The 72,089-nt window shown below is 36.4% G+C and overlaps 2 protein-coding genes across 2 annotated transcripts; both read left to right on the forward strand.

Annotated features, from left to right (window-relative positions):
* Positions 1-12,974: 12,974 nt before the first annotated feature.
* LOC124931635 (endoplasmic reticulum-Golgi intermediate compartment protein 3-like) lies at positions 12,975-25,818 on the forward strand. The gene is made up of 13 exons (XM_047472149.1): positions 12,975-13,388; positions 14,582-14,655; positions 15,006-15,089; positions 15,758-15,838; positions 16,125-16,205; positions 16,581-16,673; positions 18,545-18,724; positions 19,161-19,228; positions 19,333-19,384; positions 19,977-20,030; positions 20,122-20,214; positions 20,361-20,427; positions 25,416-25,818. Exons 1-13 carry the CDS (start codon positions 13,247-13,249, stop codon positions 25,505-25,507), a joined length of 1,161 nt encoding a protein of 386 aa, XP_047328105.1. The 5' UTR covers positions 12,975-13,246; the 3' UTR covers positions 25,508-25,818.
* A 24,605-nt stretch (positions 25,819-50,423) lies between these two features.
* Positions 50,424-50,888, forward strand: LOC124930269 (protein nemuri-like). The gene has a single exon (XM_047470621.1). It carries the CDS (start codon positions 50,424-50,426, stop codon positions 50,886-50,888), a length of 465 nt encoding a protein of 154 aa, XP_047326577.1.
* The last annotated feature ends 21,201 nt before the right edge of the window (positions 50,889-72,089 follow it).

The raw sequence follows: 72,089 nt of genomic DNA on the forward strand, positions 1-72,089 counted from the left end.
AATCTAAATGAACAACAGTATTGTACTTCATATCTCAACCAACACAGTCTTTGTTTAATTGATTTTATTTTTCTTGAGGTCTTAGATCTTTGGCACTTGACCTCCAACTGAGATGAGACATTGCCTTTGTTGATGACATGGTTCCGAGTTTAGGCATTCATCTTTTATGAGCTCCCTCTTAAACATCAGTAGTTTAAGCTTTTGTCTAAGCTCGAGAAAGATCCATTTGCGAAGCGCTTTACTCGGATTCCACTAGTTACATTAGTTCGTCAAGAGACATCCATTGGGGAGAAACGTATTTTCCCGCATCCCTACTTATTTCTTGCACTCGCTCATCAGTTCGCTTGGCACTAGAAAAATTTAGGGGTCTATCTTGTTTTTATCTTCCACAAATGCCCCTAGTTTCGATAAAGGGGTTTGATTGTTTTGGATAGATTTGTAACCCCAATTTCTCGTTGGCTTGAACTCATTGGGGATGTATTTTGTCCTAGCTTAAGATTTGGCTTGCTGGGGATTTGGGACCATACTTATGAAAAGTTGCCTATGTATTCTCATAAAACGAGAAATCAAGTTCGAATGTAGTTCCGAAATTGTATCACGGATAGATCGTGATTCCGCATTTCATTGAGGAATTTTCTTATGTTTCTGCTGGAGCTGCAATTGACTTAAGCTGAGGAAATTTTCTTAAGTATCTAATGGAGTGGCAATTGACTTAAGTTGAAAATCTTTTGAGATCATAAGTCGAAGAGAAGAAATACTTTAGCTTTGGGCGTTATATTTTCTCAAGTTGGACTCTGTGAGGATCTTGTGGTCATTTTTATTTTAATAAAAATGCCCTAGTATTGACTAGGAGTTTGGTTTTTGAAAATGTTTAGGACTGGGCTCATACAAGCTGCCTACGTATCCCATAGCTAGGGGAATTCAGGTCCAACGTAGTTCCATGCACATACTTGTGAAAATGTTTGTTTGAATTCTTGTGAAAACGTTGAAATCCTAAGTCGAAGAGAAAAATACTTTAGCTTTGGGCGTTATATTTTCTCAAGTGGGACTCTGTGAGGATCTTATAGTCATTTTTATTTTAATAAAAATGCCCCTAGTATTGACTAAGAGTTTTTGGTTTAGGAGTCAACTTAGAGTGTGATTAACTCCCTTTTTAATGTATATGCAATGAATGTATGCGATGTGATGTGAAATGAAATGTCTATCAACTTCTTTCGATAATTGATAGTGGTGACCGCACCTTGGAAGGGTTGCCTACGTACTCTCGAGAGAGATCAGGTCTCACGTAGTTCACAACTTGTGAAGTTATGAACTTTGATGTATGTAATGAGAAATGAATGCATGTTATGTGAAATGAAATGTCTATCAACTTCTTTCGATAATTGATAGTGGTGACTGCACCCTGGAAGGGTTGCCTACGTACTCTCGAGAGAGATCAGGTCTCACGTAGTTCACAACTTGTGAAGTTATGAACTTTGATGTATGTAATGAGAAATGAATGCATGTTATGTGAAATGAAATGTCTATCAACTTCTTTCGATAATTGATAGTGGTGACCGCACCCTGGATGGGTTGCCTACGTACTCTCGAGAGAGATCAGGTTTGACGTAGTTCACAACTTGTGAAGCTATGAACTTTGATGTATGCGTATGAGCAATGAATGCATGTTATGTGAAATGAAATGTCTATCAACTTCTTTCGATAATTGATAGTGGTGACCGCACCCTAGATGGGTTGCCTACGTACTCTCGAGAGAGATCAGGTCTGACGTAGTTCACAACTTGTGAAGTTATAAACTTTGATGTATGTGTAATGAATGCACATGGTATGAAATGTCTATCAATTTCTGTCGATAATTGATAGTGGTGACCGCACCCTGGATGGGTTGCCTACGTACTCTCGAGAGAGATCAAGTCTGACGTAGTTCACAACTTGTGAAGTTATGAACTTTAATGTATGTGTAATGAATGCATGTAATGTGAAATGTCTATCAATTTCTGTCGATAATTGATAGTGGTGACCGCACCCTGGATGGGCTGCCTACGTACTCTCGAGAGAGATCAGGTCTGACGTAGTTCACAACTTGTGAAGTTATGAACTTTGGTTGTATGTGTAATGAATGCATGTGGTGTGAAATGAAATGTCTATCAACTTCTTTCGATAATTGATAGTGGTGACTGCACCCTGGATGGGTTGCCTACGTACTCTCGAGAGAGATCAGGTCTGACGTAGTTCACAACTTGTGAAGTTATGAACTTTGATGTATGTAATGAATGAATGTAATGTGAAATGAAATGTCTATCAACTTCTTTCGATAATTGATAGTGGTGACCGCACCCTGGATAGGTTGCCTACGTACTCTTGAGAGAGATCAGGTCTCACATAGTTCACAACTTGTGAGTTTATGAACTTTGATTGTATGGGATTCGACACGCGTGCTTTAGACGAAGTATCTTTTGAGCATGTCGAAATTGAAGGGTGCTGAGAGTTCTTCTCCGTCCAAGGTGGTCAATCTCGTGGCGCCGCCTGAAAAGACCTTCTTGACGAGCTAGGGTCCTTCCCACGGTGTTTGGAATTTCCCTCTAGGGTCTAGTATCCGTAAGTTCTTCTTTAGAACTAAATCGCCTTCTTGAATGTTCCTAGGTTTCACCTTCTTGTTGAAAGCTCTGGTCATTCTTCTTTGGTATGCTTGCGTGTGACATAATGCGTCTAACCTCTTGTCTTCCATAAGGGCTAGTTGATTGTACCGTGACTTACACCAATCTTCCTCCACTACTTGTGTCTCGAGTAAAACTCTTAAAGTAGGAACTTCGATTTCGATAGGTTGCACTGCATCCATTCCGTAGACCAATGCAAATGGTGTTTCTCCCATTGACGTTCGAATGGTTGTTCTATATCCCCATAAGGCGTATGGAAGCTTCTCGTGCCAATCCTTGTATGTCTGAATCATCTTCTTGATGATAATGATGATGTTCTTGTTCGCTGTCTCTACTGCGTCGTTCGTTTGTGGACGATAAGGTGAGGATTTGTGGTTTTCAATCATGTATTCATCTAGTACTTTTAATACTTCTCCCCGGAAGTGTCCACCATTGTCTGAGATCAAAGCATGAGGAACTCCATAACGTGCAATGATGTTGTTTCGTATGAACTTGGCAACATGTGATGACTTGAGAACCTTGTATGATTGAGCTTCGATCCATTTTGTGAAATAATCGATAGCTACCAGGATGAATTCGTGTCCGTTTGAAGCATGAGGATAAATTTTCCCGATGATATCTATTCCCCATGTCAAAAATGGCCATGGTGAAGTCATGTTGTAAAGTAGAGATGCTGGGGTGTGCTTCAAGTTCGCGTAAACTTGACATTGATGACACTTCTTAACATATTCTACACATTCTTGTTCCATGTTCTGCCAGTAATAGCCAAAGCGAATGATCTTCTTAGCGAGTGCTGATCCGTTCATGTGTGGGCCACATGTTCCTGCATGTACTTCCTCCATGATCTGTGATTCTTGAGGTTGGTCGATGCATAACATGTTCTGACCGTCAAAGGAGCGTTGATATAGCTTTCCTGCGAGTAGCACATAGTTGGTTGCGTATTCGCGTAGAGCTCTCCTCTCTTTCTTTTGTAAGTGTGAAGGATACTCTCCATGCTCAACGTACTTCTGTAGAGGTTCGAACCAAGGTTTGGGCGCCACTTCGGTGTTGGCAATCGTCCTCTTCTCGAAGTCTCGTTTCTGTTTCTGACGAATCTTCAAAGGCTTGATTTTGATTCCTTCCGGGATTTACGTCATGGCTGCTAACGTGGCCAAAGCGTCTGCGAATCGATTTTGACTTCTCGGAGTATGTGTGAATGTTACATGTTCAAACTTTTCTATTAGAGTCGATAAGTGTTGATGGTAGGGTTTGAGGTTGTCTCCTTTGACTTGTCATTCACCATTAGCTTGTGAAATGACTAAGTTTGAGTCTCCTACTACTTCTAGATGTCTCACACCTTTTTCATGAGCAATCTTCAAGCCAGAGATGCACGCTTCATACTCTGCCTCATTGTTCGTCACTTGATATTCGAGTTTGACTGAGATTGGGTTGTATGTTCCCATAGGATCGATGAGTAGTATTCTGATGCCATAACCTTTTTTTCCTGAAGCTCCATCGAATAATAGCTTCCAGGTTGTAGGGTTAATAGTCATCACTTCGTCGTCTGGGAATGCTAACTCCTCTTCGTCTTCAACTTCGATTGGTTGGTCTGCGAGAAAATCTGCTACAACGCTCCCCTTGATAGATTTCTGAATTGTGTACACGATGTCGTACTCTGATATCATCATCATCCACTTAGCTAACCACGGAGGCAAAAGCGTTTTCTGGAATAAATGACGAATTGGATCAAGTCTTGATACTAACTTGACTGTGTGGGCTTGAATGTAATGCCTTAGCCTCTTAGTGACCCAAACTAGGGCCCAACACACCTTTTCTACTGGTGAGTAATTAAGTTCGTAGCCTGCATGCGCTTGTTTATGTAGTAGACTGTGACTTCCATCTTTTCCTTGTTTTCTTGGGCTAGTAGACTACCCATTGTGTTTTCTGTGACTGTTAATTATAGGATTAGCGGTACGCCTGGTTTTGGTGGCATTAGAATGGGAGGATTCTTGAGGTATCCCTTTATCTTCTCGAATGCGTTCTGACAAGCGTTATCCCAAACGAATCTTTCATTTTTCCTTAAAAGTTTAAACAAAGGATCACATGTCATAGTCAACTTGTTTATGAATCGACTTATTTACTGGATCTTTCCTAGAAAGCCTCGCACTTCTTTCTCGCTTCGTGGAGGTGGCATTGCCGTGATCGCTTCTATCTTGCTCGGATCAACCTCAATTCCTCTTTGTGTGATTAAGAAGTCTAACATCTTTCTTGCTGTCACTCCAAATGTGCACTTCTTTGGGTTGAGCCTAAGTTGGAACTTCCTGATGCGTTGTAAGAATTTGTCAAGATTTTGGATGTGCCATTCTCAATCTTTTGATTTGACAATCATATCGTCGACATAGACTTATACCTCCTTGTGGATCATATCGTGAAGAATCATCGTGGCAGCTCGTTGATACGCTGTTCCTGAGTTCTTCAGCCCGAAAGGCATGACTCGATAACAAAATGTTCCAACTTCTGTGATGAACGTTGTCTTCTCCTTGTCTTCAGGAGCCATTAGTACTTGGTTGTAACCTGAGAATCCGTCCATGAATGATAGGAGTTGATGGCTTGCTGCATGATCCACTAGCACGTCGATGTATGGTAGTGGAAAGCTGTCTTTAGGGCTTTCTTTGTTGAGATCCCGATAGTCTACACACACTCGGATCTTTCCATCTTTCTTTGTGACTGGGACTACATTGGCGTTCCATTCTGGGTAATCTACCACTTCGAGGAATCCTGTGTCGAGCTGTTTCTGAACTTCCTCTTTGATCTTGTCCACGATGTCTACTTTCATTCTTCGGAGCTTCTGATTCACCGGTTTTGCGTCTTCATAAAGTGGTATGCGGTGTTGAATTATTTCTGGATCAATGCCTGACATATCTTTATAGGACCATGCAAAAACATCTTTGTTTGCTTTTAAAATTTTAGTTAGATTTTCTCTTTCTAAATCATTTAAACTTTTACCGATTAAAACAATCTAAGGATCTTCTTCCGTGTTAAGATTCATTTTAATTGTTTCTTAAGTCCTTAAACAATGACATCCTTAAGTCGTCAAATTTCTACGAGGTGGAGCAGTGGTAGCACTCCTTGCTTGTGATGATTGTTGACTCTGTTTAGGCGAAATGAGTTCTTTTGATGAGTATTTTGTCTTTGAGTTTGACGTGCTTGCATGGCTCTTGTTTTGAATAGACTTTTCTACAACTTTCCAACCGTCCATGAATGCCCTTTTTACCCTTTCTCTTTCTTCTCGCAAGCTTTTCGAATTAAGGGGTTCGATTGTCGCATAAGTTTCGACTACTGCTGTGAGGTCTTCAAGTTGTTTCCCTAATTGTATTAGCGTATCACGAAGATCGTCTAACTTTAGATGAAATGACTCATTGAACCTTCTTGGTGGGTTAGTTATTGTAAATTATAATGAATGTGAGTATGTTGTGTTCAAGAGAACAAAGTCATTTCGAACCCCTTTATCAAGTAAAACAAGCAATGCGTTGCTCGTATGCACATAATCCCTAACATGCAATAGACGCTCAATTTACCCATTCACAATGTATAACATGTAGAAAAGGATGAGTAAAATAAGAATGAGTTATTTTATTAAAATCCTAAGTGTCATGGATAAAATCACAAACTCAAGTCATAAAATAAAATAAGAAAAGAAAGCAAACACCCCTCATCCTTTCGTTACAATGTCGCTCATGTATCTTCATAAAGAGATTTACATTTCAAGCATAAAGAAATCTAGTCTAAGTCTTCGAATCTTCAAGTCTTTCCATCTTTCTTGATCGTCTTTGTGTCTCATGCGTCTTTCTTGATTGTCTTTGCGTTTCACGCGTCTTTCTTTATTATATCTTATGCTTAGAATCTGAGTAATAAAGACACAAAGAAAGAAAACTAGTTACATTAGATTCTTCTTTTAGCTTCTCTAAGTTTCCTCGATTTTACTCCTTTAAAATTATTAGGCTTAGCTTCAAAATTTCGAAATTGTTCACATGTTTCATGGAATTTTAAAACTTTGAACAGGTAAACTGAGCGCCTAGAAATATCTATATGCATACATGTATTTATCATATATAGTAGTCAAGTAAAGGGCTTCATGACGTGGTTTTGTTGCTCGACAGGACGAGACGAGGCAACGACTTGGCAGAATTGGCTTTTTGGATTTTTGTTCTAAAGTTGGAAATGGCTTAAGAGAGAGTTGTTCCACCGACAAGGATACTATCCCAAAAGGGATCTCTCGATGCAAGAGGAGCTCTTAATTGGACATCCCCTCACCTCTATTTCAAAATCCATCATTTTCAATAGTAGGGGATATTTGAAAAGAAGAGAGGGTTAATCCGGGTTTTTTCCTATTGTTTTTCTCGACTCTCAAATCACACAAAAGTCTTAAGGCATAGGGATGAGGGTGTCATTCACATTGACTACCCTTAGCACATAAAATATAGATGTGTGAGCTTCATTCAATGATGTATACCCACACACCTCCACGTTGGAGCTCCAAGTATCATTAAATAATCAATTAATGTGAACATGGAGTATGAATTAAAGCGTAAGAAAGTTTAAATACTTGGCCAAAATTACTTTCAAGTCAAACGTCGAATGTCCCCAACAGAGTCGTCAGAAAACTGTGATCGATTTTTAAAAAAAATATTTTGATCAACTAGTTTGAAAATTCTGGGACACTCTTTAAAATTTTATTTTTTGAAAACGTGAGGGGAATTAATTTTAATGTTGAAAAAAATTTAAGTTTTAAAAACGAGGCTTTATAGACAACTCCATATCTTACCTTTCCGTCGAATTTGTGAGAGATTGGGAGTTTTTTAATGGTAAGTGTGTCATAGGCCTTTTTTAACTTTTTTTTTCAATATTAATTAACCTCACGACTAGAGAGTCGCCACCTAATTTTAAAAATTAGGAATTTAAGAGATGTGAGTTCGGCGTTTGGTTACGTGTGGGAAATGGTTTTTTAGACACTATGTCCCACAACGCCCCTAAGGTTTCTACAAATTAATTTTGGTCTTTCTTTAAAACATTTTTAAGCTTTACATTTTAGAACTTTTCCATTTTAAGCATTTAATGGGTTTGAATGAGATAAACAAATAAGCAAAGATAAAAGAAAACGAGAGAAAATAATTCACACATAAAGTTATCCTAAAAATCAAAACTAGGCAAGTTATTAATCAAAAATTAATTGGCCTAAGTCTAGATTAATTTTTAAGAAACTTTAGTGAATTATTTAAAGGTCTAAAATTTTACTATTTTGGGGTTTTTTATTTAAATAAAAAAATAAAATAATAATAAAAATAAAAATAATAAAAAATAAAAAAATAAAAAAAGTCCTGTAAAGAAAATCCTAAGTCTAAGCTTGGATTAGGTTCAATTTTAATTAGGATTTAATTTTAAATTTTGTCTCTAACCTATGATCGATCAAGCAAGCCGCAAACTATAACTAATAAAAAAAATGTCAACAAAAAAATAAACCTAAATCTAAAATGCAGAAAAAAAATAATTAAAAAAAATAATAAAAAAATAAAAAAAAAAAAAGCTGAAGACTGCAGCAAGCGTCGCCTAGGAAGCGTCAGAAGTCTGATTCAGCAGCAGCTGGAGCAGAGAAAGCGTCGTCTGGAAAGCGCCGAGACCCTGGGAGAAGTGTTGGAAACGTCGGGAAAGCATCAGATCTTTTCATGTGAAGGGGCTCCTTGGTCGGATGACACATAAATATGGTTCATTGTGCCGTTTTGACTTAATCCTACTAACTAACACTTGGTGATCCAAATGGATCCCAAATTGCAAAAAAAAAAAAAAATCCAGCAAGGTTTTAAAATATATAAACACCTATATACATACAAAAACATAATCCTAACAATTATAAAATAAAATAAAAAATAAAATAAAATAAAATAAAATAAAAGCAGATTGCTTCTTTGTTTTGACTTTAAGTTTTATATTTTTATTTTTGAAATGACCAATTTAATGGCGGATTTTGGTTTTAAAGAAATTTTAGGTCAATGACCTTTATATACATTAAGTTTTTTTTTATTTAGATTATATATTTACAACAAGAAAAGTAAAAATCCTAAACACCTATCAAAATAGAAAGCTTAAAGAAACAATATATGGAATTAAAAAAAAAAGAAGCAAAAATGATTCAAATTCAAATTCAAGAAGAAAAAAAAGAAGACAAAAGAGCTTACAATGGGGCTGCTCTTTTAATGTTAAGGGTGGTATTTAATCTAAGATTTCCTAAGCAAATCTTGTGACCAACTTAACAAGAGTGGTGTTTGCTTAGAATTCTCAAACAGGTAGCCTAGAGAGAGAAAAGGTGAAGGTGAAGGTCGAGAGTTGCCGTTTTTTTTGCTAGGGTATTAAGAAGGATATTTATAAGCAAAGCTATGAAACCCTAGGGCCCAAAGGCCCATTTAACACACTTGACCATGGGAAAAAAACTATTTTAAACATTTACAAATGTTTAAAATAATGGAGCAATCTCCACTTACATGTCAATAAAGATTTAAGCTTTATTTAATAAATGATGTAATACTTGGTCATTTTAATTTTTAATTAAAAATGACCAAGCCTTCATGCTTCTCTTCAACACGCACGCGGCTCAATTATTCTTCCTTTGACAATTTCTTCCTTTATTTTAGCAATCTCTTTTTTCCTTCTTTGACCTAGGATGCTTCTCATTATTGTGTAGACACCGTTATCTTTTTATTTTTGCACTTTATCCCCTTTACACAACCCTTCATCCTACAAAAAAAAGATTTTGTTAAAAACACAAATAAACAATTTTGTTTTTAATTATTCCTATTTATAAGGAACAATTCTAATTAAATAAATAAAATGCTAACTAACTTATTCAAGAAATCAAATCTCAAAGTCTAATCTAACTAATCTAACAAACAAAATATAACTAACGAAATTTTATAAAAACGTTAATATATATTTTGTAAAATATTTTTTTTTAAATTTTTTTTATAAATACCCAAAGTAATTAATTAAATAAAACCTTGAATATTCTAAGTATAATAACTTCTCTAAGTGTTGTAACATAGACAAATTACTACCTTAATTTTATTAAGAATCCAAAATCAATTATTTTCAAAAACTTAATTGTTCTAAAAATAATCGTCTTTAATATAAATCGTGCAATGAGTCCGTGAATGAATTCGAGAAAATTTTATAGACTCAGATTTATGAAAAGCATAAACTATAAAATTAGGTGTGAAAAATGAGTGTCTACAACTATTTGATTATACATATGAAATGAATGAGTCTCCTCATATTCTATTTATTGGTCTTGAGGAGATCATTTCATACTATACTCACCATCTTCTCCGGCAGCTCGGTGTGGAACATGAAATCCTGATGCGTGGTTATTTCCACTTTGAAAAAGACCACCTCCTAGATGTCGTGTGCGATGCTTATGAAGACATGTGGCATGGTTCCCACATGGTCGACTTTCCTACACCTCAAATGGAAGCTACCAAGGACAACGAGTCTCTATGATGTCCTAGAGTTAATCCTTATGCTCATTCTCTAAACCATGAGATGCTCGATGCCAAGGAAGAAAGGTTGGATGCTGAGTTGATGATGCTTATCAATTATGCGGACATTTTCATAAATTTGAGTAACCATTTCTATCATTAGAACATGATTGCATGATTTTTGACATGTTTAATTGATGTGAGTATGATCAGAATGCGAAAACATAAAATTATCTTAATGATGTTTTTTTTTCAAGTCTTTTCATTATTTTTCATTGTCGTCACAAATCTCACATTAGCAAACGTTCATCTATATTGAAACTAAAATGAACAGAAGATTAAATCCACGTGTTCTTAATGTCGAGGCCGAGATACAGTAGGTGAAACTCATGTTCTTAGAAGTTATTTCCAAGATAACCTCAATGATACTTAAGCTTCATGATGGTGCTGTAGATAAAACCAAGATCGAGGCTAGTCTCGAAGATGCATTTATCTTAGATGCATTTAGTGGACCTTGAATGGATTAGTCTTCCCCTCGCAAAGACTATCCATATCAGGTACCTAGTACCGAGTCTTCATTAGATGATGCACAGTCTAAATACGAGGACTACGATAACAAAGTGGTGGTCAACACTCTCATGCAATCTGCCCCCAACTTTGGAAGATGACGAGGTCTTCAATATCAAGACCTCCAGATATTCTATAACACTTGCTCAAGTTAAAAAAATACATGCTAACGACGAAGATGGAAGTGGCTCCAATCAACTCCATCAACAAGCTTGCCCAGAATGAAAAGGAGAATGCTCTTTCACTTGTAACCAGTCTAGGGGAAGCTTCTCAGCATATGGAGGATGTTCGTCTACCCATTGGTTTCCAAATTCCTATCATTTCTAACTTTTCAGGTATTAAAGATCATGTATCTTTCCTTAACTATTATTTAACAACTATCAGTTCTTGAGGACTAACATATTCTCTTATCCCTTGTCTCTTTCCCTACTACTTGATGAGTAAATCTTGACGATGGTACATCAATGATCATGTTGCTTTTATTTCCTTGTTCGTAGATTTGAAATACGCGTTTCTTAAACGCTTTCATTCAAATTTCATGTTCGGATGAACAAAGGAAAGGTTAAAGCAAATGTAACAAGGGAAGCAAGAGACCTTCCAAGACTTTTGGGAATGATGGCGTCCTCTAGCTTACGTTGTTAGGCCTCAACCCTCAAAGAGTAGTTTCTTCAAACTTCTTCTAGAGACTCTGAATCGAAAATATCTTGTGCATGTTGCAACTCTGAAGTTTTAAACATTCCATAGATAGTTAACATTTATCATAGGTTAGAGGATGCTTTTGATAAGGCCTAAGGAAAAAAAAGCCAAAAACTCTTATTCGAACTCAGGCGAGGATTTCAAATGAAGTGGGCAAGCAAGCAATGAGAAGAACATGACATAATCATATCTAAGGATTCGTAGATTATAGTTTCCTTTCTATGTGTCAAGTTCCTCTTGTGGCAAACAATCCATTTTTTCTTTTCTAAATTAATGTAATTCAAATCAAAATATTGGAATTTGTTTAAATGTAATATAAAACTTTGTTTCATCACATGAATTTACTAGTTAAGTTATCGATAAGCCTATAAGTTAAAATCAGAAAGGTTAAAATTGAACTTGTTTTCAAAATCTCCAAATCTAAACTAGGGGTATGTTTGCAAAATCTGCGCAATAGTTCGTTCCATCTTTATGCAACCTGTCGAGCTTGAGATACCTACTCTTAAGGTAATCTTATAGAGTTAGGTCGCACGCAAAAGTATTAAAAAAATGTGTGTGTTGAAGTAATAATGACACCAGGCGCAATAATATTTGTAAACTCCCAAACCATGTGTTTTTGGGTGACATTTGCTGAAGAAATTCTAAAAGGTCTCCCAACTTTGAAAAATCACCCATGTCGATATATTCAACAAAATTAGTTGGTCTTGGATGATTTGGAAAGTTCTAAGAGTCCTCTATGATGTTCATTTGTTTCTGAAATGAATTTAATGCTCTTAACCCTCTAGAATTGGTGATAGAAGACGTTGCGACCAAGACGGGATCAAACCAGACATGTCCACGGTGTTAAAATCATAACTAAAGATGCAAAGATTTTTTTTGTATTGTGACCATGTTTTGAAAACTAAGACACATCCCATTTATGACACCATTCTCGTGTCTCTCTCAACGACTAAAGTGGTCAATTTAACCTGACAATCCGATTAAAGTTCACCCACTTTAATCCCAAAGCGAACTAAAGTATGAGGTGACTTTGAAAAATCATATTTTTTTGTTTGGCTCAACCATTTTGAGAAAACAAGATACCATTAGAAAGGCCTTTGAGTTAACATTTTTTTGAAAACAAGTAGAGTTCATGTTTCAACCTACAGCCCATGCTAGGTCACCCGTAAGACAAGTTGTTCACTTTGAGACCCTCGACACTCCATCGAGAATTACATGGACCTACGACAAATCTTGAAGATTTCTTCCAATAAAAATTTTTCGTTAATCATGTATTTTATTAATAAGTTTAGTTGTTTTTAATTTAATTAGATTAAGTTAGATTATTTTTTAATTCAAATTAATTAGTTAGGATTATTTACTTAAAATTAAGAATAATTAGATTTTTTTAAAAATATAACTAATTAATAAATAAAATCTTGTTCTTGGCATATAAATGGTTAAGAGAGGAATATTTTTGAAATATATATATATATATATATTAACTTTAACTAATTGATATAAACGTATTAATGGTAAAATGATATAACATAAACAATAATAATAAAAATAAAAATAAAAATAAAAATACCACCATTGATGTTAAACGCGCAACAAAGGGCGGAGAGACGATTCTCCGGCGAATCCGTGTGCATCTTCCACATTCTAGATCGAAGCAGAAGAAACTTGGAGCGCGAGATCTCACTCCTTTGATAACGCCTCGTTGTGTAGAGACCAGATTTTTCATACCAAATCACGACGAGGTGCTTCAATCAGCTAACACAGATCCATACCTGTACATACGTAATTGATTTCAGGTAGGAACTATTATTTCTCGGCAACATGGATAATATAATGAGCAGGATTCGGAGTCTAGATGCCTATCCTAAGATCAACGAGGATTTCTACAGCCGAACACTCTCAGGCGGCGTTATTACGATAGCTTCATCCGTCGTTATGCTCCTCCTTTTCATCTCAGAGCTTAGTTAGTTCTTTTAACTTCCCTCTGTTAACTAAATTCTTGTGAAATGCATTTGATAGATTTCTATTTTTTGTACGCAATTTGATGTTGATATATCACAAAATTTTGTTCCTCTTTTCGTGAAAGCAATTCTGCTTTGCCTTCTGGTCCATTTTTTGGATTTCCATTTACGATTGTCCTTGATTTTGAATGAATATTGATACTTAAATTGACTTTTGGAATTGGCAATTTTTATTCATTTTACATATCTGTATGGTATTGCGTTTATTGACAACTATAATTGTTCAAATAATGAAGTATATCTGACTGTTTTTATTCATACACAAATTTAGGATGTGTGTTTATGCAAGGCTGCTTCAAAATTTAGGACACCATAGGAATAAAGACTACATGCTTTAGTATTGGCTTATAAGCATTGTCGTAGTGTTCACTTCACATAAACACTAAAATTCTAACTTGTGTTGGTTTTAAGGCACTGTCAACACCAAGAACACTAAAACAAACCCAGCTTGTGAGTAAGAGTAGCTTTGTGCTAAATAGTGGGTTGCCTCGTCATTAGGGGTCAGAAGTTCTATAAGGTCTCCTTCTCAGAATTTGTCCAATTTATACTGACAGAGTATATATAAATATAATCCACACCTATCCAGAATTTCCATGCATGTTATAACATGCCTAACTAAGTGAATTCCCTTTTCATTGGCAGGCCAGGTATCCTAGACTATAGTGCATATTTTTATTATGTACCATTGAGAAGAGGGGGTATAATGTTAATGCAGCAAAAGAATATTTCATGCTAAAATAGGACAACTAAGGAAAAATTGCCCATATTTTCTCATGTGTATACTTCAGAAGGATCTGAGATATATGAATAACATGGTTACAAGTGTCTTGCATATTATCTAAATGGTGAACGAAGGAAAATTAAACAGAAAAAAATAACATTATAGTAAGTTGCATATCTTCCTTGACCAGTCATATTATTCATGACCAAGAAGTTCAAAACTTGTTGTATCTTATTTAAGTGCCTGTTCATATATTTTCAGCAGGAAACATATTGACATTTTCGAGTTGAATACATTGTGGATATGTTTTCTTGATGATCCCTTTCTTAATTTTTTCCTGTTGCTTCCTTGCCTCTTTTATGATTTTACTAATGATCTTATATTGACTACTTTTTTCTTGACTGTTGCTCACAGGATTATATTTGCATGCTGCAACAGAGACCAAACTAGTAGTGGACACTTCAAGAGGAGAAACTTTGCGTATTAATGTAATAAACATTTCTCTTTCTGTAAAAGGATAGAATTGCTTATTATGTCTTTGGATTTTATATTTTGCATGAAGAAACACTTAATCTTTCAAATTTATTTTTCTCATTTTCTGGAGACATTTTTTTTACTTGGTCAAGAGATTTAATTGTCCAAAATTGTCCATATGAATCATGTACATATGTAACATAGATAGTTTTATGTCCTTTGTGGCTGGAAACTTCCTAATAGTTGTTTGATATCTAATCTTGAATTGGTCATCATTTTGTTTCTTCAACTTTCTGAGTTACTGGCTTGTTTCTTCATCATGCTGTGTTTCTTATTATATGTTTCTTTTAACTTGACTGTGCAGTTTGACGTCACATTTCCAGCACTTGCGTGCTCTATTCTCAGCCTTGATGCCATGGACATCAGCGGAGAGCAACATCTAGATGTTGTATGTATCAAAAATAAACTCACAGCTATTCATCATACATCACTAGTTTTCATTTCAATATTGCTCCTATTTTGTCAGCCTCTCATACAGTGAAAACACATTGAATCAGTTTATTTTTGCTGGATATGACTTTTTACTAAGTGAATTATTGATGTGGTTCTTTAAAAGTTAAGGTAACGGAAAAATGCACTATTGATATAAGAGGAATAACATGCAGATGAAATAAATTCCAGGATTGCTCTAAGGATGAATGTACCACTAGATGATTTAGGACACACAATATTTTTTGAAAAATGTCCAACTTTTATTAAAAAGAAAGCAAGATGCGTTCAAACGTTACAAAAGGGAAGGAAAAAACAAAACAATAAATAAGAAAACAACATAAAAATTTGAAATGCCATTAAGATCAAAAAATTCCCATCCCGTACAAGCCCCTCTTTTTCAGATTGAGGACGCACAATTAGTCACACATTTTTTAAGGCTGTTGAATGAAGGAAATTGTGTCTTCCTTTTTGGCTCATTGTTTAGCTTCGCTAATGCCTCCTTTGTGTCAGATATTGTTTTCCTGTTGGCAAGGAAATGCGGACCTACATCTATCTCCATTGTCCTTGATATTCTACGATTTGTCTGTCTTGGTTTTACTGAAGTATAACATTTATGTCTTGCAGAAACATGATATAATAAAACATAGACTTGATGTCCATGGAAATGTGATAGAATCCAGGCAGGAGGGTATTGGTTCTCCCAAGGTTTGTTGCAAGTACCTTCTCATCTTTTCTGTGTGATACAATTTGAAAAATCTTCATTTTTCAGTTGACGGCTCAGATTTTCATTTTGGATCCTATGCATTTACTTACCTTTAAAGTATAGAGTTTTATCTCCAGCTGTATCTGTAATTATGGACATAATTAAATTTTCACAATGCTACTGTTTTTATAGATTTCATCTCCTATTGATACAAACTATTTATTGTTCTCTTATATACATATATATGTATATTGTTTCTGATACTGACTTCTCAGATTCTTAATGCAGATTGAGAAGCCTTTGCAAAGACATGGTGGGAGACTTGAACACAATGAAACATACTGCGGTTCTTGTTATGGTGCAGAAGCGGTAGGAATTTCTGAAGTTCTACCTTCTTAATTAATGACCTGTAGAATACAACCAATTAAGCCTGATCCTTTGGAAGTTTTTCCTGTTTTAAGTAATAACCCATTTAACCAGATAGCATCATTGTGGATGCTTGAATACATACTCTTAACTAAAAAAATGCTCACATGTGATTATCTGGAAGAGATGAATACAACAATAAATAGCTTTATTGATGACATCCCTTGCCATACTCTTTGAAAAGTGAACATGCCTAGTTTGCAGACTTGGTTCTCTATGTTCTCTTATCTTGCTTTAATTCTTTTGCACTCATCCCATCTCTGTAACATTTGACTTACTTGTTTTAAAGGATCTTCCATGTTTATCATTATGCTGCAGTCAGATGATGAATGCTGTAATTCCTGTGAAGAAGTACGTGAAGCATATCGAAAGAAAGGTTGGGCAGTGTCAAATCCAGATTCGGTAGACCAGGTGAGTGTTTCTTTTGTTTATATATATATATATATATATATATATATATATATATATATATATATGTTTCTGTTTGTAACCCGTTGGGAAAAGTATTGTTTGAAGAAACTGTTAGCTCTTTGTTTGGATGGGATTCCAAGGACTTGAAGGCAAAGTTTTTCTTGTTTAGATGAATATTAGGAGTAGGTGTTTAACCAAATGAGAATTACCCATTCCAAATATGTTCATTGTTTTAAAGTTCTTTTTTCCCTGCACAAAATGATATCTTTCTCGAATGAAGTACTCATGGCATAATTTGAAAATTTGATTGTAGACTTTTTTTATGAAAGTGCACATAGTTTTTTTTTTCAGAAGAAGAAATCCCCTTTGATTATTATAATTTGGCTTATGAGATCTATCCATTTTTGTGAGTGTATGAAAGGGTTTATGAGAGGATGATAACCTATGATACTTTTGTATATTGAATTGATTAGTATCATTACATCTTATACAATTAAGAGGTTACTACAACTACTATGTTAGTTCTTACTTAGAGAGACATAGTAAAACCCATTATTCCCTAAATAATAGGGATTCAGTTTCCACACTCCCCTTAAGTTGGGTAGTATTGTACATGCCTAACTTGTTATATAGATCTTCAAAATTTGATATAGGGGTAAAACTATGGAAAATGTCTTCAACTTGAAAAGATGGATGGAATGTGAGAAAGTTCCATTCCCCCTTTTCAACCTTCTCCGAGACGAAGTGTCTGTGTATCACAATATGTTTAGTCCAGTGTTCTTAATGGCGGGAGGCAGTAGCGTGGCCGTCAGTGACCGCCTACCTCCTAGGCTGTTGAATATTTCCCCCTAATTTTATACATAAATATATATAATCATGCATGTAATTACAATAAATGATATGTGCAAGTTATTCAAGGTAGAAATAAATATATACAATGTATATCTTAATATTCAAAGTTTCAATCCAACGAAGCTTAGAGCGCCTTGAAATCAGAAATAATGATGACTTTCTCATATGCAATGCTCCATCTTTGACAAATCAACCAATTTTTTTCACAAGTGGGAATTCGCCTCCACGTTCGAAATAGTGAGTTTCCATCAAAGATAATTTCATTCCAAACAAACTCTATATCATTTCGAATCCTTGAAAATGCTCTTGCATTCCTCTCCATCCAAATATGATAAACAATGTTTGCAAAGAAGCACGCGAAAACATTTGAATTAAAGTCATTACCTTTGTCTTGATGATTGCCATTTCCTTGATATCAGTCAATTCCTTTGGGAAGTTAAGGAGACTCATTGATGTGGAGAACTTACCCTAAAGCAAGGAAGCAAATGGGAAGTCCCCAAAGATATGGTCAATGGTCTCCTCATTTCCCATACAAAGAGGGCAGCTGGGATTCGGGATATTCATATACTTCTTAATTCGATCATTCGTGTTAAGTCTTTCACGAAACGTCAACCACAGAATGAATTGGTGTCTAGGAATAACTTTCTTGGACCACACTAAATGGGACCATGGAACCACCTCCCCTCTATCGCGAACAATATTCCATGCTAATCCGGAGTCAAACCTGCCTTCATTTTCAACCCTCCAAACTAGAGAATCCTCACAATTATTAAAGTGACAGGAAGATAAAGTATGGTTCAATGAGTTTTGGCTGTCTTCAGCCTTAAGTTCATTTGAAGTCTATTCCTGTTACAAGTTAATGATGAATAGTTAACTGTTCCTGCAGTTCTACAATTGAAATTTGTGGCACTTTCTTGTCCTGTGATTGATGTGATGGAGTGAAATATCTTTTTGTATTTTTCCGTGTTAGTTTTGAGATTTATTATGTTTGGTAGTTCTTAACTTGAATGTTTCCCCAGTGCAAACGAGAAGGTTTTCTGCAAAGAATAAAGGATGAGGAAGGTGAAGGATGCAATATCTATGGGTTCTTGGAGGTTAATAAAGTGGCTGGAAACTTTCATTTTGCTCCTGGGAAAAGTTTTCACCAATCTGGTGTTCATGTCCATGATCTGTTGGCATTTCAAAAGGATACTTTTAACGTAAGATATGATCCACATCCTCTACTTTAATATTAGGCCTTGTTGACGCCAAATAATCCTTTATTTTATCATCATTCAAATCATTGATCAAAATAACAAGCTACTGTTACTTTATTTCTTATATATTTTAAACATTATATACAAAGAATATTTTATAGAGAAAATTGTTTTAACCTTTAAATTATTTTTATTTTAGCCATTTAACCCGAATAATATCCCCTATAATCCACTTTTTCATTAAATAAGTTTTTTTTTTCCAAAACAAATCTGTTTATTTCAAAAACCCACCTTAAACAAGCTCTTATTGCAGATTTTATATTTGACTGTGTAACTTTATTTTTTCTTAAACTATATTCCACTGCCACCTTTATTTCCCCAATTTTTGGTCATATACTATGCTAAGAAAATGTTTTCTTGAATGACAAATGAGATGCAGATAAGTCACAAGATCAATAGAGTATCCTTTGGAGAATATTTCCCTGGTGTTGTGAACCCACTTGATAGGTATTTTGCCCTTTTCTATTGTCTCAGGATTATTATTTTGTTTCATCGTTGATACATCTATTTTCTGGAATGTAAGTCTTATTCCCCATTATATGATTTAACAGAGTACAATGGATACAAGAAGCACCTAGCGGAATGTATCAATACTTCATAAAGGTTAACAATTTAAAGAACAGTCTCTTTTTATCTCTACTTTTTCTAATTTGTAGGAAAAAATTATAAGGTCTTATAATCCAATGATTTACTTTTTTAAGATATTGGCACAAACCCTTAAAATCTTATTATCCTTGGACAATCTGATATGCTTATCTTCTTTCCTTAACCTGGACTAGTTATGATATGTTAGTCTTTGTGCTCTTCATTTAGATTTCTTTTGTTATGATCTTTTGAAAGTGTACTTTACATGATCCTGATAAAGGCTACATTATGTATATACATGGACATATTAAGTTTGCATGAGGGCAATTTTCTGACTCTCAAGATTTTAGCACTTGAATACTTAAAAAAACCATAAGGAGAATTATCTATTTTATTCAAGAAAGTTTACAATCCTTTTGAATCTTGACATCATTTTCTAATATATTATGTCTATGATTGTTATTTACAGCTTTAACTCATCCCTTTATCTACCAGTTTTATACTTGTAGATGATTTTGTGAGTTGATTCCATAAAATATTAAACTATCTATTATGCAACAAATTGATTAGTTTTGACTTGATCCACTTAATTAAACCATCTATCTTGCAGGTGGTACCTACGGTTTACACAGATGTCAGTGGCCATACTATCCAAACAAACCAGGTCTGTTATCTAACCATAGCTTCTTATATACTAGTTTGTCTTGTGTATTAAACATGACACAGAATCCTATACTATTTGCTTCATACAACAGTTCTCTGTGACCGAACATTTTAAAAGTGCTGAAGCAGGACGTCTTCTCACCCTTCCTGGAGTTTTCTTCTTTTACGATCTTTCACCAATTAAGGTCTGTCTTTCCTATCTCAAATGGTGTTTTGAAGTTCCACAAAGATTTACTAGCCATATATACATTGAGTGGAGTGCCTACTCATGCCATATTTTGTAGTTTCCAAAGTAATTATCTTATTTTTTTGTTCCTTTTATTGATGTTAGGTGACTTTTACTGAGGAGCATATTTCATTTTTACATTTCCTCACAAATGTTTGTGCCATAGTGGGAGGTACAACACACCATCTCTCCTTCTCTACAAGATCTTTATTGGAGTACATTACACTTGGTCATGATTTTGAATTTTGCGTACTCATTCCCCTTATTTTGGATGATGACCTGAGCTCACATTTAGGATATAGTTTGAACAAATTGAACTTTTTTAGTATTGAATACTCCAAACAAAGAATATGTTAGTCAATAAATATATAATATAAAATCTAGATCTATTAGAGAAATGAAACATGAAACACCACGTAGAAAATCTTGGTGATGTTTTAATTAAATAAGAAATATTTTAACGCTATGGATATATATTGAGTTGATCAGAATTGTAGAAGTTATTGCTCTCTCCCCTACTTTAGCAGTATGGCTATTGGGCTCCCTAGGCAACATCCACTGATTCCATCACTCCCCTTGGCATTCTATTAATTTTATTATTGATCTATTGTATTATATTAAATCATGCTGTATAAAGATAGTCAGTTTATAGTTCAATACAAAAAACATACTTTCTCTCCAGACTCTCTCAAGAATTCAAATGATATCATAGCGTTATTGAGCTCTTGCAGTTTCATTTTCCATGCAGAATCTGTCTCGGGCAGCATCTTCAAAAACTGTCAATTTTTTCTCATCTTTCTCTCGGCCATGACCAGCAATACCCATCTTCTATCATGGCTGGTCTAGGCTCATCCTCTTCCACCCACAATCAATTCATGGATTATTCTTCAACTACGTTTTATACTCGATGGTAGCAATTACCTCATCATGTCGTGGCTTGTTAACTCCATGACTCTTGATAAATCAAGGAAAGAACATCCAGCTGCTGCTACCACTCCCTCACAGCCTCAGCCGCCACCCACTCTGCTGCTGATTGACAGCCCCCTTTACTTACGTCCATCTGGATGCTCTTTATCAACTCGTCGCTAATCTCGGGCTGCTGCAACACACCCTACACCCCTGAAACAGTGGTAACAGCCCCGCTGCCGCAACTGTTTTGGCGACACAATCAACTCCGACTGCCCCAAAGCGTTTAATGCTCATTAGGTACATCTAACTCTAAAAATTGGATTATCGATTTAGAGGCATCATAGCACATGACGGAGAACTACTTCTTCTAAATGATTTTCATATACAAAATCATTTGTCCACCGATCGCGTGACTTATGACACATCCGCAAGAGTTTTAAGAACCGGATTGTCTTACTTTACGCCTAACATTTGTTTAAAATATTTTTTATATTCCAAATCTTGATTGCAATTTATTGTAAATTTGAAAGATTTGTTATGATCTAATATAAAAATATCTTATCAAATTCTATTTAAATGGGTGTGAATTTACTTTCCTTTACACTCGGCTCGCATTATTGAAAGATGTGCCTGCTTGCCCGCTTTTTGCTAGTCGTCTAGCCTTTCTGAAAGAAGATTCAATAGCTTCTCCTTCTGTTGACTTCACTCTTTTTGGCTTCGCCTTGTGGACAGAACCGAGACATGAGAGTTCTCTGGACCTTTTAAGAAAGATTTTCCTTGTTGTCATACCATTTTTGACGAGCCCCTAAAGGATGATAAATTCGTTATCATAGTTTTTGAACTTCTGCTACTTGTATTTATTTTAATTTTATATGAAAAATAATAAAACCTGATTGTTCTTGTCCTGAAACGTGAGAATACGGGAACGGGGAGGACGATTGACAAGGCTATGTTGTGTTCGGGATCTGCACCTTGCAACTTAGTCTACTTATAGGGGAATATCTCATGTTATTCAACTTCCCTATCAAACAAACATGTCAAAATAATGTTGTGACACTTTAGATCAAAACATTCCAGTTGTTTCTACTTGAAGAAATTATTTGCAAATTTATTAATCAATGAAATTTCTGGTTCATTTCATTGTGATACTTGACAATTTGCAATAAACACTAGTGCCTTTTATCTAAACATTGCATACAAAACCTCCAAACCTTTCTTCACACTAATTCTTTAAACGGTAAACTATGGTTTGTGATTTTCAAAGACTTTTTCCGTCTTAATCCAAAACCAATTTCAAACCACCATCCAAGCCTTACATCCGATAACGGACGTAAAATCTTCTCTTCCAACCTCGACGACTTCCTAAAATTCAAGGGCATCATTTACATCTGCTCTTGTGTATTAACTCTCCAACACAAAATCGAGTGGCTGAACGAAAAAACTGTCATCTCTTCGAGATAACCCGATCTCTCCTATTTGAATCCAATGCCCCCAAAATATATTGGGGCGATGCCATATCCTAACTCTTTATCTCATTAATCGTATGTCACCCTGAATTTTCAAATTCCAAAGTCCGATTGAAAGCCTTCTAATAATCTTTCATGATTCCAAAATTGCATCTAAGCACATTCCGGTAACGATTTTTGAATGCACCTACTTTATCCACATCCATAACCTCAACGGAACAAACTTGACCTTTAATTCATTAAATACATCCTCCTCAAATACTCAACAAATCAGAATGAAAACAAATTCTACTTTCCTCACTCCAAAAAATCCATGTACTCCATGGATTTCTCATTCTTTGAAGACTAATCTTGCTTCCACCATGTAGACACTCCAAAAAATCCTTATACTCCATGGATGTCCCATTATTTGCATAGTAACTTTGCTATCACCATGTTGAGGGGAAGAATCTCAACAATCTTTAACATGGTGGTCCTCTAGAAGACATCTACCCTCCTACCTTCATACTTGACATCACCTTTGGCCGAATTTACATCTTAACCCAAAACCGCTTCGACATCACTCTCACTTCCACAACCACCTAAAAGTTTACACTCACGAAGAATACAGCTGGTACAACCTGTCCATGAATTCTCCTCGGACCCGAGTCTAACAAAAATTTCAGGTAGGACATTTAATCATGATATTCTTTCTATTAAAGAGGTGTTCGATCATGTACAAATCACCCAATATTGAAGTTTATTTCATACAAAAGTCTATCGGATTCATATCGGGCATGCATTGCCGACTACAACAATGTAAGAATACCTACAACCATTCACGAAGCCCTCGAACAACCAGAATGGAAACGTGTCCTGAATGAGGAGATTAACACACTTCTAAAGAATCAAAATGGTCACGTGTTTGAGTTTCCGAAAGGAAAAAAGTCCAATGGCTGCAAAAGACAACTCCAATGGATCTGTCGAAACATACTAAGTTTGTCTAGCCGCCAAAGGGTTTTCCTAATCATAAGGGACATATAAACGTTTGCACATGTGGAAAAACCCCATTCGTATACTTTTGTCCCTTGCAACTAACAAAAGTTGGGAATTTCACCAACTCAACATTAAAAATGCCTTCCTAAATTGGGACCTTAAAGAAGAAGTCTACAAGAACGTGCCTCCCTATATCAGTGCTTCACCCAATTAAGTTTGTCGCCTTCATAAATCTCTTTACGACCTCAAACAATCATCGAGGACATGGTTTGAAAATTCTTAATTTCTATCATCGAGAATGAATTCTATCAATGCCAAGTCGATCACACTATATTTGTCAAACTTGCTCCAAATATAAAGACTACATTTCTCATTGACTTCTCATTGTCTATGTTGATGACATCATTATAATCAGGGACAATGAAGAAGAGATTCGAAACTTGATAGAACTCATCATAAGAAGGCTCGACACCAAAGATCTCATACCCTTCAAGTTTTTCCTTGGAATGGAATCTGCTCGATCAAAGAAGGGGATCTCCTAATCCATAAAAAAGTACACCATGGATCTCTTAATCGAAACTGACATGCTTGGATGTAAGCCCGCCGACACCCTCATGGACTCGGTTTTTAAACTTGGGAACATAAGGACGATGTTCCAACAGATAAACGGTGATAATAGTAATTCGTGGGGAAACTCTTGTACTTGTCTCATACTCGTCCCGACATTGGCTTCGCAGTGAGCCTTGTTAGCCATTTCATGAATTGTCCGTAAAAGGATTATTGAACGTTGGCTTCAAGATCTTAAGGTATCTGAAAGATTCTTCGGGAAAATGTCTCCTATTTGCATGTCACGACACAAGTCCATCTGTGTGTTCACGATGCCGATTAGGTCGAGGATATTAAAGACAAAAAATCTATCTCCGGATATTGCTTGTCACATGGAGAAGTAAGAAACAATTTGATGTTGCTCAGAACAGTGTTGAATGTTGAAGTCGAGTATCGTTCATTTGCACTCAGAATTTGGATGTCGCATCCTTGAAGAATTAAGATTACCCCTTAATGCTTATTCAAATGATATATGACAACCAAACATTCAGTATCGCAAATTCATCCTGACAAAACTAAACACATTGAAATCGTTTGTCATAAATAATCAATTTCACCATTTTATGTTACCTCACACAACCAAATAAATAACATTTTTAAAAAAACTCTTCCCAAGCTGATTTTCAAAGATTTGTGGCAAGTTGGGCTCTCAATATCATATGACTAGGGTTCGAAGAGCTTGAGGGGAGTGTAAAAATTATTGCTCTCTTCAACTTTTTCCGTATGGCTGTTGGCCCCCTAGCAACAGCCAGCTGATGCCATCACTCCCTTTGGAACTCTATTTCATCTTTAATTTTATTTGTTATTTATTGTATAATATTACACATTAAGTCAGACGGTAAAGATCATCAGTTTATAGTTCAATAAAAAGAACTTCATCACAATATATACTCTACTATTTATAAAATACTAACCCACTAACTAACTTATTAATTTTAACAAAGACATTTGAGAATTATGATATGTTACTTAAAAAAAATATGACCTAATACTACTCATAATTCCTTGATTAGTCGCATCATCTAGAAACAGAAGTTTCTTTTCTGTAAATTGTGTAAAGTCTGGTTACTTATTTTGTTGTTGGTAAGGTTCATCTATGTGTAAATAATAATGAGAATTGTTTGTTACGAATAATGCTTCTTGACAATCTAGTAAAGTAATTTTGAGCATGATATTGATTTTGTAATTTGTTGTGTGGTTCCAGGTGTGTTCACTGTTTCAGGAATATTGGATTCATTTGTATATCATGGTCAAAAGGCAATCAAGAAAAAGATGGAAATTGGTAAATTTAGCTGATGAGACAGATATATGACATCATCTACTCTCTGGTTTTCCTTCTACTTTCTCGGATACAACTTTGGACTCTTTTGGCTTACTACTGAACCAGAAGGACCACAACACCTTCTTGGATTTGCATGTCCAGTCCATACCTGAAATTGCGTTTTGACCTACCTGTAACATTAATTGAATTATTGGCCTCAAGTTGTTCTAGAACAATCCTTTATTTTTACACTATTTTCACTAGATACATTTTTGTTGTTTATTTTTTTTTATCAGAATTGATTTTTTCAGTAATGAATTTTGTCATAAGTTCAAATGTTTGGTTTTTGTTGGAGGGTTTCATAGGTTGCTTCTAGATGATTCAAAAGATAATTTCACATGTATATTTTGCACGAGCACACTTGAAAAGTTATTCTTCTTCATTGCGACTTTGTCAGAGACATGTGGGTTCTTCTGCAAAACATTCTCAACTTTTAGTGAGAGGCGTCTATTATCGTCGCTAACTTCTGGAAAAAATGAATAAGGTGGGAGCAAACAATAAGATAAGAGAAAAATTTTAGAGTTGAAAAATCAAATGTTTTATTCTTCACGCATTTGCTTCTATTTTTAAAAGGAGATTTTGTATGAGTTGTAATTTTTTTGATTTTATTGTCATTTAGTCTTATTCTTCTCTTATTTTTCTTGTTTTTGTTTCTCTTTTCCCTTTCATCTGTAATTCACTGCGTTTTACTCTAAAAAAATGATATATTTTTTTTTATAAAAAAGTTATCAATTATACATGATGGCACACATGTTGGTGGTTGTCTTGTTAGTGGAAATTTAACGAAATGACCCTAAAAAGGGTCTTAAATGAGTTGGTGATCAGCGCATAAATTTAATTGTGCAAATGACCATTTCAAAATATTCTGACAAAATTACCCCCGTTGCGTAATGCGAAGGGCAGGATCGTCACGCGAAAGGAAAGTCGGTGAAATTATCCTGTCGCGTAACTTAAAGGGCATGATTGTCATGCGAAGGGGCACGAATGTCACATGAAGGGCATGATCTGCACGCGAAGAGTACGATTGTCATGCGAAATGCACGATCGTCACGCGAAGGGCACGATCGTCACGCGAAGGGCACGATCGTCATGTGAGGGCACGATCGTCACGCGAAGGGCACGATCGTCATGCGAAAGCATGATCGTCACGCGAAGGGCACGATCGTCCTAGACTTTTCATAGATTTTTTTTCGCGAAATGATATTGCCCTTCGCGTTACGCGACGGGGTAATTTCGTTAAAATATTTTGAAATAGTTATTTGCGCAATTAAATTTATGCTCTGATCACCCGCACATTCAAGAACTTTTTAGGGTCATTTCGTCAAATTTTCCCCTTGCTAGGAAACAAATGTGCATGTACTTTTTTATTTTTATTTTTTAATATTTTTATAGTTGTACAGTAATAGATCCTGGCTGGATAAAGTATACGATGGAATTAGTGAGTATTGAATATAAACCTTGTTAAATAAGAACCTTTGGATCCATATGGATTGATAATGAAAATAAGAGGTTAAAGATTAACAAATTCCCCTATTGAAACAAGTGGGGGAGATGATTGGAAGGAGAGTAAATCGGTCGCTATATGATAAATGTGCTTATATAGTCAACAAGATTTTTCCAAGTGTCATCTAGCATACTCAGCATGTTGAGTAGAATTCTCCAAGAAAACAAAATTTAACTCCTATTAACTAAAGTCTTCTTGTTAATGGGTATAATTTACTTCACCTGAGAGAGAAAATCGGAAATATAAGATTGTAATAGGTAAATAATACCAAATCTTTATAGTGATACAAATTTGAAATCCTACACCCCTTGTCAATTTGCAAACATATGCACACAATTTGTTTTGCTTACAAACTCTGGTAACTTTTCTCACTCTATTATTCTATAAAGACTAGCATGAATGAAGTGTTAGAGAAACTGAATAAAAGCACATGTTTAGCAATCTAATTATACAAGCTACAACAAAGGCCTACATCTTTTTTCCCCTTCTGTATAATCAAATGGACAGCCAATTCAATTAACATCAAACAATCAAATAAACAAGACACCAAAATTTTACGTGGAAAACCTAATTAAGGTAAAGACCACGGGACCCTTAGGCCACTTAAACATCCACTATATCAATGGGTATACAAGTGTTGTCCAATACAAGCCTAGAGGTAATCTAATAAGAAACATTAAATAATCTCATCCTAACTTGTCATTACAACACATATCATCATCATCAAAGATGACTAGCAAAACAGAGGCAAAAAAACTATGTCTGGCCTAAAGCCATTGATCATAGAAGAACATAAGAATGGCCGGTTTCTCGTCTACACAAACTAACCTGGTCGATTGGTCGGAAGCTTGTTGGAGGCTAATCGGAGTCCGTCTCTAGAGAAACCAGAGTGTACAGGGAAGAGAGGGAGCAAAGATTTGAGAGAGAGAGAGAGAGTTGTTTCTTTTTTTTAATTAATGAAATGCCCTAATGGGCTTTTTTTTGTTAAGCCCAAATCATTTGAGCTGACCCCAAGAAATCTTCCCCGTCAGTGCAACTTCGCGGGCTCCAATAAACCCTCACTCTCCCGACAATCTTCAAACTTATCCTTAAGCAAAGACTTTGTAAACATATCTAGACCATTTTTACTTGTATGAATCTTCTCTAAGTTCATCTCTTTTGCCTCAAGCACATCACGTATCCAATGATATCTCACGTCGATGTGTTTGAATATCGAATGAAAATTTGAATTCTTTGAGAGAGGAATAACACTTTGACTGTTGCAAAATAAAGTGAACTTCTCTTGCTTTTGGCCCAACTTCTGTAGGAACTTCTTCATCCACAATACCTCTTTACATGCCCCGGTAACTGCAATATACATACTCATCTTCTGTAATAGACAAAGCAACACACTTTTGTAACCTTGACTGCCACGAAACAACACTGCCTACAAAGGTAACCAAAAAACCTGATACAAATTTTCTTGAATCAACATCTCATGCAATATCAGAATCTGCAAATTTTCTTGTAAGGAATTTATCTCTTCTTGCATTGCCACCGACCACTTGTTCTTGTTTTCATGAGACAATACTTCTTGATAGGTTTTTGGTTCTCCCCCGCCAGTCAACATCACATACTCATTGGGAGGATACCTACTAGAAGGTTATCGTTGCTTACTAGATCTTCTAATATGCTGATCATCGGATGCCTCTAGTGAACTATCATCATCTTGTTCAGCTTCCTCTGTTGGCTCAACATCAACTAGAGGAGTCTCATCAACCTCAACTTGGGAAATTCCCACATCATTGGTCTGTGATTGTGGTGTACGAATCTTACCATTATCGGGAAATTCCCTCCCTGTAGACTGACTTTTCTTTTTTCTCAAAGTCTTCAATGGTCTAATCTTTAAAGAATATCACATCTCTACTTCTAATGAGTTTCTTGTTAACCAGGTCCCAACATCGGTACCCAAATTCTCTGTGGCCATATCTAATAAAGATACACTGTCTCGTCTTGCTATCAAACTTAGCTCTCTCATCTCAAGGAACATGAACAAACACTTTACAACCAAAAACTCTCAAGTGATCATAAAAGATGTCTTCACATTTCCAAACTCTTTATGGAACGTCGCCATCTAAAGGAGTTGAGGGCGAAAGGTTTATCAGATCAACCGCTATCTTCATTTCCTCTCCTCAAAAGGATTTTGGCAACATAGCATGAGACAACATACACAAAATTCTCTCATTGATAGACCTGTTCATCCTCTCTACGACTCCATTCTGTTGAGGTATATTTGGCAGTCTTTAAAAGCTTAATCCCATGACTTTTATAGTATTCCACAAATGGTCCTCTGTATTCGCCACCATTGTCCGAACGAACACATTTCAACTTCTTCTCAGTTCTCTCTCTACTTCAGCATGAAACAACTTGAAATAATACAATGATTGGTCCTTAGTCTTCAAGAAATATTCCCACACCTTTCTTGAGCAATCATCAATAAAAGGGATGTAATAATGAGCACCACATAAAGTCAAGGAATCCATAAAACATATGTCTGTTTGAACCATATCTAGGATATTGGACTTCTTAGATGGAGTGAAACTCTTGAAGGAAACTCTATATTGCTTACCAACTAAGCAATCTGTGCATGTCTTCAAATCTGTGGACTTCAAGTTCTGAAGATCGATTGTCTTGGAGAGAACTTGCATGACATTCTGAGTTAAGTGACCAAATCGCTTATGCCAAAGCTATGCCAAACAATCATTAATTGCATTTACTTCTCCCCCATAAGACATAGCCTCTATCACATAAAGAGAACTGACTTTCATTCCTTTAGCAACCACCAATGACCCCTTAGTGAGTTTCCATTTTCCTTCACCAAAGTGACTATGATAGCCTCTCATCATCTAGAATTCTAGTAGAGATCAAATTCATCCGAATATTGGGAACATGTCGAACATTCTTCAAAAGTATCTTGCACGAAGTGTTAGTATCCAAACAAATATCTCATTTTCCAACAATCTTACACGTTACATTGTTTCCCAGCGTCATTGAACCAACCTGTCCACTAGTGTAATAAGTAAATATATCACAACAATTGGTGACATGATAAGAAGCACCCCAGTCTACCACCCATTATGTATCTTGAGAAACAAGGTTGATACTATCATTATCGTAAACAATATCGATGTCGTTACCACCCACAACTGCAACCTTACTACTTCCATCTTGCTTATTCTCCTTTTGTTCCCGTTTGAAAGATTTGCACTAATACATCTTGTGTCATGGCTTGCCACAATGATAACATGTAATCTCTTTTCTCGAGCTGGATATTTCCCGTGACCTGTCTAAACTGCCACTACGATTCTTAATATGCTCGGACATAGAAGACACATCTTAATATTTCAACGAGCAAAGCTTCCTAAATAGAAATGCTCTGTTTTAAGTGTTGTTCTTCTCATACAACTCACTCAAAATAGTTAACCTTTATGAGCATTAACCTCAATATCCACATGCTGATACACACTGTTGTCAACCCATTGCCTGATTTTACCAACCGTTTTTCTATTCAGCTTCTTCCAATCTGCATCTATCATACTCTATGGTTTGCCTTTATCACCCAAAATAGTGTCTTCATAATCATAATTACAAAATAAGTTCTCCATCTGTGACTTCTAGATTGTGTAATTGGTAGCTGCGAGTTTGATCATCGTGACATTACTACTCAACGATTCTTCTATTTGAATTATACAAGAATCACCACCAAACGAACTCAGCTCCGATACCACTTTTTAGAGAAACTGAATAAAAGCACCTATTTAGAAATCCAATTAGACAAGATACAACAAAGGCCTAAAACTTCTTTTTCCCCTTCTGTATAATTAAATGGGCAGCCAATTCAATTGAGCATCAAACAATCAAACAATCAAATAAACAAGACACCAAGATTTTAAGTGAAAAACCCAATTAAGGTAAAAACCACATGACCCTTAGACCACTTAAACATCCACTATATTAATGGGTATACAAGTGTTGTTCAATACAAGTCTAAAGGTAATCTAATAAGAAACATCAAATAACCTCATCCTAACTTATCATTACAACACATATCATCATCATCATCAAAGATGGCTAGCAAAATAGAGGCAAAAGAAACTGTGTTTGGCCTAAAGTCGTTGGTTAGAGAAGAACATAAGAAGGGCTGGTTTCTCGTCTACACGAACTAACCTGGTCGACTAGTCTGAAGCTGGTCAGAGGCTGATCGGAGTCCATCTCTAGAGAATCTAGAGTGTACATGGAAGAGAGGGAGCAGAGATCTGAGAGAGAAAGTTGTTTCTTTTTTTTTTATTAATTAATGAAATTCTCTAATGGGCTTTATTTTTTTATCAAGCCCATATCATTTGAGCTGACCCCAACATGAAATGTGTAAATTGTGTTTCCTAATCCTATGACTGACCCTCCTCTATAAGAGACTCCTTGCATTGAATTAGAGACTTGCTTGAAATGTGAGAAACTCACAATTTAAAAAAACAATGTATCCGAGAGCAACTAGTTTAAAAAACAACAAATTATATTTTAAATGTAATTTTATAATTCTTTTCACATATCAAGCAATCTCAACAATATCTGTCTTCATCGAACTTTGGTCTTCAAACTCCACCTCAATCATCGAGTCCCACCTAAGCTTAATGGAATGATGAAGCCTTAGAAATGGAACCGCCTTTGTGAGCATCTCACTTGGTTTGTCCTTGATTATCACCTTTATTATCTCCACCTTGCGCTCCACTAGGTCTCTCAGAATGTGGAATCTTATATAAGTGTGTATGGTCTTCTCAAAGTGTTGAGATTCTTACTAACATGAATAAAACTTTGATTGTGATTTCTCCTCCAAGCAAATCACCAACAAAACCTTTCAAAAGTGTTGCTTCCTTCAAAGCTTCTACCATTGTTATATAATGCTTATGTGGTGGATAAAGCAACTATGGGATTGAGAATGGACCATATGGACATTTTCTTGTTAAGATTTTATGTAAAATTATTATTTCAGATTATGTGTAAAATTAATTTTCCAAAAGTTTTGTAAAAAAATAGTGTTTATTACATCAAAAGAATTACCAAAAGTTAAGAAAACCTTAATCTTTTGAGGTACCTCAATACCCCATCTGACAATATCCTAACGTGTTTTGCCTGATTTAAACATAAAGCTAGACACCAATAAGGTTGTATTTTCCAAATCTGGCCTAGTGCGTTCCATTCCCATATATCAAACTCCCAATGCTACATGGTATACACTCCACCTCATTTTTAAGACAATCATCACTATGAAGCCAAAAGTGAGAAGCTTCTCATGTTCATACAAAATTATCACAACCTTCTCAAGTTAGGCTTTTGCCCAATATGCAACAGATGTTTTCATCTTTGTCTTGTAATGTTCATAGAGTGTGCACGACGATGCATATCGGTCAGTGCTAGATAGTGGCGCTCATGCACAGGGAGAGACAAAGGTCAATGTTAGCGATGATATCGAGTTAAACCACACGGTTTAACCTAGGTCAATGCACCTAGCTCAGTCAAAGAAGTAGAACTTAGGTGGGGAATTCAAATATTGGTGAGGCCACGTCATTGTTGTTTTCAAAGACACGGTTGTCGAGATCTTCATTAGCTTTGTCTATTTCTAGAAGATGAAGAACACATTGTAAATGCCCTTCATTTGGTCATGGTAAAATTCTGAATTTTTTACCTTGTATTAGTCTTCTAAAAAATTGTCTTGTCTCTTACACATAACCATTTTAGGTGATTCAAGTTGAATTAGAAAGCTAACATAATCCTCTACAATTCCTCCTTTCCCGACTTTCAATTGGAGCTCTTGAATTTCACAAAATTTCAATACAAGACAGAGCTTTCATCATGGAGTTAAAAAGTGATCACTCCTCACTCAAAAATTTATTTTGGAAGTTATAGTACTTTAGTTGATTCTACCTATTGTATCCATTTAACACATATCCCGATCGAATGGCACCGATCTCGATTTCCAATTCGAAGATGAAAGGATTGTGAGTATCTACAGAAGTTGATGCATGAACACTCATTTGTCCTATAAATTAATTAAAGCTAGACTCCACTTCCCACAATTATAACTTTGGCTACACTTGACCAATAAAGGTCTATAACCTACCAGTCAAAAAGTCTAGAAGTCACCTTTCTTTTCACACTAAGAAAGACACATGGTTTGATCCACAACCCATGATAGGTTCCTTATAAACCAAGGTGGTCACATTGGAATCATATTTGGATATTCGATGATTCGTTGAGCTACAAGCCATCTCAATTGTGAAATTGCTACCAAAATTGTATCCAAGACCTATGATGAGCCAACCCAATTGGTGTCAGCCCCTTACTCGACCTGAGTTGATCAAGAGATCCCAAACAAACTCAATTGTCTATTCGGTCGAGTTAAAAGGGGCCAACTTGTGTTCAAATTCTTTAACTTCAAATGGTGACCCATTCTCAACTATTTTAAATAAAGTAAAGACCAAGATTGTGAGTTATCCTTAGGGCTTTCCGAAATCCGAAACATGATCCAAATGACACGAAGACGCGATCCAATTTTGCTTTTGACCAAAAATCATACAGGTGCTTCAAATGGATAAATTGACCCAGACCTTGATATAAATTAGGCCTCCTCTTCCAAATTGAAAAGGTATATTCAATTATTAAAATCCTAAAGATAACCTCTGAGACTATTTCCTCCACTCAAGAACGTCTCTTTCGTCCTATATTGTTTATGTATAGATGCTTACTTAGGCTTGGTAAAACGTTAGATGTTAGTCTAGGGTTAGATAGAAGCTAATATAATACTATATCGTTAATTATAAACATTTCGACAAACTGTTTAGCCGAATCATTATTAATGTTCTAGAGCTCTGGTTACAAAAATCATCATCTAAAACATTTATAATATGACTACCTAACGAATCTAATCTATTCGTGACATTAAGCGAAAGATAAGTTAGATTTTAACCTTCATCATCATCCTCGTCGGCTGTATGCGTGTTTTTTCGTTTCCTTAAAAATAACCCCGTCATTAAGGGCAGTTTGTGCGATCCAAAAATTATCGACCCCATGCCTTACCTTCCTCGCGTGCTCTTGTGGTAGAAAACGAGAGATTTTTATTTTAGGTTCGACCCGTGCACTATTTTTAAGAAATAACACTTTTTTGCGCGTTAAGGAAATCTATGTTAAAGAACCCTTTTACTTACATTTCTTTGCATACTGTAAATGTAGAAAGGGATGAGGAACCAAAAATAATGTTCTCTAGTATAGGCCTTTTGAATTGGCCCATACATATTTTAAATCAATCCACTCGTGGATGTATGTATCGATTTAATTGATTTTAGAGTGACCACTTTACTTTTCTTCTTAAAAAAACTAAAAAAAGAAAATTAGAGATTCATTTTAAGAGTCCGATGTTTGGTTACGTATTAAGAAAGAGCCTACAACGTTATGTCATATATGCTTGTCTTCATAGTTAGTCTCTACTCCTAAGTAATCAACCAATTGATGTTTGAATGATTGTTACATCTTCGTTTTGAGTTTAGAACTCTTTTACTTGTGTGAGAAAATCTTAACCGTTTGCCCAAAGGGCCTAATCCTATTCATGAGGCATAGACAAGGTTAAAGCAAAGAAGAGCATCAGTGCACAATTCCCGAGGAAAAAATTGATCATGTTTGAGGAGAATAAGGATTCATATCAAATATAATAATTTTATTATTTTGGATTGAAGATCGAAGAATAAATTCATCAAAAGTCCCGAATATTTCCCTTTTAAAATTTCTAGAGGTGAGAAAACTCTAAATACAACACATTAAAACGAGTCATTTTAAAAAATGATCCTCAAAATTTCTAAAACTTCACACGATGGTCAAGAATATTTTTATAATCGCATAGGAATCGAGTTTGGATTTTTTAGAGTTATTGAACTCTAGATATGAAACTACAAAGATAGACTTTTTTCAGAACGGATCCCAAAAATTCTGAAACTTTTTTGGATATTGAAAATAATTTTAAAATGCTACATTTTTAATTTCATGATTTTTGGATTCATAAAACTCAAGTTATAGCCTCTCAAAGTTTTGAATTTTTCCAAATACACCATAGAAATTCCAGATTTTTTTAAGAAATAACATTTCTGAATTTGTGGAAAAATTTGAAGAGTTTTAAAAATTATTTGGACGCTTGAATCATCATTTAAGTGTCATTTGATAAATCTTGTAACAAACAAGACTTTGAATTTTTAAAATTTGGAGTCAAAATTAAATGAAATAGAAATTTGGGGATTCAATTAAGAAACGAAATGAGTTTAGGGGTACTTAACTTCGAATTAATAAATTAATTCGAAATTAAAGTTCCTAGTCAATTTAAAAAATATTAAAGGTCCAAGTGGAAAATTGAATACACCTCGAAACTTGAATGAATGGAAATAACAAAGAAAAAAAGTGTAGGACTTCTTCTTCTTCCTCCTTGCCTGCTTCCGGCCTTCACCAGATCCCAACGCCATGGATGCTATGAGATATTCCTCATTTGAAGACTGAACAACAGAGGTCTCCTCGGAATGAGCTCCGTCTTCGTCGTCGTTTAGCCGCTAATTGGATGCTAATAGAATCCAACGCCGAGGAATTGAGGTAGATTTTGTGTTACGATCTGGACTTTGGATTTTCTCGATGGACATCGTCTGACCTCGCCGATGTCTTGGAGAACTGGAACTCGTCACTACTAAAGCTTGCTTACCTACTAAAGACCTTACGGGGACATTAGGAATTGGTTCCCTTTCTCCCAAGTCCAGCCCCTCTCTCTATCATATGTGTAGAAGATCAAATTGAGCCAAGAAGTGCTGAATGGAATAATCGTTCGCCCTTTTATCTTATGTTTGAAGGGTAATATTTGAATAAAAAAAACCTCTTCCTTTATTCATTTAAAACAACTCTCCTTAACATCCTCTCCACTTTTTATGGTGGAACCCTAACTCGAGAATCTTGAATTCTCCTTTTGAAGCATAAAATGATGCATCCTAGCCTGTGTTATTAGTTTTTGAAGTTTACCCTCCATTTGGCCTTTGGTCTTCATGCAATTTCTTCACCCAAGACTTCAAATGTTCATAATTTTTGGCTCAATGCTCATCATGGAATGAGAGAGTATGTGTTGGAAAGGCCTGAGACATACACACAACTCCCATGTTTGAGATTTAGCAAAGGGAGTCTGCATCGCCAAAACAAAACTACTATAATGTTACTAGTCTCCATATAAACCACTCTTGTTACAAGCGACTTGATATGAGATACATTATAAACCAAAAGACTTAATTTGTACAATTTGAAAGGTGACTAAAAGAGTTTTCCAAGGATAACACATTCACCCAAAATGGTCAAGTAAATGTAAGCATATGAATTTTTGAAGTGGAGTCTGCCTCCAGTTAGCTCCTAGGACTCGGGATTGAGGTTTGGGTCATTTGCATTGCTTCAGGACATGTCTTAAATATTTAATCAGGGCTAGAGGACAGTTCCATTCGAAATGTAAATGAATTATATTTCTAACCCAAGTTGAATCACTCGAATTCATCAACCACAGCTCAAGTTATGAATTTTTTAGTAGGGACATGTCGGATTCAATTCTCACTTGGATACACTTTATTTGAATCCAAATTTCGGCCATTTCAAGGATTCAAGCTGAGAAGAATTATGAATGGAAGTTGTATAGGACTCATTTCCCTTTTTAAAATGTCTAAAATCATCGAATTCCATTAAAAAAGTGGCCCAAGAGAATTTCAAAGTTTCAATCACTTTCAGGGCCTAATAATACCTTAAAGGGTTGAAACACCCCTTTTTTTGAGAATCCCTTTTCAAATAATCATAGCTTACACCTCTAGTGACATCTTCTATAACTAATATTTGAATTCCAATTGGGTGATCAAACTACTTAGCTGGTTGATCCACGGTTGACTTCTCCTTAACCTGGATTAACTCATTACTTTGCGAGTTGACTCGCCGGTTTGACTCATCTTTCGATTTTTTGCCTTTTTGAATATCTTCTACACATAATCACAAACAAAAATATTATACTAAAAAATTATAATTCTTCAAAACAATGGATATGATCATGCTACAAGTTTCGGAAATTAAGTCATTATGAAAAACGACAGTTTGACCCATAAACGAGCTCCAAAATGACCCTTTAGTACATTTTCTTTAAAAACAATATTATACTCAAAGTTCACAATTTTTCGTGCCGGTCATTTTAAAGGCACGAGAGCACTCATGACTTTATTAATTTTGAAATTCAATATTTGGACCATTATTTTCTAATTTTTTCGAGTCGGTTTTTAAAAGAAATTTTTACGTTATTATTCTCCCGACCTAATAAACGAGCATGGACATTGTATTAGACCAAGTTATTTATTGAATACCTGAGGTGTAATAATGGGGTGTCTACATCAACATTTTCTAAACTCAACCGAGAACATTAGCTTCATATACTGCTCACGGTGTGGACGATGAAATAACTAGTGTTGAAGCTATGATGAAGAAGCCTCAACCTCCTCATTCGAATTCGTATTGAGGAAGGTGAGGTTTATTAAGGATTTAAATCCGAACTGTTTGATGAAGGATTTCGTAGACTCGGTTTCTTGAAGAAATCCGCGAGTCTCTAACGATGCTCATTGATTGCGAAGATCAACCGCGAGGCAGAGTTGATGAAGAATTCACCAAGTTTTGTTCGAAATCACGATTTTGGATGATCTTTTTTAATTTCCGATGAACTCCTGCTACCAACACGGAGAAAAAAAGAAAGAAAAGAATCCACTATAGTTTGTCGCGGACGATGAAGATAGGTTGCATGACGAGTTGGTCATTCCATTAGCCAATGACGATCTACGTGGATCCATGCTTCGTCAATAAGTTATCATTCGCATATTTACTAATGTGTCATTGCACCAAAAGACAAAGTCAATTATTTGACTTTGTGTTATTGGTCCTCCAACTTCTTCTAATCTTGTAATTGGATTCCTAGACTTTGATTTCAACCTTAAACTTTCAATTTCGATTTATTTACATTTAAATTGAAATTTCTAGGCCCATAGACTATTTTTCTATTTTCAGTGAATTGGTGAACTCTAACCTTAATCCATTTTGAACTCAAACTTTCAAAATTAAATTATTTAAATTTTCATTAAGTCTTTTTTGTTTCACATTTTCACCGAACGACTTTTCTAAATAATTTATACTTCTAAATTAACTCTGAAAAATCCAAAAAAAATACAAAGTGGTCAAAATATTATTTTTAACATAAATAAATTTTTTCACAATTTTTAGGATTTGTTTTGAAAAACTTTTAACATTGTGATGTCATAACTTTCGAATTTTTATCCTTTTAACAATTTCTAAAACTATTTTTGACCATTAATTTTTTTTTCATAACTTTCAAAATATTTTAGAAAAATACTCAACTTAGTAGTGTCATAAGTGAAGTTCTATAATTCCACAATTACTTACAAAAATCCTATGAATTTCTAAATTAATTCTTCACAGAAATATGCAAGTAAATTTTTTAAAAATAAATACTCTAATTTTCCTTAGTTTCTTTAAGAAGCAAATTAAGGTGATGACTCTCAAGTAAATTAGGTTAATCCATCTAAGTATGCGACTAACCTAAAATCTGTATGGGCCAATTAGAACGTTTTTATAGAGAGTTCAATTTTCAGTTCCTTATCTTATTAAAGACAAGACAACTCCCGAGAGAGTAGTCTTCTCGTCTACTTTTTATAATATTCGAGAGAAAGATAAGCCAAAGGGGTCTCTATCAAAATCTAACTCAAACAAACAAAACTCTTTTTCTCTAAAACATGTACTCGGATCGAGCCTACCATTTAAATCTCATGTCTTCTACCCCAGGAGTATATAAGAGGATGGTAAGGCATGGGACTTAGATCAATTTTGAAGTACGAACCTCCCTTAAAAATAGGGCGTTGTTCTAAAAAGGAAAAAATTATTTTGTAAACAACTAACTATAAGAGTGGGATGAGATAGAAAAAAATGCGAACTTATTTGATATTAATGTGATTTTTAACTTATCTTATTGCTATTTTTGTAAATTCAAATCCGATCAAATGCCCGACCGAGGGCACGATCGAGATCCTGACCGAGCAATTGTTCTTAGTTTTCTTCAAGTACTTCCACTACTTTTTGAAAAATCAAGTCAAAGTCACGTGAAGACTTTAACGATTTATTAAAACGCGTTTAACTTCCTCATTTGTAGGTCAAAACAACATCGAAAAATGCTACATGACCATGAAAGAGTAAGAAATTTATTAGAGCCAATAATTTCAAGCAAGGCGCAACCAATTAGAGAACAACTCATTTTTAATTCATTGTTTCATTTTAAAACATTCTACATTTGAGGTTCATATGGGTAAATTAGGTCACAACTTTTTATAGTAGCCTATAGATAAAATATATGAGTCTTTGTAAAAGCACACATGCGTAGACCCCTCTAGCTCCTAAAATTAAACACCGAATTAGTCTCATCGGTACCTTAAACTATGTTTTTTCTTATGAAATTTAGTGTTCCAGATCCTAAGGATATCCATAATTATTGTACGGAATCATTTTCATTCATTTTAATGTGTACATTGGTAACTTTCAATAAATCTGTATTTTATTATATTTGAGGATTGTGTGATTAGTGAATTGGTGGTATATTTTTAAAATTAAAACTATTTACAATTTTTTATTTTTTTTTATCAAATTCATTAATTTAATCTAAATTAAAAACGCCTAAACTTATTAAAATTCTTAGATTTTATAAAAATGTGTTATTGGACCATGCTCAAGGACAATGATGTTAGAACATGTATATTATTGTATAGTAATTGATATAGGAGTTTATAGTTCTTAAAATTTTTGAAAAAACTAATCAAGTAATTTCCATATTTTCTTTAATTTTAATCATTAATTGATGTTAATGATATGATTCTGATTTATATTGTTGTTACTTTGTAAATTAACCAGTTTAGCCCAAAATATTTTTGGTTTTGGATTTTTTAGGTATATTCTTTGTGTAGTGTGCTCTTGATTTTAGGTCATTCAATCAGTCTTGGCATGGTTTTTGACTATAGATTGGAATAATTAGCGTGATTTATGGTCCAGGAAACAACCGAAGATCATCTAGGGTCACTTATCTTAGCCTTCGACTAGGAAAAAATTGCCATGAAATGGTTTCGACCGGAAAAACCTAGCCATTACTAGGTTTTCAACTGATTTTCTAAGGAAGCGACTAAGAAAAGATAGTGAGGCTGGTATTCAACAACTACGTCAATGGGTCATTTCCTTTAAGATTTACACTACCTACTATCTAAACCTTCCCCATTTTCCAAAAGGTAAAAATTAAATACAACCTCCCCGAATTCGATAAGTGAGGACCTCACATTCGTCCAAATCCCGCAAGCCCATCTGTATTTAGCCCCCGCATGTGTACTCACGTCCAGATCCATATGCCTAGATCCGTCTACCAAATATTCCTACAAATTGGCTCTAATGGTTTGTTCTATTTTTTTTTAATATAACTACCTTCGTTAATTTAAATTTTTTTAAAAATATATAAAACACCATAAAATAATATTTCCAACAATATATATATGGGTAAGTGTTTGTTAGGATTTTATTTTATTTTTAAATTAACATTTTATTTCTCTTTTAGGTACCATTTTCGAGCATCGCTTATAGTTTACCGATACTTGCATTCTCTTATATATTATTGACTTTAGATCTATGACAATAACTTAGACATTTGCTCTTAGGAATATATTCATACCAGCATATTTTAGGACGCAGTAAATAAATAAGATGTGAAATAATACTCTTTTAAATTGCCAAGAGGTTAAAGTAGAGATCGTGATTCGACAATTCGACAAGCATGTGAAATGTAGAATCGATGTCATTTCTCACGTATAACAAAGCACCGAACTAAGAACATAATATCTAAAATACGTTTAAACTTGTAAAATATTTGTTTTCTAATTTCTAAAGACATAAATTAAATAATCACTTTAAAAAAATCAAAACTAGTTTAAATCTACAATTTAAATAGTCACGACTACCATTCTCACTCGAGACTCGATGGGAAGGTAAGTTATGGACATGACTTGAGGTCGAAATCTCTTTTCGAAAAGAATCAATTTTGGCCTTACAATTATTTTTAATAAAAATAAATATTATTGTTTTATAAAAAGTAATAATTATATATATATATATTAAATATATTATTAAATAAAAAAATATAAATTAAATAATAAATTAAAAGTTTTATAAAATTAAATTAAAAATCAAAAATAAAAGTTATATATAAATTAATAAAAAAAATAGAAAAAAATTAAAATATATTAAGTTAATGGGTTTGTATATATTTAAAAGAGTAATTTTAGAATTAACACAATGTTTAAAGAGAAACTATCCATTATCACATTTTTATTTAATTATATATATTAATTTTAAATATTTTTAAATATTTGTCTAATTATGTATTATAATAATATTATTTTTTTTAACTTAAAAAAATTTATATTCTGAGTTATTTTTATTTTTTTTATTTTTTTGATAAATGTTAAATTTTATTAACTTTGCTGATTAAACAATCAAAATTAAATATATATATATATATATATATATATATATATATATATATATATATATATATATATATGGTGGAAAGATATACATGTTTTTATTGTTAATATTATATTCAAATATATAATAATTTGAAAGATAAATTTATATACTAATTTTATTATTATTATTTTTTAAATTGTATAATTTTGTAAATTAATATTATTTGTGTATAGATAAATATTATAAATAGTTTTCAACCAGCAATTGACGCGACTCGATTAGAACCTCACATGCTACAGGAAAACAGGGAAGAAAGAAGGAATTTGGAAGGTTGGTTATAATTAAAGAGCCAACCTCTTTGGTCTTAAAAACCAAATTACTAAACTCTTAATACATGCAAAGAAGAGATAACTCACAATCAATAAAGAGAAAGCTCAACAAATAACAGTCCAACTCAATATTCATTATCTCTAGTACTGAAATTTATTAAAAAAAACATATTATGAGGAGATAGTTAAATGGTCAGTTAATGCAATGAAGGAGTTGATGAAGACTCCCAAAACCAAGACATACACTATCAGGAGTAATTCAACATGGAAAGTCAACGAGGTATGAAAGAATAAAGAAGAAAAAAATATGAAGATCATGCCTACAAAGGAAAAATCTACTTGGGAGATATTCAAACAAAGGTAGAGGTACTCAAATCACCTTTTCAAATCACCTTTGAACCCAACTACCAAAGAAGCTCTATTTAAATAGTGGGGAGAAAAGGGGCTTGAAAAAGTTTCTGAAAACTTACATGACTTCTACTTCCTATAGTTCAAAAAGGGTTCAAATTTGAAAGAAATCTTGGATAAAGGGAATACTTTAATAGGTTCAAATTGCATGAAGCTGGCAAAGTGGTCAGAAGAGATGAATCTACAAAGCATACCAAAGGAAACTGTCCAGATTTGGTTCAAGCTCTGGAACATTCCATCCCACATGTACAATGCTAAAGCGATTAGTCACTTTGCATGTATAATTGGGAAACCATTATATATGGACCTAATAACTGAAAGAGGAGAGCACTTGTCATTTGCTAGAATTAGCATTGAAGTACATCCTAGGAGTGTCCTGCCAATGAAAATGGTTGTGTTGACAGAAAAGGAAAGCTGTAGGTTCAAATTATTTTGACTAAGTGTCAAAGTATTTTGACTATTGGAATTTTGATAATGAGTGTGTATAAAACTTAATTTAAGTCGTCTAATCGTTTTTGGTGCAGGTGTATCGAAAACAGATTATATTAGACTAAGTCTTAATGAGGTTCATTAGACTGATTGGCAATTAAATGTATTGAGTTAGACGTACAGTCTAACAGATACATAGTTAGACGTGTAGTCTAACGGATACGTAGTTAGACGTGCAGTCTAACAGACGTAGTTAGACGTGCAGTCTAACATATACGTAGTTAGATGTGCAGTCTAATAGATACGTAGTTAGACGTGCAGTCTAACAGACGTAGTTAGACGTGCAATCTAAAGGATACGTAGCTAGACATGCAGTCTAACATACGTAGTTAGACGTGTAGTCTAACAGGTGTAGTTAGACGTGCAGTCTAACGGATACGTAGTTAGATGTGTAGTCTAACATGCATAATTAGATGTGCAGTCTAACAGACGTAGTTAGATGTGCAGTCTAACGTATACGTAGTTAGACGTGTAGTCTAACAGACGTAGTTAGACGTGCAGTCTAACAGATACGTAGTTAGACGTGTAGTTTAACAGTTACGTAGTTAGACATGCAGTCTAACAGATACGTAGTTAGACGTGTAGTCTGACAGATACGTAGTTAGACGTGCAGTCTAACGGATACGTAGTTAGACGTGCAGTCTAATAGACGTAGTTAGACGTGTAGTCTAACGGATACGTAGTTAGACGAGCAGTCTAATAGACGTAGTTAGACGTGTAGTCTAATAGGCGTAGTTAGACGTGCAGTCTAACAGACATAGTTAGACGTGCAGTCTAACGGATACGTAGTTAGACGTGTAGTCTAACATATGAAAGTTAGACGTGAAGTCTAACTCCTTCAGATTAGTCTAAAGAGAACCATAATTAGACGTGTCGTCTAATCCCATTAGACTAGGTGGTCTAATGGATCTTGCTATTAGACGTGGGAGTCTAATTTTATTAGACGAGGTCGTCTAATTGAAATACGTCTAATGCGATGCTTAAGCAGCTGCTTGAAGTTAGCACACGTCTACCCACGATGAACTAGCTGTACGCTACTCCTGCTCCATTTTCTAGTGAAGATCAGTACAACATCCAGTTGCAACCAATTGATTAATGCCATGTAAGCAAATATTCTTCCCACTACTTGTTTTTTCAGGAATATCCTAGAAGAATATTTGGCGCCCTACCAGATTGTTACGACCACGATCATGGTGCTCAAAGTCTGCTGTGTACTATGGAGGTGTTCCAATGGAAGCTCGCCACGTGTCATTATGGAAGATATGACCGTTGGTATCTGCTCCCTATTTAAAGATCTTCAAGGACCACGAATGAATTATCGATCTATCGATACACAGATTAATCAATCTACGCATACAAACTGATTTACGAAAGAGTTGCTTTCTTGATGTACTGAGTGTTTATCAATAGAGTTAGAATCAAAGCATTGTTTTAGCTGAGTGATATACTTCATCATATTGTAAGTTGAACAGAGTCTGTTCTGTTCAACAGTGAGCTAATCGTGCGACTGTATTTGATTCTAAGAAACTTATAGTGAATCCTTCCTATGGTTAGAAGAAGGGGTGACGTAGGAAAGTTTGCTCTGAACATCCATAAACAAACTACTGTGTCATTTACATTCTGTCATCTTCTCATTATTAGTTTTTAGCTTCAAACCTGAGCAAACGTTTCCACACTTGAATCGTTCAAGAGTTTGTAAGGGTTTGAGTAGAATAGAAAGTGATTTAAATCCTTAACAAGATTTCTATCAAACCGTTTTTCTTAAGTCGTCATCAATATCCAGACCCCCATCTCTATCAATTGGTATCAGAGCTCTGTTTCTATTCTCAAGCCTTCACTAAGAATATCTACCATAACCAAAGATGCCAGTGCTACCACAATCCCCACTTTCTTTAGAGAAAATTATATCGTGTGGAAGAAGAGAGTTCGTGCTCATCTCTCTTCTCTTCATGACGACATGTGGAGTGTCATCACAAATGGTCCTATCAAGATCGATAAGGAGAAATTCGAATGGACTAGTGAAGACAAGAGGAAGAACAACCTCAACAACATGGTGTTAGATGTTCTGTACAGATCTCTTAATGACAACATGTTTAACTACATCATCGAGTGTGATACTGCTAAGGAGATCTTGGACAGACTCACTAAACTGTATGAGGGCAATGAGTAAACCAAGGAGAACAAGATTATGGTTGCCACTTAACATTTCTACAGCTTCAAGATGCGTCCAGGAGAAACGATGAACAAGTTCGACACAAGGTTCATCCAGATTGTCTCCACTCTATCTATCTTTGGCAAGACCTATAGCAACAGGGAGCTTGCTATTAAGGTCATGTGCGCTCTTCCGAGGGAATGGGACGTAAAGACGATGACTATGAGGGAATCCAAAGACCTGAACAAGATCTCACTCTTCGATTTGTTCGTTGATCTCAAGGCCTACGAGTTCGAACTAAACTCTAGGATTAAAGAAGATCAATCCACATCCATTATCATTGCCACAACGTTGGTGACTTCTGAAGAGCATCCTGCCGCTCCTGACGTGCATACAACAACTCATCAGCTTAACAACGATGCTATGTCTCTCTTCGTGAAGAAGGGTGACTACATGAAGAAGAGAAACTCTAACTCAAGCTCTTCAAATTCTAATGATAATAAGAAATCCAAAACTAATGTTAAGTGTTATAACTGTGGTATTTTAGGTCATTACCAATCGGAATTCAGGAAGCCGAAGCGTGAAGAGAAGAAAAATGACACTGAAAAGGAGTTGAAGGCTCTTATGGCAGGTGATGGGAAGAACAGACGAAACCACCGTGACTCTTACTTCTCATCCAGCGACAGTGATGAAGACGAGGTGGCTTGCTTCATGGCAAGAGAAGAAGAAACTCAGGAAACTGAGGTATTTGACGTCTCTTCTGAAAAGTTTTCAAGGGAACAACTGGTAGCTGCATTAGATGACATGGTCATAAAGTATAGAAAGCTAGCAGAGTACCTAGATGAAACAAAATCTTTACCCAAAGAGCCTCAACCAGTTTTATTTCAAACTCAAGAATAATATATTTTTGAAAAGAAAATAGTAGAGATCTTATCTAAGAATGAGATGCTCAAGGAACAGATTCAAACTCTTTCTGCTGAAAACAAAAGGCTAAACTATGTTGTTAGTGCTTGGACAAGGTCTAAAGAAGCTGTCAAACATCGGATTAGTCTATTAAAACCTGCTGGATCTAGATCCAGTTTAGGATTTGATGGCAATGACCCAAACCGATCATGCAAACAGTCAAACTCAGCTACCAATAAGCTTAAGCCAATAAGCTTTGTTAAAGGGAGTTTAAATGATATTGAATTTGATCCCATTCATGAAGAAGTAGCTTTGAAGAATGAAATAACTTATGTTCTGTCGACTGTTAGCTGACTGAAAAATAAGTTAGAAGCAGCCAGCAAGTCTGGCAATCTAAAACCTGACTCAAATTCAAGGAGTTTTAAAAGAAAATCATCTTCAAAAGCTAAGGGATCAGTGGCTAGCAGGAAGGCGTCTGCTAAGTCAAAATCATACGAATTAATCACAACACAAAATGGGAATTCCATATCTCAAATATGGATTCCTAAGGGACTAATTGATCGAGGAACCAATTGAATATGGGTACCAAAGTTTGTAAATAGTTTCTTGTGTAGGTGATGAAGAAAGGCTGCATGAAGGAAGTATGGAGAATACACTTCTGAGTATACATTTTAGAAGATTAACAATGGCTTTTGCCATTCTAGAGGACTAAGTGTTTTTATGTGTTAAAAATATTTTTGGTCCTAAGGACCTCAAAACATTTGTTTATTCATTTTGTACTAGCACAAAATGAGAGGGAAAATTTATTTTGAACATAAAGATACACTCAGACGAAAGACCTTAATCGGTCTATGAGACGAGGTCGTCTAAGGGAAAAAGCGTGTACTTAGACGTATTTTTGTTCACTTTATGCATCTAAGTCTGTGTGTCTTGGTTAAAAACCTACGCGGTTTGACGTATACGTCTAATAGACGTTATACATTTCTATGTCAAGAGCAAGTGGATGCTCACGTCTAATCAAACGCACGTCCAATACGTGATGTTCATGCGTAATTAGACGTCGACGTCTAATAGACGTTAGACATTTATAAGACACATGATTAGACTCTTGCATCTAATAGACCCATGCGTCTAATAGATGTTTAGATTTCATAAGTTAGTGTAAGTAAGAAAAACATCTAACTACGTGTGTACTAGACCGATCAAGGACAACTGTCCCACGTGAGGCGATATCTAATTTTTCCGCTCAAACAAAACATAGTCATCTCCGAATAATATGAAGACACGTGTCTTTCAAGTTAAGAGACAATGACTAATATACCCTCAAAACAATGATGATTACTTGGAAAGGACGTCTAATATTAATTGATGGGTCATACCCCTAGGAAATATGACGATTATGCTATGCGACTCTTGAAAGTCTATATAAGGATACTTTGCATGAGATTGAAAGATTTTTCTCTCTCAAGTCTTCTAAAAACCCTAGATTTCTTCAATTCTCTCTCTTAGAAACCCTTGTTTATCTTGTGTCTGTTCGCATTCTATTTAAAATGGGAAACAAGATAATCACTCTTGGTCATTGTACTCTGTAGGTTGATTTTCCCTCCGTCTACACGTTCGATCAACAATATGTGGTCAAAATGTTCAGAACCCTTGAATATTCCGGTCTCGGAAAGTACCTTGGCAGGCCGTTCATCTTCCATCAAAATAAAGTAAGAGAGTTTTTCAAATCAGCGACGATGGTCGGCGACTCCATTGTGGAAACTGTGAACAACACCGAAATCTCCTTCAATGAAGCTCTTTATGCGGAGTTCTCCGAACTTCCGTCGGAGGGGCTCACATTCAACATGAATTTGCCATCAGAAGTCACGGGAAAGATGAAGACGAGTTTCTCTGCCGATGGCTCGGAGATTCGACTTAACGGGAGTAAGAAGGCTCTCAAACCACAATTTATTTTGCTGAATGACGTTGTAGCTAAAGCGCTTCAAGGGAAGGCGGGGTCTTTCCATTTATACTATGAAGATTGTTTTGACTACATGTAGGCCATTTCAAAAGGGATTCAAGTCAACTAGGCCACAACTTTGTACCAAAATCTTTGTTTTGCGATCAATTAGGAGAACAAGGAAAGTGTAAACTTTGCTGCTCAACTAAGTCGCTTGTTAGAACATTTGGGGGTCCCCATGGAGGAGTCGAATCCAATCAACTTGACTAGAGTGTTCATTGTCTTCACCGTCACCAACACCCTCGTCAGAATGAAGAACAACAAATAATTGCTCTCGGGAGCATCAATCCAACAGACAGGAAGAAGGTCTGTTACCCTTTCCAGACATCCAACAACTTCTGTCCTGTCTATAGGAGCAAAACGATCTAAAACTGTCAACGAATCTGAGGCAAGTTCTACCAGCCTTAAGAGTTCTTTGAAGAAGGATTGTGGAATAGTCGATTCCAGAGTCAGGCAAGGTCTAGTCGAACTTGCTGCCATCCCATATCTCCCCTCTCTCCAGCTGTGAGTCAGTTGCGAAAGCCATCCAGATCCTCTGTTTCAAGAGGAGAAAAATTAAAGGCGCCCAGGGCGTCTAAGTTAGTGAAAGCGTCATCAAAGGTATTCCCTCCCCAATCTCAGGCCGAAGTGCCTAAATTTAATGTTCCTTTGTTAGAATAAGAAGAATATATTTTTATTCCTATTGAGGAATCTGCTGCTGGGCCAACTGTTGACCTAGTTGGTCCAAACACTAAAAATTTTGACAGGGGTTCGTCTCCTGTCCGTCAAACCAATCGTGTAGCCGCTAGTGCTACAGAGTCTACTAAACCAAAGCAAGGTGTAGTTCTTACCCTTGTTGCTGGTGGTGAATCAGAAAAGGCTATTTCTATGATAGTAGAAATGTCTCATGTTCCAAATCCTGTCCCAACGGAGTCATTGGTGACTGGTAAGCTTGTTCCAGCTGAACCCACGCCGGGACTATTTGTCAAACCCCTTACTGCCCACGAAATCATGCGTTCCACAAGACAAACTGCTGGAATCACTATTGGGGAACCAAGGCCCATTCCAAAACCTGTTGAGGTGATTGGAAAAGGAAAGGATGTCGTAATCGATCCTAATGAGAATGTCTCTAAAGCAACCTGCATTGTCAATCTCATGATGGATCAGGCCAACAGCATTGTTGCTGAAAAGATCGAAATTTTTGACATTTGGGTCCTGAATAGAATGTCTATCAAGTAAGATGAGGTCATCAAGGGCAGTGGTATTAGCAGTCAATGGTTAAAGCTCGTAAGCAATGAGAAGAGAGTCTTTAAATGAGCCAAGACATCAGAGATCTACGAAGCTCTTAAGAGAAAAGAGCTAGTTGAAGCAAATTTGAGAGGAAGAGCTCTCTTCCCGATTCTGCAGGCCAAAAGAGGCAATTTTAACCCTCTTGAGAAGAGTGCTAAGGCAAAAGAGAAAGCTCTGAAAATATTGGATGAAATTATGGAGGATTATATTTTCGTTGTTACCCAGTATGTTCATGAAGAAAATTGCTGAGGGGCCAGTCCATTTGGAAGCTTTTCAGATGAAGGTGAGCTTATGGATCTGTCCGATAACTGTAATGTTGATGAAGATAAGTAAGTTGCTGCTCTTTTTATAGAAATGGGAAGTTTTTCAACAGAGGAAAAATGTCTAATAGCTCAACCCCGTATTGAGCAATTTGTGGAACCCGTTCAAGAAAACCCGATAATCGAAGAAGAAGAAGTCGTTAAGGAACCCGATCAAGTTGTTATTAATCAGGAAGATGAAGTGTTGGAGTCCCTGTTCTTGAAGCAGAGGCATCTACAGAGAAAGAGGCTGAAATTAGTCGGCCTGATGTTGCCAGATCTGAGGGAGAACCCTCAAAATACAAGGAATCGGAGAAGAGTTCCTCATCTGAGGGGAAACAATCCAAAATGATGGATCTTCCAAGACTCTACCATTTCATGGTATCACTGCAGCAAATATTCATGATAATATTCTCAACCCTTATCATGATTGGGGAAAGTTGTCCGATATAGTTCACAAGGTTTATGAAGAAGTTGTGGAAGAAGAAGAAGAAGAAAAATTTGAAAGTGAGTTAGAGAAGGATGGACCTGAGCAGTCCATACAAGTTCATACCCACATCAGTCCTATTCAGACCGCTCCAGCAGATTCTCAAGAGATTTCATCGAACGAGGGATTATCTATTGACGGTACGAAGCTTATGAAGTCCATGACATCATTGATTGCAACTCTTTAGAAGAATATGGCTGTAATGGAATCAAATATGATGAAAATTATGAAGACTCAAAAATCAAACAAGGAGGAATTTGCTGATCTTTTTAAGACTCAAAATGAGATGGAGCAGACACTGAAGAAGAAGATGTATGAAGTTCATATCGTTAACAAGTCTTACTCCAAATTTGAGAAGAACTTCTTCAAGCGGTAATCCGAGTTGTTTGACTGCGAAAGAGAAAACAACGTTGAAATGCATAATGAAGTTATGGATGGGATGAGTCTGCTTCGAGATCAGTTAGTTGAAGTTCAAGGTAACATGAGCCGAGCCGACGCTGAAAGGTTAGAACAAGCTGATACTTTTGCAAGAAGGATTCAGGAAGAAGAAAATGCAAAGGTTGCGGCCGAGAAAAAGAAGAATCTTATCACTCAAGGTGAGGACAATAGTGTAAGAATAGGTGGTGGTGTCTCAACAGGCACACGGTCCAAGCGAAAGCCAACCAGTGATGATAGCGACAGACCAATTAAAAGAGGCGGAGGTCGCAGCGGTGATCGTGGTGGCCGAAGCACTAAAGGTGATCGTGGTGGACGAAGTGGTGGAACTGGTCGTGGTGGCCGTTCTCTTCCTCATTTTCGTAATCTGTTGACTGGTGTAGAGATGAGCGGTAAAGGATTCAACTATCCAATCGACCCACTCATAAAAAGGGAAGCACAATAATCTCCTTTCTCTTCTTCTATTAGTTTATGAACTTGGTTTCTTGAATTTTGTTTCTGAATACTGGTTTTAGAAAGTGTTTTTGTAAGATGGGTGAACAAGTTTGACTCTTTCTTTTATATGATAGATGCTTATTTTGTTACCTATGCAAAGTTTTAACATCATCATCAAAATGGGGGAAATTGTTGTGTCAAATTATTTTGACTAAGTGTCAAAGTATTTTGACTATTGTAATTTTGATGATGAGTGTGTATAAAACTTAATTTAAGCCGTCTAATCGTTTTTGGTGCAGGTGTATTGAAAACAGGTTATATTAGACTAAGTCTTAATAAGGTTCATTAGATTGATTGACAATTAAATGTATTGAGTTAGACATGCAGTCTAACAAACGTAGTTAGACGTGCAGTCTAACAAACGTAGTTAGAGGTGTAGTCTAACAGATACGTAGTTAGACGTGTAGTCTAACGGATATGTAGGTAAACGTGCAATCTAATAGACGTAATTAGACGTGCAATCTAACGAATACGTAGTTAGACGTGCAGTCTAATAGATATAATTATACATGCAGTCTAACAGATGTAGTTAGACGTGCAGTCTAACTGATACTATTAGGATCGGGATCGCCCTTGGAGGACCGGGGTTCCGGTTTCTAGGGATTGACCGCTTACACAACACAACACACGCTCTGATTGGTGATAGTCCGGTTAAAGACTAAAACCGTTCTACACACTACGCAAACTGTCACAGACTCTTGAACCGGGTTCAAGGGCGAAATGTCTGTTTCAGTCTGAAACAACACACACGACTTGGATGAAGTTTATGAGGAGTCGGTTTAAGGAGTGTATAAACCGGTTTTGATTATAGGAGAAGGATTATATTTCGGTTAGTGTATTTCGGTTTTTAGAGTAAATAAGTAGGAAATAAGTAAAAGACACAAGACATGATTTTTTATGGATGTTCGGAGCAAACCCTCCTACGTCACCCCTTCTTCTCAGATTATGAGAAGGATCTCCACTAACTTTCAAAATTACAACACTTACAATGCTGGTCGAGCCTAACTCGCTACTCGTCGGTTACACCAATTCACTCTTGATGTAATACAATAATACAGTACAATGAAGCTTTCGGTAAATGATATGATAGTTTTAGATCGCGCGTGAGATTTCTTTCTCTCTCTTAATAATTTCAGAACCGTAATAAATGAGGTCGCTTCGTCTTCCTTTTATAGTGAAGAAGATCCCAACGGTCATTTTCCTCTCTCACCGTGGGATTGGTCAGTTTGAATCCACGCTAGTTCAGAGATGTTGCGTGCACGTTTCAACTTCCTGACATTTGGCAAGCATGCATATACTGGTCAGATATTGATGACGCAACCGGCTTGCAGTTTTGGACACGTGTCAGACATGCACCTTCCGGCTGTCTGAGTCGGATCTCCGGATCAGCAAATCATCATTGTCTTTATCGCATGCTTCTGATCCTGGATCTTATCTTCTTATATTTTCCCAAGACACGTCTATTTCGTCATATTACGTCATCTTTGTAATTCTTAGTTTCCGGTTGACTCTTTCGTAGTGTGGTCCGACTGGAGTATGAAATTTTTTCTTTGCTAGCCGGTCTGTTTAACATGTTGAAGCCGGTTCCTCTTGATCATGACTTGATGATCTTGAGCCAGATTGCTCTGATATATTCTTCGGCCGGTTAATGTAGTCTTCAGTCGGTTTATACGACTCGGTCTGTTCTGCACATGAAAGTTAATAGTAGTTTAGTTTTATGGCCGCTTGAAAATTAACTTACTTAATTTTTTTTCAATTTCTCCCTTTTTGATTATTTAGAATAAATATTCAAAAACCGTAATGTATGTCCGGTTTGAAAATTAACTTACTTAATTTTTCTTTCAATTTCTTCCTTTTTGATTATTTAGAATAAATATTCAAAAATCGTAATGTATGTCTGGTTTGAAAAATGTGTTTATCAATTTCTCCTTTTTTGATTATTTAGAATAAATATTCAAAAATCGTAATGTATGTCCGGTTTGAAAATTAATTTACTTAATTTTTCTTTCAATATCTCCTTTTTTGATTATTTAGAATAAATATTCAAAAATTGTAATGTATGTCCGGTTTGAAAAATGTGTTTATCAATTTCTCCCTTTTTAATGTTTTTCAAAGAAAAATTTCAAAACAAGTAGGATTTTCAAAAGATGTTTAGTATAATCATAACTTTGAAATATTAAGAGAAGTGACATAGTTCTGAAACAAGACACCAATAAATAACATAAGTAAGTTTTTCATGAAAAAGAAAGACAAGCTAAGGATTGGATGATCCTCCATTTTCTTTTTCTTTTTGCCTTTCTTCCTCCTCCTTCCATTCTCGTTCTCTTCTTTCCGCGTCAATTTACCATCCGGTAAATACACTTGATATGTCGGGGTTTCGCTGGTTGAACCGGAAGGCACCGCCTACAGGTCTGGGTGGACGAGATGATTGGGCAACGGTCGGACCGGAACTTGGAGATGCGGTTGATGTCACAACTGCTTTCTTCTTTCGCGGGTTAAGTCGTTCAACATCTTCCTCTTCTTTTTCATTTAGAGGTTCCTCGAATTGTTCATCCGGTTGAAACCCTTCTATACCGCTTTGTTCCACCTGATGCAGCAAGCTCACAATCTTCTTTCTTTTTATTCTTGTTCCTTGTTTTCATTGAGTGCGAGGCTTGTGCTGTTGTGGATTTCGGTTGAACGACCTTTTCTTCCTCATCGACTCGCTTGGCCAACTCGTGGTCCTTGTCTTCGGTTTCCTTTCTTAACCGTTCCTCAGCATCTTCTTCGGCTTGAATTCTCCAAGCTGTTTCGGCATCTGCACGACTCTTGAGTTCTATCTGCTTGCAGCTTAGACAACTCCTCAATCTGAGCTGCCACAGCCTGCATCATTTCAAGTAGAAGAGCGGTTGCATTTTTGACAGTCTCGTCAATCATTGTCTCGATTGATGTTTGAATCGTTTCGACAATTTCAGAGTGAATAGATGCTCAGATGGTTTCAATCAGATCGGTTTGAACGGTTGCAATTTTGGCATCTGTAGCAATGCTATACTCGTTAAGGGAGGACATGATTGTGTCAACAACAACTTCCTTTATTTGTTCAAGTCCCGGAGTCTTATCAGTCTGCGAAGGAACTCTGCTCCTCTTTTCTGCCGTCTTGGAAGATTCTCCGGTAGTAAAAATTGGTTTGCTCTGAAACTGATCGGCATGCAACAGAAGAGTTTTGCACTCTTCTCTCCATGCTGCCTCTAGCCGGTCCACATTGCGTGCAAGATCATTCCGTACTGTCTGAAACCGCTCAATCATTCTTAACTCCATCGGAGTTAATTCTGCTCCTTCTGCCTTCTTCAAGGCATCATTTACCGCTTGCAGCTTGTCGTATTCCTCCATCATAAGAGTTTTAGCGTATGCGGCTTGGATGACTTCGGTACCCATGACCTTGAGAGCTTCTTCTTCTAGTGCCAAGAGTTTCTCCCAATACTCATTGCCGTTCAAATCAGGGATCATGTCGGATAGCTTCGTTTCACATCGCAGCCTGACCCATAAGTGATAAGGAGTGGCCAGCTCTCCAGCTTCCTTGTTCATATCCCGGATGAAAGTTTGAAACATTGCTTCCTCTTCTTCTGTTGAGATAGAGACCTCGGCTTCGGGCAAGGTTTCAAATTGTGGGCCGATTTGCAGTGTACTTTCTCCTCTCACCGGAGAACCTTCAATTAAAACTTCTTTACCTTTGTTAACCTGAGATGGGCCTTCAGGTTTGATTGGTGGGTTTGTTGGCCCATCTTGAGCCAGTTGAGGAGTTGATTCGGTTGGAACGGATTTGTCCCCAACGAGCCGGATGGTTCCTTTTCTTCGTTGTTTCCCTCCTGAGCCGGAGAGGTGATGTTTTCTAAGTTGGCCGTTTTTTCGACCGGATGGATTTCAGGGTGACCGGTTGCTTCAACCTATCAGATTACTGGAGAAGACTTGTTACATCCTCTTCGGTTTCATGGATAACTGTTTGGACTACGTCCTCTATGACCTCTGAGGTTGTCAATCCCACATCGTTGATTATATCGTCAAGGTTCTTGGTTGGAGATTTGGAGTTTTCGGATTGAGCGCTAACCTCCATAGCCGGATTCTCCTTTGATTTGGAATGAGTTTCTTGGCTCCACGAGGGTTCGACTTGCCTTGATGAAGTGGAATCGGCTACGTTTGGACGGATAGTGTTGAGCGGAATCGGCTGAAGTTGCTGTTCAATTCTTTTCGGTGATTGCTTCGAGGAAAGAGTTTTCACAGAGTCTTCCTGTTTCTTGACGCTTTTCTTCGCCGATTTCTTTACCCTTCTCCTTTTCTACGGGACTTTGGTTTGTATAGCCTTTCCCTTTGGATCAGCTTGTTTCGAACCTTCACCAGCCGGTGCAGCCGAACTGGCTTCTTTTGAGGACTTGGTCCTATATGATTTTGGCCTGGCCGTTTTAGCAGTTCTTTTTCTCATGTGCTCAGAAGTTAAGATATTACCGGATGTGAGTGGTTCACCTTCACCGATTTCGATTTGAAGGAACCGCAGGATCTTCCCCATCTGCATGGTGTATGCTTGAACCCGACCATTCATTTTCACCACCATTTCGCAGAACTGTTCGAACAGAACACTTCCCCAGTCAATCTTGTCGCTGCGGACAATCGCCATCAACATTTTCAGTTTTAGCTTTGTCAGGTTATCAAAGTTTCATCCTTTACCCTAAAGCGATTTGGATATGATATCTACCAGTCATCTGAACTCTGGCTTGAGTTTGTTCTTCCGGCTGGAGTGAGACACCAGATCCGTGTCATCACTTGATATGGCTAGCCGGACAACGTTAGATTCCGCATCCGATAAGCTTGTTTTGAAGTCCGACCCGGTATTTGGCAAACCGAGAGCTTCTGAGAAAAAAAGTTCATCCGTGATGTTAACTGCCTTGCCGCACACGGTGGCGGAGACTGTCCTCTTTGTCAGTGTCTCCGTTTTCAGAAACTCTTCAACTTCCGACAGATGTACGAAGAATGGGCCAGAAAGGTAGATTTTAAACCCTAAATCTCTCAACGATGGAAGCACAGCTTTGTGTTCTTCTGCAGCGTGTTCATCGATGTCGTTGAAATCGACCTGCAAGATGTATTTGAAAAGTATTTTATCTGATTCCATGACGAGATTATGTAACGAAGAAGATGAAGATCAGAGAGAATCGGAATGTAAGAGAATGCTTAAGTTTTTAGAGAGAGAAAGCGTGTGTGAATAATGAACTGTTTCTGTCTTATATAGGGAGCAGTTTTGAACGGTTTAGAAGTTGAACCGTCACTTCATTCTGCATTTTGGCGCCAATTTTCCCTCCAAAAGTTACTGCAGTAACTTTATGCGGTAATTGCGGAAAATAACTATGGGCGGTAATATTGTGGGCGGTAAACCGTGAGCGGTAAACTTTGAATTTTTGATTTTTATTATTTTTTTCTTATATTTTCTTTAACCGGAAATTTTGTTAATCGGAAGCTTTTGTTAACAGGAAGTCTTTTATTTAGTCAGATCAGAGCTAGAAGGAAACTTATGTGAAAACCGGAGACTTAAAGATATGAAATTCTTTATATTAAGCCGAAGCAAGAAGAGATTAAATGGTTGTCCGGTTGTACAACAAAATGACCAGATAACCGGAAACTACATAAATTTAAAGAAGATAAAGCCACTCTCCCTCGATCATTCTGTCAACCCACTCATCCACGGTATTTCCGGTTCGTTCCTCAATCCTCGATATCCATCTGTTCAACATGGGTCGAGTCATTGTGTTGGCCGGTCCGACAGGAACACCGGGTCCGAGGTTGGGACGATGAACTTCCAGGTATCGGCTGATTTGGGGAGCAAAACCGATCCTTCCCCTAGGAGCTGAGACATGTTTCTTCAAATTATTGAAGAGATATGAAGCCAAGTTTATGGGCGATTTTCTGACGATGGCTATCATGATGTCGAAAGCCTCCCGGTTGTAGTTTTGGTTGGCATTCGGCTCATGATAGACCGCTGGACCAAGTCATGAAAGACTTGGTATTAGGGAGCAAGGTTCATCAACCGGATGAATGGAGCTGTAAAAGATGAAGGCATAGTCTTCTTTGGCCGGAAAATACGGCGTTGGGAAATCCGAAAATCCTTCGGTTCGGAGTTCGAAAAAGTAGGCAAAGTGTTCCTCGGTGATCCGAAGAAATCTTCCGTCAATGATGGTCCTTATGCTGCCATCATCAAGTATGTGCCCATTGTTGAAAAATTCATATACTTCCTCTTCGAGGATGGTGTCTGAACCCTCGAGAAACTGTTGCAACCCCGATTCTACGATCGGTGAGAATATGGTTTCTTCAAACCGAGAATTTAACACATCATAGAAGTCGACGATAATGGTGTTTCTCATCTCAGCATTCATTCTCAGGAGAGGATCTGAGCAAACAGTGATTGAGTTTTTGAGATTTCGAGCTTAGAGAGAGAAGAAAATATGTGAAGTGTGATTTGATGAGGAAGTATGAGGCCCCTTTTATAATGTGGGCGGTTGGTTGCACTTAATGAGAATATTTGAAAAAATCAGAACGTTTATGGATAGTCATAAAGGTTTTATCAATTTTCAAGGGAATAATAGATTGTCTAGTCTATTCGGATTAAGCATGCTTCTTGGAAAGCGAACATTTCAGTTTTCCAGACTGATTTGATTTGGTGTAGCGCATTTAATATTGGTTATTTCTTTAGGATTCCTTTGGTTTCGATCGAAGAAGAAAGAAAACATTTTCATTACTGAAATGTACCAAACCGGTAGTACAACAAAATTACCGGTTTGATGATTGAGGAATGAGATGAAAAAGATTTAGACATTAGATGAACCGACAGCTTGATTCTTTTTTTTTTTTGGAAAAACGACTTAGCGTCATTTCATTAAAAATTCCCAAAAACGGGAAAAAAAACCACGAGTTTAAGAGATCATTCTAGATAGGCCTAGAATGATTTTGAAGTCGTAACATTCTGAATAAAAGCTAAAAACGTAAATGAATTATCTGTTTACAATGCTTTCAATCCTAGTGAGTTTAAAAAACGGTAAATTCCAGTTCCTGCAGATATTCCAGTTCTGCTCCGTGCTTGGAATTCCTCTCCACGTTCCCGCGAGGGCGCTACAATTCGATACAATATCTTTCCATAACTCGTCAATGCTCCTGCGGGTTCTGTCATATACCCTTGCATTCCGTTCTTGCCAAATGTTATACACCACTGCTCCAAAGCCGCACTTGAACACGCTTGTTGCAAATCTATTTCCCTTGACTTTGAGTAGTGTCGCTTCTTTAATTTCATTCCATTCGCTCGGGAAACTGATCAGCTCCAGGCTTTTATAGAATCTGTCCCAAAGCTCCGAAGCAATACAACAGCTCCTGAATAGGTGATCTATGGTTTCTTCATTTCCTATGCATAGAAGACAGCTCGCATCCGGGATGCTCATATACTTACTAATACGATCACGTGTGCTTAGTCTTTCCCAGAAGGCGAGCCATAGGATGAACTGGTGTCGAGGGATAATCTTCGTTGACCATACAAGAGGAGTCCATTATACTTTCTACACTTTTTCCCGGATTACCTCCCATATTTTCTTCAATACCAGCTTCCCATTGTCCTCGGCTTTCCATTCATGAATATCCGGTCGGTCGTGTAGTTGTATGTTACTTATATGATCAAGTATCCTCTTTCCTTCTGGAATTCTTCTCAAGAGCATGTTCCAATTCTCGTCTTTGATGTCTCTGATTTTCGCTTTTGCGCAGTCCCTTCTGATACGAGTATTTTGAAACTCCTCCTTGTCGATGATAGGCAGATTTTCAAACCAAGGGTCTTGCCAGAATAGAGTGCCTTTCCCGTTCCCTAGTTGGATGTCATAAAGATCTGTAATATCGCTTCTTAGTTTAAGAATCTTTTTTAGAGACCAGCTCATACCTTCGTGAATTTTGCAGGTCCAGATGCTGGTTTCGTATTTCATAAATCTCGTATGCACCCATTTGAACCATAGTGACTCCTGATTGCGCTCCAAAGCCCACAGATGCTTGAAGGTTAGAGCCTTATTCCACTCGATACATTTCTTCAAGTCGATGCCTCCCTCGTTCTTCGGTTTGTAGAGAGCGGTCCATTTGACTTTCTTTCCTCCTCTTCCACTACTACCCCAGATAAAGTTTCTCATCAGTGTGTCGAGTTCCTTCATTACCTTCTTTCGAATGACCATTTGCTGCGCCCAATAACCAACTATGCCAATAACCATGGTTTGATAAGTTCGATTCTCCCTGCATTAGAAAGTTTTTTCGCTGCCCAGCCAGATATCGTGTTTTTTACCTTTTCAATTAGTGGCTTGCAGTATGAGATCTCGATCTGTTTCGCAGTTAACGGAATTCCTAAGTACCTTATGGGAAAGCTGCCTTCCTTGATGCCCATGATGTTGAAGATGTCCTGCTTTGTTTCGTCATTCACGCCTCCATAAAATGCCACACTTTTGCTTTCATTAATAGTTAAACCTGTTACCTCAGAAAAAACGTTAGTGCAGCCCTAATAGTTTTAATGGAATCAACGTCTGCGTGCGCTAGAATGAACAAATCGTCAGCAAAGCATAAATGTGTTACCTCCTCTACCTCACAGAATGGGTGAAAGATGTATGGACGATTCTTTCGAAACATCGCGAAGATGCTCTCAAAGATCGCCATGATAGCTACGAAAAGGTAAGAATTGAGGGGGTCCCCTTGCCTTACCCCATTTTCACCCTTGAAATAGCCTCTGTGGACTCCATTGACGCTAACAACAAAGCAGGATGATGAAACGCATTGCATAATCCAATCGATAAAAATCATAGGAAAAGCAGAAACAATCAGAAAGTCTCGAATGGCTTCCCATCTAACAGAGTCGAAAGCTTTCTTGATATCTATTTTGAAAGCCACTCTCAGGGATATTTTCTTTTTCCCGTAGCCTTTTAATATGCTCTGCATGAGAAGAATATTATGAGAGATTGTCCTACCGGGAATGAATGCAGATTGATTAAGATTTATTATTTTTCCTATAACATTTTTAAAACGTTTAGAAATTATTTTAGAAATTATTTAATAAATCACATTGCAGCAGGAAATTGGTCTGAAATCTTGTACTTTCTCAGGTACCGCAGTTTTGGGGATCAAGGTTAAGACCGCTGTATTCCATTGCTTTAACATCTTCCTGTTTTTGAAACACTCCAGAGCCCAATCAGTAACATCTTTACCAACAACCGACCAATTATCTTTGAAGAACTGTGCATTAAACCGACCATTAGCTTGATTCTTCTTAGCTCTTGCTGCTTCCCACCGGTCGATTAGCTCTTGGATTCTCTCCTTCGTGAGCACGTGTTTCGAGTGAAGTGTGACGAAGGGTCCGGAATAGATGTCCAGACTTGCACAGAAACCGCTTAGCTGAGGAGTGTAACTGGTTTTGTTTGAGAGAATCATCTTCTTCAGATTGCTGAAGATGATCTAGGACCAGTTTATCGGTCTCCCGACCGTGACGGCAATCATCATTTCAAAAAGCCTCTAGGTGTAGTAGTAGCTTTCTCTCTACCCAGAACTGACTTTCCCAGAATCTCACACAGAATCTGGTACTTGTGAGATAGTTGACTCTTAGCACCCTAGGGCTTAACCGGGATGTTAGAGTTGGAGAACCGATGACACATTTCTTCAATGGTCAACGGGGAGTAAGTGAGGTCGGTTACCCCTTCAGTGGGTAAACCGCAGTATTCAGCGAAATCCGTCTCGCTGAATAGGAAGGATTGACCATAGACCCGTGCCACGATGATGTCTCGGTGCACTTCCTTTACCGTTTCGAAGAACTCATCGACTACCAAGTAGTCGATGATGAATCTGTTCTCCAAAAATCCTCTTAGCCCGCTTCTTTCAACGGCTAAGAACATGTCTTTGATGTCATGGTCTTCATATTGGTATATGGAGTTGAAGTCAGCCAGCAGAATTTTCTTGGCGAGTGGATCGGAGTTCATGTTCTTGTGGTAGTTTTAATTCAAGAAATCTTTGTGAATAGTGAGTTTTGTGAAGTGTTGTGAAGAGTAAAGGGTTGTTTATATAACCGGGATTCGACTAGATTAGTAGGTTAAGCATGCTTAGTGATGTCATCGATTAATTAGTAGGCTTTAACTTGTTGAAGTGTATAATGTTTATTTCCAATGCAAAGTTAATCATTACTAAGGATATTCATGATGACAATAAATCTATTGACAAGATGTTAGTCTCCCTCTCTTGATGATGGACACGTGTCGTCATCTAGATTGAGGTAAACTATTTAATTAATTACATGCTTCATTTCTCAAGGTGTGCATGGAAACGCGGTTAGTTGTCCCAAGTTAACCGCAAAAGTTCAGTTTATCTAAACCATGATGCATTTATACTAATTGGTTTTCCGTGACCGGTTTTAGTTGGATATCTTATTCCGGTGTGAAGAAATATTGAATCGCATCAACATTTGTTCAGCTTTGGATTAAACTTATCCACTTTTACCAAGTCATTTGAACCGCTTAGTGTGTATACGTGTGATTTGATATCCTGAAGTGATCAGGCATAACCGGAGACCTCCTCCCGGTTAGCATCCTTGAATTTTTAATGGCCTATTTGAATATGGTTTGAGAATCGAGAGATTCTCCCTGAACACATATCCCGGTTTTTCATGAGAATGTATGTAAACAGTATGCATGGATGATCATGGTATAAGTTGCTTGCTATCAGTAAGACCTAAAATATTTCTGAGATGAGAAAACTTAGCTTCCTGTAGCGGTTTGGTGAAGATGTCAGCCACTTGTTGCTCAGTTGAGACGTATTCCAGCCGGATGTGCTTCTGTTGAACATGCTCCCGGATGAAATGATGTCTTATGTCAATGTGTTTCGTTCTTGAGTGCAACACCGGATTGTATGTGATTGCTATTGCACTGGTTGTCACAGAATATTGGTGATTCTTCAGCTATTACACCAAAATCTCTTAGTTGTTGTTGGATCCAGATGAGTTGTGCACAGAAGCTTCCGGCTGCTATGTACTCTGCCTCTGCGGTTGATGTTGCAATTGAGGTTTGCTTCTTGTTGTTCCATGTAACGAGCCGGTCTCCCAGAAATTGCAAGTCCCACTTGTACTTTTTCTATCGATTTTGCATCCAGCGTAATCCGCGTCTGAGTAACTTATGAGATTAAAGCTTGAATCTTTTGGGTACCAAAGTCCCACATTTTGAGTCCCTTTCAGATATTTTAATATTCTTTTAGCCACTGTGTAGTGTGATTGCTTTGGATTGACTTGAAATCTCCCGCATACTCCGACCGCAAACAGAATGTCCGTCGGCTGGCTGTTAGGTAGAGCAGAGATCCAATCATTCCTCGATATGCTGTGATGTCAACGGCCTGACCATCCTCATCTTTGTCTAATTTTACGGAAGAGCTCATCGGTGTAGCCGCCTCAGCACATGTATCCATTCCAAATTTCTTCAGCAGTTCGGCTGTGTACTTTGGCTGGCTTATGAACGTTCCAGTTCGATCTACTTAACTTGAAGTCCTAGGAAGAAGCTGAGTTCTCCCATCATACTCATTTGAAATTTGTCAGTCATCATTTTTGAGAATTTATCACATAACTTTGGATCGGTTGATCCAAAGATAATATCATCAACATACATTTGAACGAGTAATATATGTTCCTTTTTCTCAAATTTGAAAAGTGTTTTATCGACTGAACCTATTGTAAACTTGTGATCAAATAAGAATTGCGTTATTATTTTATACCAGGCTCTTGGGGCCTGTTTCAAACCGTAAAGGGCTTTGTTTTGTCGGTAAACATGATTTTCGTATTCTGAATTTTTGAAACCTGGAGGTTGATTAACATACACCTCTTCATTTACTTTACCGTTTAGAAAAACGCTTAACATCCATTTGAAAAACTTTAAAATTTTTAAAAGCTGCAAATGCTAGAAATATTCTAATAGCCTCAAGTCTAGCTACATGAGCAAATGATTCTTCAAAATCAATGTCTTCTTCCTGTTTATAGCCTTGAGCCACTAACCGGGCCTTATTCCTTGTAACTAAACCGTCTTCATTGAGTTTATTTCTGAACACCCATCGTGTTCCTATAACTAGTTTGTTTTTCGGTCTAGGAACTAGGTACCAGACTTTATTTCTCTCGAACTCGTTTAGTTCCTCTTGCATTGCTAGGATCCAGTCGGGATCTAACAATGCTTCATCCACCTTTTTCGGCTCAATTTGTGATATGAAAGCTGAGTTTTTATAGTGTTCCAAATTTTGTTGCGTAGTTCGGACGGGTGAGGATATGTTACCTATTACTAGTTCAAAAGGATGATTTTTGTTCCTTCCGAGGTTTATCCGAGATGTGTCTTCCAAGCGTTCGGTTGGCTGATCAAGGTTAGACTGATTGGTAGGCTGAACAGAGTCAGACCGACCGATTTCTTCAGTTAAAACTAAGGAGTCACCTTTCTGCGGTAAAGTAGCTTGAATAGGCTGAGGTTGAACATCAACCGTTTGATCATTAACAAATCGTCTAAAGACCGGAACCTCATCTTCATCATCAGAATAGATATTGAAATTTTCCATTCTGTTGTGAAGGTCGAAGGGAAATGCAGTGTTTCGTTCAACCGACTCATCAAAAACAACGTGAGATGTTTCTTCAACTGTTAAGGTTCTAGTATTATATATTCTATATGCTTTACTTACAGCTGAATATCCCAACATTATTTCTTCATCGGATTTAGCATCAAAAGCGGTCAAATAGTTTTTGCCGTTGTTGTGATCAAAACATTTACTACCAAAAATTCTAAAATACCGTATGTTTGGAATTCAATCATAGTATATCTCGAAGGGGGTTTTAGAAAAACGTTTAGTTACTAGGGACCGGTTTTGAGTGTAACATGCGGTATTGATAGCCTCGGCCCAAAATATTTGAGCAATACCCGAATCGGCTATCATTGACCTTGCAGCTTCCTTGAGAGTTCGGTTTTTTCTCTCAGCCAGGCCGTTTTGTTGAGGAGTTCTGGCACTAGACAACTCGTGTCTAATACCGGAATCATCAAGAAAAGTAATTAATTTGCTGTTTGTAAACTCAGTTCCTCTATCACTTCTGATTTTGTTTACCCGAATGGATTTTTCATTTTGTATTCTCAAAATTAGTTTAATCAGGTTTGGTGTTGCTTGATTCTTAGAAGCTAAAAATATTACCCAAGTAAATTTAGAATAATCATCAACAACTACCATAGTATATTGCATGCCTCCTAGAATTGTTACTCTAACCGGACCAAACAGATCCATATGCAGGAGTTCTAAACATCGTTCGGATTGATGATTTCTTTTACTTTTGAAAGAGGACTTTATTTGTTTACCCATTTGACATGCAACACATACTTTATCTTTTGAAAACTTGACATTTGGAAAACCGTAAACCAATTCCCTAGAACATATGAAATTTATTGTTTTGAAGTTCAAATGGTTCAGCCGTTTGTGCCAGAGTTAGTTTGGATCATTTCCAACTATCATGCATACAAGATTTTCAAACTTAGCTTTCCAGTCAACTTTGTAGATATTTCCCATTCGGTTACCGGTTAATAGAATGTCATTTTGATGATCTTTAACTAAGCATGCATTTTTATGAAACTCAACTTTATATCCTACATCGCACATTTGACTAATGCTTAACATGTTGAAATGCAAATTCTCTACCAATAGTACATTATTTATAGACAGGTTACCATGGACAATCTTACCCTTGCCCACAGTTCTACCTTTTGAGTTGTCACCAAATGTGATAACTGCTCCGGTTTCATAAGTGATATCTACCAGTAGTCCACTGTTACCGGTCATGTGTCTTGAGCATCCACTGTCCTGATACCATTCCGAGTCCTTAGCCGATTGCTTCTCCTAACCTGTAAAAAAGAAATATTTACACCTTTTTGGTACCCACATTCAGGTGGGTCCATGGTTGATTAGTCCCTTTGGGATCCAAACTTGAATAAGTCGGATCACTTTCCCGGTATTTGTTCTTATGGTATTTGGCTTAACTTCTTGATCTTTGCTCAAGAATGCCTTATATCGAGGTGCTGAATGTTTTTGAGGTTGAGATGTACTTGTTTTGTTTCGTTTATCTTCTGTCCGATTGGCTTTCCTTCTCTCAAGATGAAGCCATTTTTCTAATTCGGTTGGACTTATATATTTTAGTTCCGGTTTTGTGACAGTTTCTGCCTCATTGTTGGTTGAAGAGCTCTTGACAAATCTTACGAAGGGAAGATTGTCTTTTATGAGTTTTATCCCATTAGATTGATTTGGTTTGTTTGATTTGTTTTGTTTGTATCCAACACCAAATTTACACTTAGGATGTCTTTTATATTTGCACATCTAATCTACGGCTTTACGGGATCTTTTCCAAGCAGTCGTAATATATAGTGTTCGTTCATTTACTTCAGTTACCGGTTGAACTGTCTCCTCATTCTCTAAGGATAGTTTAGCCGGTTCATACACTATGGTTTCGTATGGATCACCAACGATACCACCTGACTCTACGGTTTTATGTTCTACCGGAGTCGGTATATAAATAGATATATTTATGAACTCAGCGATCATTTCATTGAGTGCAGAAATCAGATCATCCTTAGTAAATTCATTAGAGGAGAAATCAAATACCTCTTCATCGTTTGCCATGAAGCATGTTACTCTCTCTTCATCATTTTCGTTATCGGAATACGCCCAATCACTTCCACCGTCGGATGCAATGAGTGTCTTTTGTATTTCCTTCCCTTCATCGGCTTGCTGGTTATCATTTCTCCAGTAATCGTTCCTTTGGTTATCATTTCTCCGGTAATCGTTCCCTTGGTAGTTGTTACCCTAATACCGGTTGCCTTGGTAGTTGTTGCCTTGGTAGTTACTTTCCGGTTTTCGATCGTCTCTTCTTGGTTTTCTACATTTTGACCTGAAATGTTCAAAACCATCACAATTATAACATCTTTTATTTGATTTATCAACGTAATTATAGTTAAAATTGTTGTTAGATGGCCGTTGGTTCTTCTTCATGAATCTCCCAAATTTCTGAGCTAGCATCGCCATCACATCTTCACTGATCTGGTCAGCGTTTTTGATTGGAGCCGGAGCGGTTGAAACTTGGACCGCCGGTTCCACTAATGTAACCAGAGCTCTGGTTGCGGTTGACGTAGATGCCTCGTCTTCGATCCAAGACTTAATCTCGAACTCATAAGCTTTCAAATCTTCAAACACATCATGCAGCTTCATCTGCCCGAGATTTCTTGACTCCCTCATCACCATGGTTTTGATATCCCATGTGCTCGGCAGTGATCTTAAAGCCTTAATAATTACTTCCCGATTGTCGTATCTTTTTCCGAGTATTTGTAGTTCGTTGACCATACTGGTGAACCGGTTGCTGAATTATTTCATGTTTCCCCCAGTTTCATCCTGATGTTCTCATATTTTTGAGTAGCCACCAAGATTTTATTCTCTTTTGTTCTTTTGTTTCCTTCATGGATCTGAATTATCGTCTCCCAGGCTTCCTTTGCATTATCACAATCTGATATTTTGTTCAATGTGTTATCGTCTATAGCCTTGTAGATGTGTCTCATGCAATGGTTGTCCAGGTTACTCCTTCTTCGATCTTCATTTGTCCATGCGTCCATCTCCTTGTTGATCTTGATTGGCCCTTCCTTCAGAACTCTGCTCATTTCATCATCCAGCATAATCAAATGTAGATACATCTGTTTCTTCCAGCTGTTAAACGCTTCACTGTTTAGCATTGATGGCTTGTCGCTGTGGGTCATGCTTCCCATCTTCTTCGGTTGCTTGAGTGCTAAGAACCTCGCTCTGATACCACTTTTTAGGATCGGGGTCGCCCTTGGAGGACCGGGGTTCCAGTTTCTAGGGATTGACCGCTTACACAACACAACACACGCTCTGATTGGTGATAGTCCGGTTAAAGACTAAAACCGTTATCAACACTACACAAACTGTCACAGACTCTTGAATCGGGTTCAAGGGCGGAAATGTCTATTTCAGTCTGAAGCAACACACACGACTTGGATGAAGTTTATGAGGAGTCGGTTTAAGGAGTATGTATAGACCGGTTTTGATTGTAGGAGAAGGATTATATTTCGGTTAGTGTATTTCGATTTTTAGAGTAAATAAGCAGGAAATAAGTAAAAGACACAAGACATGATTTTTTTTGGATGTTCAGAGCAAACCCTCCTACGTCACCCCTTCTTCTCAAATTATGAGAAGGATCTCCACTAACTTTCAAAATTACAACACTTACAATGCCGGTGGAGCCTAACTCGCTACTCGCCGGTTACACCAATTCACTCTTGATGTAATACAATAATACATTACAATGAAGCTTTCAGTAAATGATATGATAGTTTTAGATCGCGCGTGAGATTTCTTTCTCTCTCTTAATAATTTCAGAACCGTAATAAATGAGGTCGCTTCGTCTTCCTTATATAGTGAAGAAGATCCCAACGATCATTTTCCTCTCTCACCGTGGGATTGGTCAGTTTGAATCCACGCCGGTTCAGAGATGTTGCGTGCACGTTTCAACTTCTTGACACATGGCAAACATGCATATACCGGTCAGATATTGATGACGCAACCGACTTGCAGTTTTGGACACGTGTCAGACATGCACCTTACGGCTGTCTGAGTCGGATCTTCGGATCAGCAAATCATCATTATCTTTATCACATGCTTCTGATCCTGGATCTTATCTTCTTATATTTTCCCAAGACACGTCTATTTCGTCATATTACGTCATCTTTGTAATTCTTAGTTTCCGGTTGACTCTTTCGTAGTGTGGTCCGACTGGAGTATGAACTTTTTTCTTTGCTAGCCGGTCTGTTTAACATGTTGAAGCCGATTCCTCTTGATCATGACTTGATCATCTGGAGCCAGATTGCTCTGATATATTCTTCTACGGTTTATGTAGTCTCCAGTCGGTTTATACGACTCGGTCTGTTCCTGCACATGAAAGTTAATAGTAGTTTAGTTTTCTGGCCGCTTGAAAATTAACTTACTTAATTTTTCTTTCAGATACGTAGTTAGACGTGCAGTCTAACGAATACGTAGTTAGACGTGCAGAGTAACAAGCATAGTTAGACGTGCAGTCTAACAGACGTAGTTAGACGTACAGTCTAACGGATACGTAGTTAGACGTGCTGTCTAAAAGATACGTAGTTAGACGTGCAGTCTAACGGATACGTAGTTAGACGTGCTGTCTAAAAGATACGTAGTTAGACGTGCAGTCTAACGGATACGTAGTTAGACGTGCAGTCTAACGGATATGTAGTTAGAGGTGCAGTCTAACAGATGTAGTTAGACGTGCAGTCTAACAGACGTAGTTAGACGTGCAGTCTAACGGATACGTAGTTAGACGTGTAGTCTAATAGGCGTAGTTAGACGTTTAGTCTAACGGATACGTAGTTAGACGTACACTATAACAGGCGTAGTTACACGTACAGTCTAACAAACGTAGTTAGACGTACAGTCTAACAAACATAGTTAGACGTGCAGTCTAATAAATACGTAGTTAGACGTGTAGTCTAACATATGAAAGTTAGACGTGAAGTCTAACTCCTTCAGATTACTCTGAAGGGAATCGTAATTAGACGTGTCGTCTAATCTCATTAGACCAGGTGGTTTAATGGATCTTGCTATTAGACGTGGGCGTCTAATTTCATTAGACGAGGTCGTCTAATAAAAATACGTCTAATGTCATGCTTAAGCAACTGCTTGAAGCTAGCACACGTCTAACCACAATCAACTAGTTATACGCTACTCTTGTTCCACCTTCCAGTGAAGATTAGTACGACAACCAGTTGCAAACAATTGATTAATGCCATGTAAACAAATATTCTTCCCACTAATTGTTTTTGCACGAATATCCTAGAAGAATATTTGGTGCACTACCAGATTGGTACGGCCACGATCATGGTGCTCATAGTCTGTTGTGTACTATGGAGGCATTCCAATAGAAACTCACCACGTGTCATTAAGGAAGATTCGACCATTGGTACTTGCTCCATATTTAAAGATCTTCAAGGACCACAAATGAATTATTGATCCATCAATACACAAATTAATCAATCTACGCATACAAACTGATATACGAAAGTGTTGCTTTCATACTTTATTGTGTGTTTATCAAGAGAGTTAGAATCAAAACATTGTTTTAGCTGAGTGATATACTTCATCATATTGTAAGTTGAACATAGTCTGTTTTGTTCAACAGTGAGTTAATCATGCGACTGTATTTGATTCTAAGAAACTTATAGTGAATTCTTCCGGTGGTTGGAAGAAGGGGTGACGTAGGAGAGTTTGCTCCGAACATTCATAAACAAAATGCTGTCATTTACATTTTTTCATCTTCTCATTTTTAGTTCTTAGCTTCAAACTTGAGCATACGTTTCCGCACTTGAATCGTTCATGAGTTGACAAGGGTTTGTGTAGAATAAAAAGTGATTTAAATTCTTAACAGGATTTCTATCAAACTGTTTTTCTTAAGACGTCATCAATAGCTAGACTCCCATCTCTATCGATTACGTTGATCCTATCAAAAGCGCAATGTCATGGAGATCTTTTCTGAATGGAAACCAAAAATGGGTGCTTTCTGTAACACTTTTCTGCACAATAAATGTGATAAAGGTAAAAAAGAATAGAAGAAAAGTTAGGAAACAAAAAAGAAAAAGAATGAAATAGGGGAGGCTAAATTCAAAGATCAAACATTTGCAGAAGAAACCAAGAAGGATTCTGAGAAAAAGGAAAACAACGAAAAAAAGAAAGTAAAGGGAATTAAGGTGAAGAGGAAAAGAAAAGTTTATGTAATGTAAAGGATTAGGCCTAAAATGGAAGATGAACCTCAAGTTGTTGTTGAGAAACTCAAGATGAAAAAACCCAGAATTTCAAAGTTGAAATAGAGAATTCTAAAGCCGATAAAGAAGATTCCAAAACCGATGTGGAGTCTGAATCTAAAGTTGAAGATAAGGAAGACAAGAATACAGAAATTCAAGTTGAAGATAACAAAGATAAAAGCCTTGAAATTCTCATAAGCAATTCTTTCTTTCAAATGAGAACGGCTCGTACAAAGAGAGAATCCAAAATGAGTAACAACAATACTCATCATCCTTTTTAATACATCTCCTTTTATCGTTAGAGGAAGAGGAAGAGGAATGGGAGGAAGGTCTCTTAATGAAGATAGATGGAATGCGAAAATCCCAGGCTGGGATGATTAGGTTTGAATGCAGTTTTTTATGTTTGTAATCTCTGTTTTTTTAGAATGTATGAATGCTACTAATCAGTTTTTTAGGGTCTTTTGATTGTCATCCTTAATTATAGCTAGAGTTTGTCTAACTTTGATTCCTGACCCTCCCACTTTTGAGATTTTAATGAAATGGTTTTAATCGTTTTCCAAAAAAATATTATAAATATGATGAAATAAATAATAATTTTTGTGCTTATTGGTAAAAGTAATTAGTTAAATAATAAAATATATAATAAAATAAATAATAATTTTATAGAATTTTAGTTAAGAAAATGAAGTTATATTATAATTGTAATATTATTTTTAATTAGATTTTTATGTGTAAAAATAAATATTAGTATTTATATTAATTTAATCTTATTCATAAAAATTCAAAGTTTTATTTTTGTATGTATAAGTTTTTAATTAATATTACGTGTTGAAAAAAATATTTATATAATATTATTAATATTTAAAATAATAATTAATTATCTCGTGTAATAAAATAATATTAAATATTTAAAAATTGATTTTATTGACAATAATTTATAAAACATTTAACTTCAAATTTTAAATAAGTTTTTGTAGTAAAGATCAAAAGTATTATGTGATAATATGTAGGTTTTTTTTTTTTTTAGAATTCTACTTTCATTATTTGAAGATATTCATAGTTCAAAATAAAGAACAATGTTACAATTTGATATCACTAACACTCTGAAAAATAAGTCCTAATTGTTCTTCATTGATTTAAGGATGATGGAGAATTAGTTAATAAATGTGTATTATGATGTGTTCTTATTATGTATGTTGTTTATGTATGTTCTTATTATGTGTGTTGTTAGTAGTTTGGATTTGTTCAACTTTTGGGTAGGGCAAGGCAACTTACTATAATTAATTAAAGCTTGTATTATAATATCCCAAAGTTGTTCATCTTTTGATAAGGTATACTAATAATAAGGTATACTACCAATACCATAACACATTTTTGTCTAGCAATTGAAATTAATCAAATAGAATAACATATATTTGTATATATAAATCTGCAACTTTTATGTGTAATGGATGGATCTGATCACAAATACATAGTTACATATATCAATCAATGAATCAATCAGCACAAACACTTTACCCAACAAAACCATGGAGCTATTCTTCTTGGCAATCCATAATAAAGTTCAAGTTCATATCTTTTTTTCTCATCTTCTTGATGAGTTTTCTTCTTGATCATGATAATGATGATCATCATATTCATAATCAGCAGCACTACTCCTCTTTCTTCCCTGGTTCCCGAGACTGGTTACATCTGTTTATAACCAGCATAACAAGTGGCTCAGTAGCTGCCAATGCATTGCTTCTATTAGTTTTGTAAATGTCACGAACACCTTTGCTATCATAAATATATATAATAACACATTTATCTAACCTGGATCAAATTCAACTTACCCATCAGAAAAAACTGACTGTAAGATTAAAAATTATAATAAAAACTGCCCTTAAAGCTTGCCAAATTTTTGCAATCTCGATTCCTTCTGGAAAAAGATCACCACTACAGCATGAACATAAGTCTTTCTTTTAACGTTAAGCACCCAATGAAATTCTAATTGGAAGCTAGTGGAAAAGAAGCATCACCTATTATCTCGAAGGTCTAGGATAAAAGAATCATTGTTGTTCCTTCTTAGTGCTTCAATTGCATCCATCACAGCAACTAAATGGGAAATGAACAAAAATTTAAAATACATTTTTTGACAAAAAGTGATAGGATCGGCGTTATCGATCGAGACGGGGGTCTAGCTATTGATGACGACTTCGGAAAAACGATTTGATAGATATCCTGTTAAGGATTTAAATCACATTCTATTATGCGCAACC

Source organism: Impatiens glandulifera, chromosome 3, assembly GCF_907164915.1.
Source record: "Impatiens glandulifera chromosome 3, dImpGla2.1, whole genome shotgun sequence".
Classification (NCBI taxonomy): Eukaryota; Viridiplantae; Streptophyta; class Magnoliopsida; order Ericales; family Balsaminaceae; genus Impatiens; species Impatiens glandulifera.

Excerpts from the sequence above, each read along its gene's own strand:
- LOC124931635 (XM_047472149.1), top strand. The coding sequence starts at position 13,247 with ATGGATAATATAATGAGCAGGATTCGGAGTCTAGATGCCTATCCTAAG. Across the intron at positions 15,090-15,757 it reads GAGAGCAACATCTAGATGTT|AAACATGATATAATAAAACA; the intron begins GTATGTATCAAA and ends TATGTCTTGCAG. Across the intron at positions 18,725-19,160 it reads TTCAAAAGGATACTTTTAAC|ATAAGTCACAAGATCAATAG; the intron begins GTAAGATATGAT and ends AATGAGATGCAG.
- LOC124930269 (XM_047470621.1), top strand. The coding sequence starts at position 50,424 with ATGCATAATGAAGTTATGGATGGGATGAGTCTGCTTCGAGATCAGTTA.